The sequence below is a fragment of the Thermobia domestica genome, chromosome 4 (genome assembly GCF_964235325.1).
Source record: "Thermobia domestica chromosome 4, izTheDome1.hap1.1, whole genome shotgun sequence".
NCBI classification, from domain to species: domain Eukaryota; kingdom Metazoa; phylum Arthropoda; class Insecta; order Zygentoma; family Lepismatidae; genus Thermobia; species Thermobia domestica.
This window is the reverse complement of record NC_137457.1, coordinates 269,823,846-269,895,934: the sequence shown is the minus strand read 5'-3', so window position 1 is coordinate 269,895,934 and position 72,089 is coordinate 269,823,846. Positions and strand designations below refer to the sequence as shown.

Genomic DNA, 72,089 nt, shown 5'->3' with positions numbered 1-72,089 from the left:
TGTACATTTCTCCAGTATCTCATAGTGTCTGATGAAGCCAAAGTGTTAGTTTGCGAAACTGTAACACGTATGCACTTTATTATGTGAATATATTGTTTTGCTCAGCAAATAGTGTGTTTGAGTTTAAGGGCTTGTAAGGTTATGAAATAATGGCACATATCCATATTTGTATGTTACTAAAGGCTATACTATGCAAACAGTTAGTTTACGTAATAATATAGATTAAGAGGTATTGATTGGAATCTAGATATGGAATTACTGGAATCACGATTGGTAATAGATATTGATTGATTTGTTTAGACAAGATTGCTAAGAAGATTATAAATGTTTAGTAACAAGATATTAATTGGAGATAGACTGATCATTAAAGATTATGATGATGATGATAATGCATATTTTGGTGATTAGGGTAGTATTGTGATGTATAGCCATGTTAGTGTAAATGTGGAATATTATTGATATATAATTAACTGTGTAACAGTAGGCACAGATTAAGAATAAAGGTATAGATTTCAGTTGTATGTATTTTAAGATTTCAACAATTCTGACTAACATAATTGGATCCTAATTGAAAAAGTTTGAGAAACGTTATTATAAGAGATTATAGTTATATTTGGTACTCCTGAGCATTTTTTGGCGTTTATGCCCTAAATATTTCAGTAGATCTAGATTAGAGTATTTGCTCGATCGAACAATAAGAATGTAAATATTTTTTAAAAAAAAAAATGAAAACGAGAGGAAAAGAAAGTTAATTTTTCTCCCGGAAATTAGTTTTACTAAAATGCTGCTCTTATGCCCTCACAAACATGGCTCTTCTTTCTTGATTTTTTGGTTTGAATTAGTAGTGACATTTCTCGTTCTACATCCCACAGCGCCATCTATGTAGCACATTCCGAGAAATGGGGAAAATTGGCGAACGGGACAAAGTGTATATAAACCATGCAGGCAATGCAGTTGTGTCTGCCATGAAGGCGGCGGTATGTCTTTGCTGTCAGCAACATCTACATTATCACTATCTCAGGATACGCTCATTAACATTTCTCTCGCTTCGTATGAAACGGTACGGAGATTTTTTTCTCTCATGGTTGCCAGCGCATTCTATTACATTTTCATCCAAGAAAAAGAACACAGAAGATGTTACCAGAAAATGTTCAATGAATCAGTTATTATTATTATTATTATTATTATTATTATTATTATTATTATTATTATTATTATTATTATTATTATTATTATTATTATTATTATTATTAAAAATAGCTTTCGGCTAGCTGGGGACTTCGCCCTCCACCCCCGCTTTTACTGGACCTACATAATCGAATCACATATTTTAACCTTTGCTTCAGTCTTTTCACCCCAAGAATTTCATTATGGCATTACTCTTTGTAAAAAATTTAACTTATTTTTTCCTTGGAGTACGCGTTTTGATCAAAGTGAAGTGAAGAGGCACAGAGGGTCAGTGGTGGAGTGCTTACCGCTGGTGCGTGGGACCCTGGTTCGATACCCGACCAAGTAACTTTTTGGTGGACAACATCGTGTTCGTGGGTTTTCTCGGGGTTCTCCCGTTTCCTCCTACTTTCTCATTCTACAATTTATTCCATAATCATTCACTTGCTTTAACGGTGCGAGTGGTTCCTTGTTCGATTCCCAGTGGGGGCACTCGGTCGAAAAAGTGCAAGACGCTTTTTCAGGCCAGCCACCCTGAATGAGGTTTTTCTGGGTTTTCCTCATTCACACCAGGCAAATGCCGGGGTGGTACCTAACATAGGTCCCAGGCCTCTTCCTTCCTTCCCTTTTTCCGGATAGTGTGCTCGCCGAGGGAAGTCGTCATCCCTGAAAACGTGACGGGCTAAATGGTCTTAGATTCTGAAAGCCCAGAAATCTAAATCCAAATCCTAATCCCACTTGCTTTAATTATCGTCTCCCTTAGCCTAATGGGCATAATCATGGGTTGTTAAAGTCAAAGATTTCATTTCATTTTCAAAGTTAATTGATAAAAACCCATCTCAATCGAAGCCCTAGCTACGTTCAAAAAATAATTTCAAATGCTTCTTTCGTTTTCCCATGATAATCTCGAAGTCATTTTTATATATTGACAAAAGGAAATAGAATTCGATACACCTCTGTTCTCCTTTCTCTCGTTAACTGCGGAATTCCCGGAACAATTGTGGCATATTCCCGCTTGTTTTTGATAAGCAGTTTATACATCAAGATTCGTATTAATAACATTTCTCCAATCTTAAGGAATTTCGAAATATAGCCATCTTATTTTAACAATTGCATCTCTACTCTTTTATCTTCCCGGGGGTACTATAGTTTGCTGGAAGAGTGCTTACCTCTGGTGTGTGAGATCCCTACGCCAACTAATTGTGTGGTGCACGATATCGTGTTCGTGAATTTTCTCGGGGTACTCCCGTCACCTCCCACATTTTCCTTCCATCGATTTTTCCATCATCATTTACTTGCCTTAATCATCTGCCTTCCTTACCCAAAAGAGTATAATCATAGGGATGTTAAAATGAAAGATTTCATTTAATTTTCATTTGGAGAATATCGCACGAAATATGGCCACCTATATCTAAGAAACGCAAAGTCTCCACACCAAATCAAAAAGCCATTACTCTTAATACCTCACAATTTTTGTTCCATGGTGACAATAATTGAAACCGAAAAAGGGTTAATTTGGAGAATTTCCGGCTTGAGTAGAGGGATAATGAAGAATATCGTCCCTCCCGAGACAAAAGGGCGTATCTCATTTTCCTAACTTTTCCAGAAAACAAATGTAAGCCCTTTCTTATTATTTACTCTATCGTGTTCTTTTAAAATTTAGTTTGATACCCTTCGTATCAGGTATGTAACTTACGAGATCAAATTAAATTTTGACAGAACACGATAAAATGAACTTTTGATAACATCTCTAAATTTGTCTCTTGGAAAAGTTGAAAAAAAAAAAAGAGATACCGGTACGCCCCTTTGTCTCGAGAGGGACGATATGTAACCTACTCTTGGGAAACTGAATCGATATAAAAAGAAAAAAAACGCATCTCGATATCTCTTACCGTTTTTCGCCCTGATATCTGTCAAGAGACGGACGGACAAAGCCGTTCTAGAAGAGTTGTAACACGCATGCGTAGCATAGTTTTTAAGTCTAAAAATTAACTGTAAAAATGTTTGGACTCGAACTTTTCTGAGACCGCTGCACTGAATTTGACATTTTTTCTGTACATTAGCCTGATTGGTGACAGTTGTGATGACATCTGACGCTAAGTTTAATTAAGAACGGACATATCAACCGGGAACTCACAAGAGCGCATAGGATAAATCTGGCTCTAGATACGTCTGGATGGATTTCAAGCAATATTGGTGCCAGGGTAAGACACTTCTAGGCACTAATAGATTCACAGGGAGGGCGGTGGGAATGATTACTCCACAAAAGCTAACTCTTTTTATAGATCAATATATAAATCATAGACTTTCTTTATCCTGATTTGATGTAAAACTAATTATTTTAACCACAACTCGCTCTTAGCTAAGAAATTAGCGTACGAGCCTTTGGAGTGGGAGACCCGGATTCGATTCCCAGCCGAAACTCATGTGGTTCGGATCCCACGCTAAGCAGTAGGTCAACCTCCCATATAGCCTCGCTGCTGAAAATGATCCTAAACTGAAAATCAAACAAAATCAACACTTATTTCAATCCTACAATAATCGTCCAGTAGGCGATCTGTCCTCTGGAAATAACCCTTCAGTATCTGCTAGTGCCTCAAGATGTGGGGTGGGAAGAGGTGATATGTGTACATATAATTAAATTTCTCAGTTCTTCACAGAGTAGAGTAATTTTAGTCTGTAATTTCCGAATATCACTCCAGTTTTATTTTGCGCCATTTTTGCCATTACGAGGTTTAAAAAAACCAAGAATCAGGTAAAATGGTGAACATAAATTCTTATCTCTTATCTGTCACAACACAACTATAATAGGATAGACGAGCAATACGCTGTTTGCTACAAAATCAAATAATATGGAAATAGCTTGCAACCTTGTTTTTTCAGGTGAATCAGCTTAGCATCTCCAACTACGAGCGTTGTTCTGTGAATCCTGTTCTCGGTAGGAACATACTTTGAATCAATCACAGAGGCCATACTTTCGTTTTGGCTGCACGCTTTAGTAATATCTATGTTTGTTAGCAATGACACATTCTTTCCAAGTTACCCAAGCTTTTTGTGGTTAGTGCGTTAATAACATTCGACTTTGACAGAAGATGTTGCTTTATCGAGGACGACATTTGTTATGGTAGCTTCTTTACTTTTGCCTCTGTGTGTTGCTATTTCCACCATGTTGCTCACCAAAGTATTATCACAAGACTGTTTGATCTAATATCTCAAAGCTTGTTGATATTTCGCTATTGACAGATTTATGTAAAATACATGGTACTACGCAAATAGTTAACATTCCAAGATATGTATGTCATTCTTATAACTGATGTTTATTAGTTATGTTCATAACGTCTCCCCCTTCTTTAAAAATAAGAGAGAAAAGAAAGAAAGAGATATAATAAAAAATGTTTGACCTAAAGATACAAATTAGAAGCTGTTAAAAGTGGTGAATATCTGCGTCCTTCTTGTTTTTTATCCGATTGATTTGTTTGAAATCTTTAGGTTTTACGTCTCACGGTTATGCCGGCTAGGCTAAAGGAGACGGTGATAATGAGAAATGAATAAAATGGTGGAATGAAGAAAGTGGAAAGATACGGGAGAGCCCCGAGGAAATCCACGCACACAGTATTTGTCCACCACAAAGTTAACTTACTTGGCGCGAGCTGGGATCGAACCAAAGATCAGAGGTGAACGCTCTACCACTGAGCCACCGCGGCCCCATCGATTGATTTATAGAGTGGCACCTTGTAATTTAAAGCTGAAAGGAACAAAAAAATTCGGGATATTGAGTTTTTCGAGTAATTAAGGTTCGAGTTATGTCAAGGTGATCACAACAAAAATTCGAGATATCGAGGTACCGTATTCCTCATGAAAACTGACTATATAGCCTCTATAACTACCTCTATAACTCGAAGTTTTATTCAGTCAACCTCTATAACTCGAAGTTTTATTCATTCGAACTCTATAACTCGAAGTTTTATTCATTCGAACTCTATAACTCGAAGTTTTATTCATTCAACTTCTATAACTCGAAGTTTTATTCATTTAACCTCTATAACTCGAAGTTTTATTCATTCAACCTCTATAACTCGAAGTTTTATTCATTCAACCTCTATAACTCGAAGTTTTACTCATTCAACCTCTATAACTCAAAGTTTTACTCATTCAACATCTATAACACGAAGTTTTATTCATTCAACCTCTATAACTCGAAGTTTCATTCATTCAACCTCTATAACTCGAAGTTTTATTCATTCAACCTCTATAACTCGAAGTTTTATTCATTCAACCCCTATAACTCGAAGTTTTATTCATTCAAGCTCTATAACTCGAAGCTGTGAAAGTTCCTTAAATTAAATAAGATGACTAGTAAACATAAAATGCAAGACATGAGTAAAACACAATTACAGAATTCATTAGCAACAATAACAGGACTAGCAACAATGACTATGACAAAAGCATAGAGCTATAGCTTTGAGTTATCGAGGTCATATCAAAAGAAATTCGACTTATAGAAGTAAACTTCGACTCGCAGAGGTTTTGCAGATACAAAAGTTGGAGTTACCGAGGTTTTGAAATATGATTATGGAACCTTTAAAGTTCGATTTACCGAGGTTGTAATTTTTAAACATTCGAGTTACAGAGTTTGTTTTGACATTGAATGTTGTGGAGAGTTCAAGGGAATGTGGGAAAAAAATCGAGTTTTCAAGGAATTCGAGTTATCGAGGTCCAACTGTTTATGCTCTTTAAAAAAAAAAAAAAAAAAAAAAAAAGGAGTTTGTTTTACAAAAACTGCTTTATTTACAGTGTCCGTCTGAGCATGCGTCTGGGAAGCCAAAAGAACTCATGAACTACTTGATCGATCAGAATTAATATTAAGCAGAATGTAGACGATCGAAAGATAGGGATTCAGTTGGTTAATGAAATAAAATGAAATCTTTGAGTTTTACGTCCCACGTTTATGTCGGTTAGGCTAAAGGAGACGGTGATGATGAGTAATGAATGAAATGGTGGAATGAAGAAAATGGGAGGAATCGGAAGGGCCCCGAGAGAACCAACACACACGGTGTTTGTCCACCACAAAGTTCACTTGTCGGGGGCTGGGATCGAACCCAGGACCCCAAGCACCAGAGGTGAACGCTCTACCTCTAAGCCACCGCGGCCCTTCAGTTGGTTAATGGAGGCGATATACGAAACGGAAGTGATAGAACTTAACCATTTCCGGTTTTTGCGCTGATCAGTATGGAGGAAGAACGGTAATGGAGACCGGGAAACGGTTTCCTGGAATTGACTAAGGGGTTTCAATATGAATCTGCTTAGAACGAGACGATAAGAGATAGCAAGAAGCAGTTCTGAGAATGTGTACCGTCTTCTCTCTTAATTCTCTATTCAAACCGAGTGGTGGACAAACACCGTGTGCGTGGGTTCTCTCGGGGTTCTCCCGTTTCCTCCCACTTTCTTCATTCCACCATTTCATTCATCACTCATCATCACCGTCTCCTTTAACCTAACCGGCATAACCGTAGGACGTAAAACTCAAATATTTCATTTCACAGAAATAAATTATTTCCATTTTAACGTTAATAGCTATAGAGTAAAAACGGTAATACATAGCGAGAAGCGGTTTTGTGCAATCAATTAATCGAGCCCAAGAATATATTCCATCTCTACTCTAATAATTCAACTAAAACAATCAGTGGTATAAATCTACTACCATTCTCGGTTTCAATATTAATTGACAAAATATCACACCCATCCACAAACCAAACTCGTTCACGAGGTTTGCCCGTGACAGTTCTACTTGTTTTAAGTAAATGGGGATTTCAATAATGTAATTTAGTGATTTCTTCAATTCCAGTAATATATTTCTTGAATTTGTCCGAAAAAAAGTGTCTGGATTATATATAACCCACTAATCCCCAGTGTATCACAGGTGTCACATTGATTTCCTGTTGACCTTATAAACTTAGTTTCTAACGTTTTACACAAATGCCCATTGTACTTTATAAGCAACACACAAACCTTTGTAGAAAGCTTTGTTTCGATCATTTTCTTCACGTTTTAGCAATTTTCTTCAACCTTTCTTGTCAGTAGCTGCATGTGGCTCATGGAGTTCTCGAGCGCCTTTCAGTTTCCGGATATATTTTATTTATTCCTATGATAAGTAAGTATTTAACTCCCTAATAATTTATTTTTCCTGTATCTAAAAGGGTCAATAATTACTCTTTTAAAGTAGTAATTGTTCATGTACTAAATTAAAGCTGTAAACTAAGTCTGTTCCTCGCTGAGTCACAGGTGTCACATAGGGTTTCCAATTCATTCTAAAACACTTTTATGGGCATTGCTGTTATCTAAGACCCTCATTTAGTGAAGCATGAAAGTTTTGTTCAAAAATTCTTACTTGAACAATGTTTGGGTTTTTGTGTGATAAATGTAATATTATCTAAATTAAAATAGGCCGTACCAGCCATTTTTGACACTTATGTGCTTGGGCTTATGTGTGGTCAGCACATCGGTTTCCCTCGCCTTCAATGTTGGCTGTCCTCGCTTTCTAGTCCGGAGTTCGCTACTTCTTTCTTTCAAGTAACTGCTTAAATTGCTGTTGCCAACTTAAAGAGTAGAGTTGCTGCCAAGTTCGTCCTCAGGCTGTTGATCCAGATCCAGAAAGCAGAAGGAACACCGTGTCGATGTCTGACACGAACTCTATCAGAGTGTCTCAGGTGACCTGTCCTTCGACCGTAGGACCGATTACTGGTGACGTAACTTAGGTGTACGGGTATGACTCTGAGACAAAGCAACAATCTTCACAATGGAAAAGTTCATCATCTCCACGACGAAAAATAAAAAGTGAGTCAAGTCCGCAGTTCGACCAAGTGCATGCTTAATTTCACACAGCAAAATAGTTCTATTTCACAGAAATATTCATTTCCTTGCAAGGCATGCTTAATTTCACACAGCAAAATAGCTCTATTTCACAGAAATGTTCATTTCCTTGCAAGGCATGCTTAATTTCACACAACAAAATAGCTCTATTTCACAGAAATGTTCATTTCCTTGCAAGGCATGCTTAATTTCACACAACAAAATAGCTCTATTTCACAGAAATGTTCATTTCCTTGCTGAAATTGTTTGGTCAATTGCTTCTCGGATCAAGCTAGTTTTTCCAACTTTTTAAACGTTTTAAACCAAACACTAATTTTCTTTCGCCATTTCATAGCGCAAAAGAAAAGCTTAGTGAAACGAATTATATTTCTTATCTAAGCTATGAACAGCTTTGGAAAGGTAGGAAAGAAGGAGATAGTCCCATGTTTCAGCTAGTAATATAGTTTCCGAAAAATAACCTTGGGTCTTGGATTTCGAAACTCCCTTGAGCCTCTTTCTTTACAGATAGAATGCAGTATTGAGTGGATATGGTCTCTGACATCAGTTCTTGACAATTTCTAGTAATTTGGTGTGTGGTCCGGATTATATTGTGTTCTTGAGAACCTAACAGATGCCTAAAGGAAGGATAATGATAGATCGTTTTTTGTTGTAAAAATAAATAGCCCTTTTCGGTAATAAATTAGCCCTTCCGAAGTTGCATCGCATTTCACGATCAAAATTTTCTTTTGCATCACATTTCTAGGATTTTGTGCGGCAAACTGCGATGCAATACTGCTTCAATAAAACACTAAGATGTTTAAAGAGTTAAGGGTAATTTTCAATTTTCTATTGGACATCAGCTGGTAACTATGTGGACAGGAATTAGATTTCTGGGCTTACGGCATCTATGGCCATGTTAGCCTGTCACTAGAATTAGGATTAGGAATTAGATCTCTGGGCTTTCGGCATCTATGGCCATGTTAGCCCGTCACTAGGATTAGGATTAGGATTAGGAATTAGATTTCTGGGCTATCAGCATCTATGGCCATGTTAGCCCGTCACTAGGATTAGGATTAGAAATTAAATTTCTGGGCTATCGGCATCTATGGCCATGTTAGCCCGTCACTAGGATTAGGATTAGAAATTAGATTTCTGGGCTTTCGGCATCTATGGCCATGTTAGCCCGTCACTAGGATTAGGATTAGGATTTTTAGATTTCTGGGCTTTCGGCATCTATGGCCATGTTAGCCCGTCACTAGGATTAGGATTAGAAATTAGATTTCTGGGCTTTCGTCATCTATGGCCATGTTAGCCCATCACTAGGATTAGGATTAGAAATTAGATTTCTGGGCTTTCGGCATCTATGGCCATGTTAGCCCGTCAATAGGATTAGGATTAGGAATTAGATTTCTGTGTTTTCGGCATCTATGGAGATATTAGCCCATCACTAGGATTAGGATTAGGAATTAGATTTCTGGGCTTTCGGCATCTATGGCCATGTTAGCCCGTCACTAGAATTAGGATTAGAAATTAGATTTTTGGGCTTTCGGCATCTATGACCATGTTAGCCCATCACTAGGATTAGGATTAGAAATTAGATTTCTGGGCTTTCGGCATCAATGGCCATGTTAGCCCGTCACTAGGATTAGGATTAGGAATTAGATTTCTGGGCTATCGGCATCTATGGCCATGTTAGCCCATCACTAGGATTAGGATTAGGAATTAGATTTCTGGGCTTTCGGCATCTTTGACCATGTTAGCCCGTCACTAGGATTAGAATTAGAAATTAGATTTCTGGGCTTTCGGCATCAATGGCCATGTTAGCCCGTCACTAGGATTAGGATTAGAAATTAGATTTCTGGGCTTTCGGCATCTATGGCCATGTTAGCCCGTCACTAGGATTAGGATTAGAAATTAAATTTCTGGGCTATCGGCATCTATGGCCATGTTAGCCCGTCACTAGGATTAGGATTAGAAATTAGATTTCTGGGCTTTCGGCATCTATGGCCATGTTAGCCCGTCACTAGGATTAGGATTAGGATTTTTAGATTTCTGGGCTTTCGGCATCTATGCCCATGTTAGCCCGTCACTAGGATTAGGATTAGAAATTAGATTTCTGGGCTTTCGTCATCTATGGCCATGTTAGCCCATCACTAGGATTAGGATTAGAAATTAGATTTCTGGGCTTTCGGCATCTATGGCCATGTTAGCCCGTCAATAGGATTAGGATTAGGAATTAGATTTCTGTGTTTTCGGCATCTATGGAGATATTAGCCCATCACTAGGATTAGGATTAGGAATTAGATTTCTGGGCTTTCGGCATCTATGGCCATGTTAGCCCGTCACTAGAATTAGGATTAGAAATTAGATTTTTGGGCTTTCGGCATCTATGACCATGTTAGCCCATCACTAGGATTAGGATTAGAAATTAGATTTCTGGGCTTTCGGCATCAATGGCCATGTTAGCCCGTCACTAGGATTAGGATTAGGAATTAGATTTCTGGGCTATCGGCATCTATGGCCATGTTAGCCCGTCACTAGGATTAGGATTAGAAATTAGATTTCTGTGTTTTCGGCATCTATGGAGATATTAGCCCATCACTAGGATTAGGATTAGGAATTAGATTTCTGGGCTTTCGGCATCTTTGACCATGTTAGCCCGTCACTAGGATTAGAATTAGAAATTAGATTTCTGGGCTTTCGGCATCAATGGCCATGTTAACCCGTCACTAGGATTAGGATTAGAAATTAGATTTCTGGGCTTTCGGCATCTATGGCCATGTTAGCCCGTCACTAAGATTAGGATTAGGAATTAGATTTCTGTGTTTTCGGCATCTATGGCCATGTTAGCCCGTCACTAGGATTAGGATTAGAAATTAAATTTCTGGGCTATCGGCATCTATGGCCATGTTAGCCCGTCACTAGGATTAGGATTAGAAATTAGATTTCTGGGCTTTCGGCATCTATGGCCATGTTAGCCCGTCACTAGGATTAGGATTAGAAATTAGATTTCTGGGCTTTCGGCATCTATGACCATGTTAGCCCGTCACTAGGATTAGGATTAGAAATTAGATTTCTGGGCTTTCGGCATCTATGGCCATGTTAGCCCGTCACTAGGATTAGGGTTAGAAATTAAATTTCTGGGCTTTCGGCATCTATGGCCATGTTAGCCCATCACTAGGATTAGGATTAGAAATTAGATTTCTGGGCTTTCGGCATCTATGGCCATGTTAGCCCGTCACTAGGATTAGGATTAGGAATTATATTTCTGTGTTTTCGGCATCTATGGAGATATTAGCCCATCACTAGGATTAGGATTAGGAATTACATTTCTGGGCTTTCGGCATCTATGACCATGTTACATTATCCGAGGACAGGGAAGGAAGGAAGCAGCATTGTACCTATATTTTAGGCACCATCCTGACATTTGCCTGGAGTAAATTAGGAAAACCTCATTCAGGATGGCTGACCTGAGAAAGCTTTATATTTTAGAACCTAGTGTCCCAACACTGCAAAAAATACAGAAACTACTTTTAGACACAGTAGGACACGGTACACATTACCGTCACTCTTCGAACACTTCTAGATGACACATATTCACACCTTTGTCCAAGTATGTCCTAGATGTATGTACAAAATGTGAAAAATTTATGTCATCACTTTGTTTTCGAACTATTTGCCGACAAGAAGTGTCATTCTAGATACTGCTTTCGGAGAATGAACGCTTTTCGAACACATGAATCACACTTTAGAAACATACATCTGATATATTTCCCCTCAACATCTGTACTAAAAGTGTTCAAATGTGGTTTTATTTTTTTAGTGTACCGGGAATCAAATCCAGGATCGCTCACACCAAAAGCTACGCTACACGAGGCCACATGTGGACTTGCAGTATGTGAGAATTCATGGTCAAGAAAGCCTTTGGGAAATAGACCTTCGGGTAGGTGAAGAAAAGGAACAAATGACAATATAAAGGAAATGTTACTTGGGATACAACGCCACAATTTTTGAACAGGATGGAAATCAATGCAACGTTTTAGTTTTTCAACGATGAATATTTTGTGGTTCGTAAGTAATAAAGTAATTTTTTTATATATATGGTATTCAAAAATTAAAGAGCTCTTGGTCCATAAACTAATACGTTTTGTTTACTTGCATTCATAACAGAGAATTTGCATAAAACAATGGAAATGAGCTACTTTATTTTTGAGTCAGCTTCTAACCCAATTCCGTAACATTCGCTAACTATATACATTTGGTAGAAAGAAGGGGAGAAAAGGAGAGATTTATTTGGTGGAAATAAATCAAGGGCTACGATATCTGACGTGTATGATGCATGAGGACATCTACCTTAGCGTCGCTTGCAGAAGACAGGTTGGTCTGGAACTGACTAATCCTTGCTTCTCGAGAGTCCTTATGTTTCTGACGTTCACCAAGAATTCCCTCGAAGCAATTTTCCTGGTTGCAGGAATTTCAGGAGGAGAGAGAACCTTCTTATTATGTACGCTCCAGTAGAAACACTTCCTAGGCAGGTCTCTCTCTTTCCATATGATCTATTACTTCCCATGTCGTATTGTATAGCGTATAATGATCACTTCTATTGGTAACAACTTAATTTAATTATTTTACAGAGTTGTTGTCATCCCGTACTTACAATCTCCTTTCTGTAGATTACCAGCTACCTATATTTCCAGTTTAAAGATGAAATATCAGGTTTTATTTGAGTCAAGAAACTACTGTGAAAGTCTAAGTGAACGGATATTCGATGCGTTCGTAACGCGTTTTTATGTCTCATGCGTACGACTGGAATACGCTAACCATGTATTTAAATGTGAATTGCTAATCACAATGTGCTGCAAACACGAAAGTAAAAAAAAGAAAAGAAAAGAAAAAAGACGCGCAGAATACGTTGGCTCGAGCGTATTTGGTGCGTTTCGGAACAATAGACCTCTTGCTGTTTCGGAATCAGTAAAAGATGTCTAAAGGGAGGGAAAAAAGGAAAGACATGTTGCCAGTGAAATTCACTGTTCAGTAGTTTTTATAGTACTATTATCTAGTACTATTCTCGAGAATATAATATCTATTTTCCTCCTTTCCATTTTTAAGGAGTCAATTAAGATATGTTGCAGTTGACATATGATATTTTAATGTTCTATATAGCAATTCATCAATTGAATTGTGCTTTTGTTGTGCAAACGCAATTCATTTGTGTAGCATTTGCGTCTAGGTTCTCTGTCAGAAACACAAATTTTGCGTTACGCTGAAGCAAACTAATATGAAATAGGACATATGATATGTTTTGGCACTCAAATGGTGTTACTGCTGTGCTTCAGTGTCAGAAAGAATATCTATTTTAGTTGGCTAGAAATTTAGCGTGTAATAAAAAAATTGCATGACTTCGGACTGAGTAATTTGCTGTTACAAAACTACTGACAACACTCTCCTACAGTTGCTACTAGTATCATTGGTATAATAATAATAATAATAATAATGATAATAATAATAATAATAATAATAATAATAATAATAATAATAATAATAATAATAATAATGTTAAAAGAAATCACGGAAATTGTATTTTTTCTAAGTAAGACAAATTGCTGCACACTTTCTGCTAAGCATACGCCAAAATTAAATTTACTTTTTCAGACACTTTTACAGTATATCTTTTGCCCTCTTTCGTTCAAAAAAAAAAAAAAAAAAAAAGTATATACTGCTAGCAACACTAATATGAGCCTGCTATAATAATGACCAACATTAATCTAGGTTACATATCACCATAATTTTACAAGAATACTATACATGCCTAACAGTACTGTTGCTACTGTTACATTGTTAAATTAATGGACGATCTTGTAGTGCGATGATTTTTTGAGCTATAACTTTATTGTTCACCCCCTTTTAGTTACTACTACACGGTGTCCAATATACAATGCAACCCGGAGCTTGGGATAGTAGAACTTTTGAACCGAAATCGGTACACAAATAATAGTTATACCAAAATGAAACCTTGTTCATGCATATATTTTTAAACTAGGAAGCAACGATTGAAGTACACTAGAAACCACACAGTGTTGCCAAATGTAACCGAAGGTGTAAATCTTTTTTTTTTTTTTTTTTTTTTTGCAAGACACGCGAATTGACTCATAGTTCATACATATAAATGTTCTGTCGTTAATTTTCAGTTTGTATAGTTGGAGTACCTTAGAAACTATGGAATGGAAAAAAGAATTTTCATTTCTACCGATAACTAATCGGGTGAGGACTCTGTAAGGGGTTACTAGGGAAAATGTGGTTTTCATAAATTAAAATCCCCAATTGGCAACAGTGCTGATGTTTCAGTGCATCAAAAGGTGTGTTAAGGATCTGTCTACATTATGCAATTCCTGAAAACAATAAAAAAGAAACTTTGAAATTATCATGATAAAACTTTTACTTACATGCACTCGGCAACATTGCTATTCATCACGAACTGAATTGTCAGTTCTACGGTAGATTCAGGAAGTGCCCCCGTTTTGATTCAATGAAAGCAGTGTAGCCGGGTGCATGTAAGTAAAAGTTTTATCACGATAATTTGAAAGTTCCTTTTTTAATTTTTTTCAGGAATTGCATAATGTAGACAGATCATTAACACATCTTTTGATGCTTTGAAACATCAGCACTGTTGCCAATTCAGAATGTTAATTTATGAAAACCACGTTTTCCCTAGTAACTCCTTACAGAGGCCTCATCCGATTAGTTATCGATGGAAATGAAAATTCTTTTTTCCATTCCATAGTTTCCAAGCTACTCCAACAATACACACGGAAAATTAACGACATAACATCTATACGTATGAGTTATGAGTCAATTTACGTGTCTTGTAAAAAAATGATTTAAACCTTCGGTTACATCTGGCAACAATGTGTGGTCCCTAGTGTACTTCAATCGTTGCTTCCTAGTTTAAAAATATATCTATAAACAAGGTTTCATTTTGGTATAATCATTATTTGTGTACCGCTTCCGGTTCAAAAGTTCTACTATCCCAAACTCCGGGTTGCATTGTAAATTGGACACCCTGTAGCTTAACCTGTGCTCTCTACACGGCGTATCATTTACATATGAGCATTAGTCTTCTTTCCAGGATTTAATGCCTAAACATCCGGTCTCTAGTGCTAAGCAAATACATTATATACACAATTAATTATAATGTCAGTTATATATGGTGTTCATTGGACAAAACACTCCAAACAATAAAGATTCACCTTAGCCTGGAAAAATGGTTATCCTTCCCTTTACATTATCATTTGGCCATGAAACAAACGCCTGAGTGATATACAACCTCTGTATACAATTATGTGGTGTTGGAATGTATAACTCATAGGATGTAATGCTTTACTTTATTAAAATTTCAACACTTCCAATATACACCTAAAAATGTAATAAAGAAATAACGATCACGTTTTTTTATTATTATTATTATTCTATTAGAACTGGCAATCTACACAAAATTTGGAATCAACCAGCGGAAACGATACGTTTCTAGCACTTGTTTTTTTTTTTTTTTTTTTCAAGATCTCATTGTTGAAAGGATTGAAGACAAACATATAAACCTAACATTTTAACATATAGAAAGAATTAGCATCAATTACCCGTCAGTCAGTCACTGTTTACTATTACTAAAGTGCTCTTTGATATCAATCATTTTTGATGATTTTTTAAAAATATATTTTCACCTCCCTTCCCCATATTGCGGGGCACGGCATCTGAAGTGTCATTATGAATTCGACACAGATATTGGTCATTTCGATCTTTTATATATATATATATATATATATATATATATATATACCCCTCCTCCAAGTTGCGGGGCTGAATTTGGATTTAAACGGCATCAGAAGTCTCAGTGTTCATCTCAGAGACCCTAAAACTGGATTCGACACTAATATCGGCCATTTTGATCATTTTTAAATATCTCTCCATTCTCCCACCTTCCAATTACAGCGTCAAAGTGATACGACAAAAATCCATCCCATGTTTAAACTTCATCTAGGTTGTAAGTTTGATCGAGATCGGTCCGGTGGTTCAAGAATTATTAAGATTTATTTATTTTTATGTATCTCCCCCCTATCCCCTTCTCCTAAGTTCCAATGTCAAAGTGAAATGATAAAAAAAATCTCAGACCTGAACCTCATCTATGTTAAAAACTTGATCGAGAGTGATCGTTTGGTTCAAGAGTTATTAAGTTTTATTTATTTTTTAACTCTTCCTCCTCTTTCCCTACGTTCTATCGTCAAAGTGAAAAGATAAATACTATCCCAGGCCCGAACCTCATGTATGTTGAAAATTTGATCGAGATCGGTCGGGTGGTTCAAGAGTGATGAAGTCACAAAAACAGTCACTTTTTTTTTTTTTTTTTACATATATCTCCCCCTCCCACACGTTGTACAGTCAAAGTTAAACACGTTATCTATGTTGAAAATTTGATCGAGATCGGTTAGGTGGTTAAAGAGTTAAATTTTATTTATTTTTGTATATAAATATCCCCCTTGCCTCCCCTCTCAAAGACTCTGCCGTCAAACTAAAAATATTTTTAAAAAATCCAGGACCGAACCTCATCTATGTTGAAAATTTGATCGAGATTGGTCGTTTGGTTCAAGAGTTATTAAGTTTTATTTATTTTCTTATAATTTCCACTCCTCCCCCTCCCCAAAGTTCAACCGTCAAAGTGAATAGCTAAAACCACTCCCAGGCCAGAACTGCATCTACGTCAAAAATTTGATTGAGATCGGCCGAGCGGTTCAAGAGATTAAGAGTCACAAACACAGTCACTTTCAATTTTATAATATAGATAAATGAAATTTTTGGATTCTCTTCAACTTCTAAAAACAACACTCGGAGACCTAAGATAAGGAAATAATTTTGAGGGAAGTGCTTTGATATTTTCTTCTTACAGATGATCTTTCCTGCCTTCTACTTGAAATGAAACTATTCCATATTTTACAGCAAGGCCATAGTTCATTAATCTTCCTTAATATCTGTTGATTGCCTGCAGACAGTATGTGGGAGTATTACTTCCTTTCTTGCATGCATGCAACCCATGCAAGGCAATATGATTAGTGCAGTGTAATGGCCTTGGCATGAAGAAACTCGGAGAGACTAATTTAACAACAAAATGTATTTTTGAAGTGGATGAAATCCATTTTAAAAGAAGATTTTATACACTCTTTCTGCTATTGACCACGTCTTCTGTCCGAACCAGTAACTTAGCAAGGATTTTTTAAATGGGGCTAGTAAAATTTTGAGGATGTCATAGGCACGGGAAAAGTCAAGGAGAACTGGAGTCTCCAAATGATACCCTGTCCCCCAAACAGAATTTATCTGATATTATAGAATATAACAGAATATGAAAGGAGAAACTGAAGTAAATATATCTATCTACATACACGTATATATATATATATATATATATATATATATATATATATATATATATATATATATATATATATATATATATATATATATATATATATATATATATATAAATGAAAGTGACTATGTTTGTTACTTAATAACTCTTGAACCACCCGACCGATCTAGATCAAAATTTCAACATCGATGAGATTCGGGTCTGGGGTTTTTCTATCATTTCACTTTGATGATGAACTTAGGGGAGGCAGGGTGGGAAATATTTTAAAATGATCGAAAATGACCGATATTAGTGTAGAATCCATAGTTTTTTGGGGTCACTAAGATGAACAGTGATACTTCTGATGTCGTTTAAATCCAAATTCAACCCAGCAACTTGGAGAAGGGGGAGGAAGATATATATATAAAAAATGATGAAAACGACCGATATTAATGTCCATAGTTTTCAGAGTCGCTGAGATGAACAGTGACAATTCCAATGCCGTTTAAATCATGACTTAAGGAGTTGTACATTTAAAATTTTTATTTCAACCCAGCTAAGCGGGAAATCAACGCTACTAACTAACTGAATAAAAGACATTTTGAACTTCAATACGTTAAAATAATTAATACAACATAGATTCATCATCTATTGTGTTATTGTGAATAACTAGATGAACACAATTGCAAGTTTATTATTATGCTATTGCATAACAAAGTCTGAGTTTGATCTATTTTTTTCACTTGTTTTATACAGTTTACACTCATATAAACCCAAAGTCAAACAAATATAATATAACATTTTGTTTTCTTACGAAATGTAAAATCTTGAATGTTCGTTACCTTCATTCTATGTTAAACAAAGTAAAAGTACTTTTTCAACATGAATTAAATATATATATCTAGTATAATTCCGGGAGAGATGCCACACCATCTGAAGAGATGCCACAACATCGAAAAATCGTATTTCTAAAAAAAAAAAAAATTCTTTAGTAGGGATGCGCACGAGACAAGATTTGAGACTGTCTCGTCTCGAAAATGTGCTATAAAAGTGATGTCTCGACTCGAAAAATGTATTCTTCTCTACTGGAAGAGCTGTGTCTCGACTCGAATTTTGTCAGGAAAATTCTGTCTCGACTCGTCTCGTGCTCATCCCTATTCTCTAGATAGCGTCACTGTTACCGTATTAGGCACATCACAGGATTAGAGGATAAAATTCCAAATTGAGATGTTCATGATAATTGTTAATTTGCTTTAGTAAGGATTTTAGTATAGTAGGTGACATTTTTCATATGGAAATTTTGCAAGGGCTTCTGTAATATTTCTTCTGTTAATGGTGAAAATAAACAATAATAACGACAATAAGCTTTGAGTGAACGTATTAAAGTTCATGTTAGAAAATAGGCAGCCATCTTAAAGCGAAGCTTACCTCTATACGAAAGTGTGGCGCCTGGACTATTAAAACCGGCAAAGATACCACATTATCCTTAGGGAGTGATGGCACACCATCATAATTATTATATTGCTACATTTCTACTTTCGACTAACGAGGAAGGGGTGCGATGTCACTCAGACATAATTGGACCAAATTTGGTGTAGGAGTCGGTAATGGGAATAGAAAAGAACGTGTGGAAGCATTCGTTTCGCAACCTTTTGGAATCAGAAATAATGGGCTCTACAGTTCTGGTAAAGAATGGCCTGTCAATCAGATATTGATGGGACGGAGCCTTTTCTCGCTGTTGCAGCCAATGAAATAAAGTAGAATGAAAACAGAAAAGATGAGCTGAACAGAAAATGCGTCAATGTCCGCCCAAGTCCCACTAGGCGAATGCGGGGATACTAAATCTATCAACTGCCCTTGCCATTACCCACCATGTTTCTTGTCCATTTGGTATGCATCACTAGTTAGCCTGATGAAATGATATTAAGCAAATAAAGAAAATATATACACAGAAATAAATCGATTTCACGAAACGCTCATGTTCACTTTGTGTTCACAGTATTAAAGTGCAGTTCTTGTGAACCATGCGGGAGTTATATTTGGAGTCTTGAGCGAAGTTGTTGTTACGAGGCTGTTTCTGTCCAATACATTTTGCTGATTTCTAGTGGTGAGTAGATCAAATTCAAATATTTCCTTTATCCATAGTTGGTTAATAAACAGTCTTCCCTCACAAAAACACACATTACTTTAATTTTGGTGGGCGCCACGTCGTAGATATCAAAGCCCGTACAAATGTTTTCAGTCAATATTGGTGGGTTCAAACATTTAATTCTTGCATACTGACAGCATCTTATATTGTAAAGAAATACAGAAACTTCATTTCGACCCCTTCCCTGAAAAACTTCTGGCGACGCCCATGATTAATTTCTGTATATATTTTGTTTATTTTCTTAACATAGTATAATTTCATCAAGCTAACTAGTGATGTACACTCAATGGGCAATGGCAAGGGCAGTTGATAGATTTAGTATCCCGGCATTCACCTGTTGGGACTGAGGGCTGGTATTGGTGCATTTTCTGTTCAGCTCACCTTTTCTGTCTTCATTCTATTTTATTTAACTTCTCCTGCATTGGCTGCAACAACGAGTAAAGGCTCCGTCCCATCAATATTTGATTGATAGACCACAATTCTTCAGAACTGTAGGGCCCATTACTTCTGATTCCGAAAGTTTGGGAAACAAATGCTTCCACACATTCTTTTCTATTCCCATTACCGACTCCTACACCAAATTTTGGTGCAATTATCTCTGAGTGATATCTCGACCTTTCCTTGTAAGTAAAGATAGGTTTTCGATAAGTTTGCGTAAGTATTTAAATAAGTATTAGATCTTTACATTTATTTGTATTATCGGTATTTCTTTTATTATTAGGCTTAGTTATTAGAGAACAACAAAGTATTAGGTCTGAGTTGAGTTGAAAGCATTGTTGCTAAATGCACAATATTAAATGCTTATCACTAGTAGTAATTATGTCATATTAATGTTAGTATTATTTTTATTTTATAGAAGGAAATTCCATGCACACTGTAAGAGAAAGTCTGGTTCCAAAACGGAAGCTGGACTGAGGATGTACTCAGGGAGGCTCACTGGAAATTACTGAAATACGTTTGCTATGTTAGGTAGGAATTATACTTCTTAGGATTACTGGCATCTATGGCCTATGTAAGACTCTCACGTATACGAGACATGAAATCCCTCGTCGATCTCACTTCCGGAGAATTGGAGAAAAACAAAAAGAATGGGGAATGAAGGAAGTGCCCTGGAACCCTATGTTAGGTATCACTTCAGTATTTGTCTGGTATGAATTAGGGAAATCCAGGAAAAACCTCACTCCGAGTGTTTCGCCTGAAAAAGCTTCTAAACTTTTTAGACCGAGTGTCCCACCGAGAATCAAACTCTGGACCGCTTGCATCAGATGCAAGAGCGTTAGGACTACGCTACGCGAGGCCATTGAAATCAATTGTGTGAAGCTGAAAGACATTATGGAATCCCAACAAGTACATCGGCATGAAGGTTGACAACGTGATATTTTCCATATTGACCGTACGACCGTTTTGCACAAGATTCCATTTAAAGACGTTAAAACTCACGAAAATCTCATCTTTATCTTTTAGATCCAAGCCACAGACTATGTTATTACATTGGACTTTGGGGAGGGGGGGGGACAGACTATGTAAATCCTGGAAAGTTTCGGCAAAACCGGGACGCCTGAGAGCCTTGTCTTTGTTTTTCCTTTATAATATTTGATTTGATTTTGAGTTTAGCGTCCCTTTCTGCAGCGAGGCTGTATGAGACGTGGGCCTACAGCTTAAGAGGCCCCATCACTGCGAAATTAAAATAACCGCTAATTTAACAGTTCCTATGTGATATCTTCAAATAGATAAAATATAATCAAAATGTGGAACAAGAGCACGCAAGACAATATTACTTTACATAAGATACCGTTATCACAACTCACTTATCTGCTTTCGATTTCCAGTCATTTAGAAAATTAGCATTTATTTTCGCGTTTGTAAATTACTGCAAACGGGAAGCTACTAGGTGACTCGTGATAATCATGATACCTCATGCAAAATAATATTATCTAGGACGGTCTTGTTCCATATTTCGATTATCTTTTATCTATTTGAAGTTATCACATAATTATTGTAAAATTAGCGGTATTTTAATTTCGCCGTGATTATTCTTCTTAATGTCGGATCCGAGCCAAATGAGCTCCCGCCGGGATCGAACTCGGATCTCTCGCGCCAAAGCCGTATACGCTAACCGCTTAGCCACGAGGAAGCTCCATTGGTGTAGTAATTAACGTAATTAACTGTAAAAAGAGAACGATACCTCGTATCTTTTAAAAATATATACATGGGGGAACTAGTGTCAATAAGTCAATATAGTATGCAACATTGCTCGTAATTACTGCCACCTATTGTGAAAAACATATAAAAGATAAACTTGCAATAAAACCCATCTCTACGACAGTTTTATTATAATAATACGTTTTACGTTTATTTATAAAATCTCGGAAGCTGTTTATTACAATTTGATTGTATAAGCAACGCTTTATATTACATCATAAAATTCTTTAATATGCGGAAGAAATGTGATAGCCGGTAATAACATAGCGCGATGATATGATAAGATATAATACACCGATAGAGGGCATCAGGGTGGCAGAAGATCCGTCGCCATGGCAACGAAATCTGATGAAGGGCGAATAAACGTTCCCTCTTCTAACCCCGCGAGATCTCAGTTTGTCTCCAAAAGATCCGATTACAGAATTATTACTTTGGAACTGAACTGGGTGTCTCAACGTGCAACCGCAGCTTACCGGTTAAGAGATTGGGCTAATATTCTTAGTGCTTCTTTAAAGACAGTGATACTAACGTACTTTTATAGAAATCTTTGGGAATAAACAATGGGCCTAAATAGTATCTTGCCGTAAATATTGCATAGGTATGAAAACTGCTTTTACTATTATATAGGGATACCTTACATCAGGTTTCCTCAACCTATTTCAGATTACGACACTCTTTTATCAGATCTTTTTGCCAGAGGTCTGCACGTAAGGGTGGCGGTGGTACAGTGGAGTCCCTTTAAATGAAATGAAATCTTTTAAGTTTTACGTCCCACAGTAATGCCAGCTAGGCTAAAGGAGACGGTGATGGGAAATGAACGAAATGGTGGAATGAAGAAAGTGAGAGGAAACAGGAGAGCCCACGCACACGTTGTTTGTCCACCACAAAGTTCACTTGGTGCGAGCTGAGATCGACCCAAAGACAGGCACCAGAGCTGAACGCTCTACCACTGAGTCGCCATGGCCCACAGTGGAATCCCTCGTTTGACTCCATCTCAAGCCAAGTGAGTTTTGTGGCGGACAAACGTCATGTGCGTGGGTTTTCTCTGGTTTGACCCGTTTTCTCCCACGCCCGTCATTCCAACATTATCATCTATCTCATCATCGTTGTCTCTATTATATCCTCGGTGTATAATCGTGGGACGTTAAAGTGAAAAAAGCAACACCATATGCCATTTCCGGTTTATAATCAGCTCTATCGTAATTGCTCCTTATTGCTTGCAGTTGTGTCTATATACCGGATGTTTCAAAATAACACCGACAACATTTGGAAGGTAATTAGATACCAAGATAAGGCAAAAACTATAGACCAACTTGGGTGTGCAAATGTTTCCTTTCATAGTTATAGGCTGCCGAAAACTTAAAAAAAAATAAGTTTGAAGGTCCATAACTCCAAAACTATGGGACCTAGTCGGGTCAAGACTTCCTTAGGAACTAATATGAGCCAATCCCAAAATATACGTTTCAGAATCCTAAGGTTCTCACGAAACAATTTTTATAGAGGGAGTTTGGCTACGGGCATATAATTTGAAGAAGTCATCAACTACCTCTATAAAAATTGTTGTGGGAACAAGAATATTTGGATAGGGCACATACTAGTTCCTAAATAAAGTCTTGACCCAAATACGGTGGGTCTCATGGTTTTGGAGCTATGGACCTTTAACGTTCATTTTTTCATGTTTTCGGCAGCCTATAACTCCTAAAAGTATAGATCAACCTGGGTGTAAGCATTTGTACACCCAGGTTGGTCTATACTTTTTGTCTTATCTTGACGTCAGGAATCGCCTCTCAAACGTTGTCGGTGTTGTTTTGAAAGACCCTGTATAAGCTTGTACATTTAAACTACGCAACTTTATAAGTTATTTTGAAATGATTCTTTACATGTTTAACATTCATTGTTTGTATTTGACAATAAATATGGAAATAATAAATATATTTATGAAAAAGAAATGAAATTCAAAATAAACTTTTAAAAAAATATGTATATTTCCTTATACTATATCCTAACATTTATCTTTCAGTATATCGAGAATTCCATTGACAAGATTGCTGGATTTGTTTATCAGAGTGCGTACTTCTTTCTTCCTTTACGAACCCTAGTTTGAGAAACCCACCTTACATAATACATTAATTGGTTCTAAGAAACGTCTGCGCTATGCACAACCACATTAATCGAGATCTTGAGTTAAGTTAGGTAGATTTTAACATCCCTTTCAGCAGCGAGGCTATGTGAGACGGGACCTACTGACCAACGTGGAATCGTAACCACATGAGCTCCCACAAGAAATCGTACCCGGGTCTCCCACGCCAAAGGCGCGTACGCTAACTACTTGGCTGCGAATAAGTTTAATATTCGAAGTCTATTTACCTTGGATTTAAATTGAATTTATTTATTGCAAAAATTTAGCATAATAAAAAAGGCTTAAAGACAATATTTTAAAAAAATAAATTAAAAACTAAATAATTTATGAGTGTATGGTGTGTATGCCTAGAATATTGTACCCCACGAATCCCTAAAATTAATAAAATGAATCTCAACAAGTAAATTGATCATTAAAAATAACACGTTTCCAAAAATTCCACTCATTAAGAGTGTATGTAATTAATATTGTATTTAAAAATTCCCACTTTTTACTCAGAAAGTGTGGAATTCGCTTAATTTTAGTATGTAATCTCTTAGTTGAAAGTAATGGTTGTTGAGTTGATTTTAGTTTAGCGTCCCTTTCAGCAGCGAGGCTATATGAGACGTGGACCTACTGATTAACGTGGAATCCGAACCACATGAGCTCCCGCCGGGAATCGAACCCGGGTCTCCCACGCTAAAGGCGCGTATGCTAACCGCTTAGCCACGAAGGAGCTCTTGAAAGTAATGGAATACGTCTTTCAAAGTTCCTAAATTTCTTCTTTTAACGGCTAGTGTTTTCTCTCTCTCTCTCTCTCTCTCTCTCTCTCTCTCTCTTTTGACTTTCAAATCAACGTAGACTGTCTCATCATCACGGAAAAATGGTTGGACCGTTCGACATGAATTATTCCACATAGTTGGCAATATTCTAAAGCCGGGATTTTGTCATTTTTTTTTTTTCATTAAAATGCGTAACTTTAGGAGAAGGTAGGAGCTTTTAATGTTTGCCAAAAAAAATAAAAAAATAAAATACAGTGTCTCACGACTGAGCCAAGTACCACAGTGGTTTCGGAAATAACTACTTCTGTAGGGGTATTTAAAAAATGTTAATTTCCCATTTTGTGTTAATAAAATGACCAAAAGTGAGGAAATATTTGGACCGTTTAAAAGAAGTTTAGAACACAATTAGCAGTTGAGTCAACCTGGGTTTTATCAATTTATCTTGAAATATGTGTCCTAAGAAGGGAGTTTTAATTTTTTTTTTGTAAAAAAACAGTGGCCTTATTGTATAAAATACAATTTTATTAGCACTTGAGTTGAGGCGAGATTGTATTATTATTATTATTATTATTATTATTATTATTATTATTATTATTATTATTATTATTATTATTATTATTATTATTATTATTGTTATTATTATTTCACTTCGATTCAAGTACACATTTTATTGTAAGGAAGGAGTGAATGTTCAGATATTTTTCACGAACCTACCCATCACGTGCGAAAAAACGGACATATCAGCAAGTTTTAAATTTATTTAGTTTCACTTCCCATGGTTATGTTTTGTAGGTTATAGCAAGGCCAACAAGAGATAGTCCCTGAAGTTTCTTACTACATGCGGAGGGAATATGTAGCATTTACTTTTTGTGGTAGTGTTACCAACCACGGTCACTCTGTCTTAGAGCATTAATTAAATTGTTATTATAAATACACCGAAAAAAACTTAAGACGTGAGTAGGGATGCGCACGAGACGAGCCGAGAAAGAATTTTCCTGACAAAATTCGACTCGAGACAGCTCTTCCAATAGAGAAGAATACATTTTTCGAGTCGAGACATCACTTTTACAGCACATTTTCGAGACGAGACAGCCTCAAATCTTGTCTCGTGCGCATCCCTAGACGTGAGTAGTCGCAACACTGCCGCGAGCTGTCAGAGATTTTCTTTTGCTGTCCCTTCTGTAAGCGAGTCGGATGATTAATGAAAAAGAATGATGGAACGTGTAGAACATCCAAAAGACGATCTTTGAATATGTACTGTACTTTCTAGGATGTGATGAAAACTACGAGAGTATCCGCTTTTTATTATTTTAGAGAATACTGCTTTAAAATACGATGCATTATTTATAATAGCTCTAGGTTCTTGACAACAACATCGACAGATAGATCCTGACACTAGGGACGGCCCGGTAAATCACAATGCTGTTTCCTAATTAAATACTGTTTTTGTCCGTAGCATTTTCCGTTTTCGAAATATAAAGCATTATACATACGTGCTATAAACCACATGGCAAGCAGCGTTTGTTTTCTTAAGAGTCTTCATCCCGGCGAAATTAAAAAACCGCTAATTTTACATGTGAGATCTTCAAATAGATAAAAGATAATCGAAATGTGGAACAAGAGCGCCCTAGACAATATCATTTTACATGAGAAACCGTTATCATGACTCACTTATCTGCTTTCGATTTCCATAGCCATTTTGAAAATCGGCATTAATTTTCGCGTTTCTAAACAGCTGAAAACATAAAGCCACTAGGTGACTTGTGATAACGGTACCTCACGCAAAATAATATTGTCTAGGGCGCTCTTGTTCCATATTTCAATTATCTTTTATCTATTTGAAGATATCACATAATTACTGTAAAATTAGCGGTATTTTAATTTCGCCGGGATGAAGACTCTTAATGGAGTAGAGTTGTTAGTATAGGTCGTATAATCCATTATCATCATGAATCGCACAACAAAAGATTAATCAACGAACAAAAGGCTATAATTCTCTCCTCTTCATTTTAGATTAGGAGTAATATAACATCTTGTTAAGAGACTTGAAAAGAAAAGACAATTAACGCCCATATGAAGATTTTTTTCTGACCTATTTTTATAAAAGTAAAAGAAGCTACATCTAAGAGAGAGTCCTAAAAGCAAAGATGGTCAAAATTTAAAAAGAAAGTTTGTGTAACACCGAAGAATTTAGTATCTTTTTTCTGAGTAAAATAACCTTACTGATATAAGTAAATGGGATTTTTTTAAAAATAAAAATAAGCCTATGGTTATTACTACATGCATAGAAGGAACCATTCGTAATGCTAAAGTTAACACTTACTGAGAGCTTCAAAACTACATTGCATGTGTCTAGTAAGTCACTGATGACAACCAGTGATAGGTAGTCCCATACATTACAGAAACTCTAAATAATTGTTTAGCGAGTTTATGTAGCAATTTGCGCAAGTTTACTTTTACGGCATACCAAACATTTTCCGAGCCTGGTAAAGTTTGTAAGGAATTTGGCCTTTTTTTTTTTTTTTTTTACAGTAATTAGGTGATATCTTCAAATAGATAAAAGATACTTGAAATGTAAAACAAAAGCGCCCTAGACAATATTATTTTGCATGAGGAACCGTTATCACAAGTCACCTAGTGGCTTTCCGTTTTGAACTGCTTAGAAACGCGTAAATAAATGCCTATTTTGAAAATAGCTCGAAGTCGAAAGCAGATAAGTGAGTTGTGATAACGGTATCTCATGTAAAATGATATTGTCTAGGGTGCTCTTGTTCCACATTTCGATTATCTTTTATCTATTTGAAGATATCACATAATTACTGTAAAATTAGCGGTATTTTAATTTCGCCGGGATGAGGCCCCTTAACGTGGAATCCGAGCTACATGAGCTCCCGCTGGAAATCGAACCCGGGACTCCCACTTCAAAGGCGCGTACGTTAACCACTTAATCACGACAGAGCTCTATGAGACGAGAAATAAGGTTATCTTGTTCCGTCTCGTACATTTTCTAAAAGTCTCGTCTCATCTTGATTCCCGGAAAATTCTTTCTTATCTCGTCTCGATTTCCAAAAAAAATTCTTGTCTCGTCTCGAAAACTTCCAGGGTCGTTTTGTAAATTTATGTACAAAATGTATGCCCTGACTTTTCATCCAGAATGGGGGCGCGGTGGCTCAGTGGTAGAGCGTTCACCTCCGGTGCTTGGGGTCCCGGGGTCCCTGGTTCGATCCCAGCCCGGGGTCCCTGTGGACTTTGTGGTGGACAAACACCGTGCTCGTCGGTTTTCTCGGGGTTCTCCCGTTTCCTCCCACTTTCTTCATTCCACCATTTCACTCATTTCTCATTATGATCGTCTCCTTTTGCCTAACCGGCATAACCGAGGGACGTTAAACTTAAAGATTTCATTTCATTCATAATCTTCCCGCGTCACGAGAGATTCACGAAGGGTGTGGTATAACAATCCAATTTATGATTAGTACATACCATGTAATGACTTACGTATCTCTAAACTTTGATAAAGTTTTGTTATGTTCGTACGATCCATATAACGGTGTTTGAGATCTAAAATTTCGACGAAGTAGTGTTGACCACGAAACTCATAAGCACTCTCTTCTCGTGTCAAAAACGAGATAAGGAATGTATGTTTCCCGTCTCGTCCCTAATTTAACCTTTCTACGCCTGCCAGAGATTTGAACGAAATCGTAGACTCTCACATTGGGGGCCCTGGTGATCCCCATAATTATCACGGCCCGCAACCAGCCACAGAGGTTTCGGGGGGGGCATGAACATGTTACGGGGGGCAAGTCATTAAAAATTCTCTTACAAATAGCTAAATTGTGTTTTCTTTATTAATAATAGCATTTTGTGTTAAGGTCTGGAGAGACCACGAAAAGTTGAGGGGGGCCAGGTCCCCTAGACCCCCTCTGGTTGCGGGCCTGTCACAGAGTCATGACTGATACTTCGTTGGAAAGCTTATAGAACATAGATTCCAATGAGGTAATATTTGTGCAATTTCTGAGCTATTCGTAGAAGAAGAAGAAGAAGAAGAAGAAGAAGAAGAAGAAGAAGAAAGAAATAAAAATGTAATTTATTTTAAAAAACCGAGACTAAAAATGACCTACTTCGCTCCGTTTGTCCCCGATATAAGGAAAAAGTAAACATACAGGATATTACCATGTAGTGGAATACCTCATTGCTGCACATACCAATTTTTAAGCGCGTACCCACAAGGAGAGGACTGGGCTCCCAAAATCCTGATGCAAAAGAAATAGAAACAGAGAACACAAACTTTACCTTCCCCCTTCGTCGTGCTACCTCTCATATACATAAAGTCCATATCGGCGGAAATCTTTACCCTTCCGGCACACATTGATAACAAAATTATTTTTTTAGTTTGATTAGAAGCTGAGCTATTGAAGTTTAAAGCCTCAACACAGCAGTTGCTCCAATGGGCGTTTTATAGGTAAAGATATTGCTCGCCTCGCCTCTTGTACCGTGGTCAAACATAGTGTCATATCATCAATTAATTTGCAAGGAGCATCTTCACAGTTTGCCTTTGCATAACCTTGATATTGAAGTGTCTATCGCAAAAAAAAAAAGAAAAAAAGAAAAAAGAAAAAAGAAAGAAAGAAAGAAAACTACTTCTACGAGGGTTGCTATATATATTTCTGGCCTAGGCAACACTAAGTGTTGCCAGGTGCAATCTGACATTTCCATTGGAAAGTTTGACATTTTGTAGCATAAATGTACTCAGAACTTTTTGACTTACGACAATTTTTTTTTCTTTTACAGGTACTTGAAGAAATCAACTTGGCAAAAAAATGGAATTAACTCGTGAACATTTTCGTGCGATCATTTTTCACAACTTTCGACGTGGATTATCACGACAAGAGTGCATCGATGAACTTAAATCTTTGTATGGCGACGAAGCACCATCCTATAGCACTGTGAAAAACTGGTACAACGAATTCAATCGTGGCCGACGCTCGCTCAAAGACGAATTCCGTGAAGGTCGTCCAAAAACAGCCGTTGTGCCAGAAAACATCGATGCCGTACGTGAACTGATAATGCAAGACCGTCATGTGACTTACCGTGAGATAGAGGCATGCCTAGGCATTTCTTCCACCAGCATACATTCGATATTGCATGAACACCTGGCCGTAAAAAAGGTTTGTTCTCGTTGGATCCCGCACAATTTGACAATCGCTCAAAAGAAAGCTCGTGTGGATTGGTGTAAAGAAATGCTGAAAAAATACGATCGCGGTGCTTCAAAAGACGTTTATAAGATCGTCACAGGTGACGAATCATGGATCTATGCGTATGAGCCCGAAACAAAACAGCAATCGACCGTGTGGGTCTTCCAAGACGAGCCAAATCCAACGAAAGTTGTTCGTGGAAGAAGCACTTCGAAGCAAATGGTCGCCTGTTTCTTCGGCATAACTGGTCATGTGGCGACTGTTCCGCTTGAGCAACGTAGGACGGTCAATTCTGAGTGGTACACCACCATTTGTTTGCCTGAAGTCTTCGGAGAAATTCGAAAAATGAACAAGAGAAGACGAATCATTGTGCACCATGACAATGCGAGCTCTCACACATCGGCTCAAACCAGCGCATTTTTGACCGGCCAAAACGTCGAAGTGATGGGTCATCCGCCGTACAGCCCTGACTTGGCACCCAATGACTTCTTTTTATTCCCACACATCAAGAAAAAAATGCGTGGTCAACGATTTTCGTCGCCAGAAAATGCTGTTGAAGCATTCAAAAACCATGTTTTGGAGGTGTCTCAATCGGAGTGGAAAAAGTGCTTCGAAAATTGGTTTGAGCGCATGCAAAAGTGTATAAATCTTGATGGAGAATATTTTGAAAAACAATAAAACCATTTTCGTTGATAAATATTCGTATTTTCATTATTAGGCCAGAAATATATATAGCAGCCCTCGTATCTTTACAAATTCCACTTCAAACCAATATCAACGAAAAAAAAACGAATAGCACAATTTCATATATACAGGGTGGCCCAAAGGTAGGTATATACCCCTGCATTGATCAAGTATAAAATACTAGTTTATGGGTTTACTTGCTTCGGCTCTTCCGAGTTTAAGATGTAACAATAAGAAATGATATCAAATGCAATGAGCTGATCAGTACGGTACTGTATACCTACTTTTGAACCACCCTGTACAGTTGTTAAAGTTCAACAAGAAATTCCCTCTTAAGAGCCTGACATACTAAAAATAATACAAAATTTACCATTTGCTTGTTTTACATAAGTGAAAGGAAATAATGAAATGTAACTTACCACAATCACAGATAATGTTATAAGGCAGCAACTAGAGGAACGAACTCAACTGCGTTTTGTTTAGATACCCTGTGAACTACTTTTTAAATAACATTATTATTTAATTTTAATAACTGTATGTTAAAACTATTATGTATATTAAAAACTAAATACAATTATTATTTATAATTAAAATGAGATTTCAATTGTTTTCTTTGATGATGCCGCTTTTTAAAGATTTTCGAATATATTTGACCTTCTGATAATTGCACTAATCTTTTTATACAGTATCGTCAGCACTAATTTAACACTTACTTCGTGTATACGTTTCACCTCAATTGGTCGAGTCTGTGGGGCTAGCGTGAACCTAGCCATACCCAGAATCTTTTTTTTTCAACGTTTATGTAACAGCACATTTTTTTAAAACAATATAGATCGTCCGAACTAATTAGTCAATAACTTTTGGCATATGTTTTAAATTTAGTTTCAGTGTGGGTGGTGCCAGTTTACGTGAAGACAGCCCCATCTATTTTTGATAATGCAGCACGAATTTTGTAAATTATGCCAAAAATTAGTGCTAAACTAGTTTAGATGATACCGTATAGAAAGAAAATTAGTGTTGTTTTCTTTGATCAATAAGATCATGCCGCCATTAAAAGTTTTCGAATATATTTGACCTTATGACAAAAGCGCTAATTTTCTTCCTATGCGGTTTCGTCAGCATGAATTTGACACTAACTTCGCGTATAGGTTTCATCTCGATCGGTTGAGTGGGTGGGGCTACTGTGAACATAGTCCCACAAATATATATATCTATATATATCTATATATCTATATATCTATATCTATATCTATCTATCTATCTATCTATCTATATCTATATCTATATATATATATATATATATATATATATATATATATATATATATATATATATATATATATATATATATATATATATATATATTTATGTTTGCATAACAGCACAATTTTTTTAACACTTCAGGTCGTCAGCACTACTTGGGTACTAGTTTTTGTCACATGTTTTAAAATTAATGTGGGTGTGAGTGAGGCTAGGTTTACAGACGTTTCATAAAACTACGTATTTTCAGCTAACAATAAATACTTTTTATTTCAGTTTTGACCACTAAAGGCTCAAGACATTTTAGACAACCTGATATACATCTGTATTCCTGATTACATTTGGATTATTAATTTATTATTAGATTAGCTTAGCTCTAGATTAGATTAGATAAATGTAGAATCTTAGATTAGCTCCAATTAGATTAGGTTATGTAAACATAACAGATTTGTTTTGACAAGTTAAGTTCAGTTTAGGTTAAGTCCTATTAGATCAGTTTGGCTTATATGAATTTTAGTTAATTAACTGTATCTTACATTTGGTTAGATTATTTCTTATTTTTTTATTTTTATTTTTATTTATTTATTTTATTTCAGAAAAGACACAAGTGTTATAGTGATTCCTTTTGCATGCTTAAGGTTGGTGTAAAGGATAAAGTTTTGCCGATAAATGTCACTACAATCCAGGGCCGTGCATTGAGGGAGGGCGAGCGAGGCGACGGCCCCGGGCGCCAAAATCAGGGAGGCGAAAAAATCGGGAGAAAAAGGGGCAAAAGAAACGAAAAATTACTTCGAATATATGTATGGAGCGCCGCGCCGTGGTATACTCACGCCCCGGGCGCTGATTTTCCACGGCACGGCCCTGCTACAATCTTCGTATCTGTCTCATATATCTTTTACCTTTCACGAAACTTTACAATTTCTCTTACACATTTCAACCTACAGATTTCAAATGTTTAAAGAAGGAACTTCATAACTTATCGAAGGCAACAATTTGTGCGATTTTTTTTTATTTAAAATTTTCTTTATTGTTGAAACAGTTCCATTGTTAAAGGTTTGGATATCCATTTCAACAATCAAACCATTTCAAGTTGCTTGAAGTTTCTTCTCTAAAAATTTTTAAGTCTGTAGGTTGAAATTTCTAAGGGAAATTGTAAATTTTCGTGAAAGGTAAAAAATACATGAGAAGTACGAAGACTGTAGTGACATCTATCGCCCTTCGTACCAACCTTTATACCAACCTTAAACTTAACTTACAGTACTAAACTAATTAATGTTAGTTATTTCATACTCGCATACGGCCTCTGAAACCATAAGCAAGATTTATGTCAACAAAATATATGTCTTATATTAAGTACTTTTGTGCATATGTAAAATAATTCTTCGAACACACATCGCTGAAGCCCTCAATGCTGGTTTACTGGCTAGCACGCGTAAATTTGGTGCATGTGGTTGGGGTTCAATTCCCGAGAGGATACCATTACTTGATTTATGATTCCAACTTAAACTGTAGGTCCACGCAGTATATAGCCTTGGCACTGGAAAAGGACGCTACAGTTTGTTACTATGTTTCCTTCACATGATTACCTAAAAAAAATATACTATACTTTAACATTGATTTTAAACTAAATTAGGCCAATATAATTTTGCGGTTATCTATTCCGAATCACACCGATTGCTAGTTTATAGTTAGATAAATAACGGTCAATTGTTAGCTGACCAACATACACGTTATACATTAGACCAATGCATTTCTGTGGTTATCTATTTCGATCCATCCCGATTGTTAGCCTACTGTTGGATAAATGACGGCAAATTGTTGGTTAGCCAACATACACTTTAAACTACCCCAAGCTTATTTTTAAGTTTTTTCTTCTCTTTGCTATTAACAATTTTAAACCATGTCTAAGATGTACGAATTGTACTGCTAGAGTTCTTTATACTGTAAATAGCGTTCAAAGACCTTTGCTGTTTGTTTGGTTCCACCTATTTTGTAGAAATTTTAGGAAAAACTTATGAAGTATTTATTGCAGTTAAATTCTTGGAAATTAGAAAAAGAAAAGTAAAAGTATAAAGCAATAATATTATGGATGGTGCCTTATAATATAAAAAAGGAAGAAAAATGTAGTATTGATGAGTTTTATTAGTGGGCAGTAACTTCCTTGTTGTCACTGACCCCGTTTGGTTTCGCAACTGTCTTCTGAACTTCCAAGTTAATATAACTTTCCTTTTCTTTGCTTAATATACATATTTTTTATATCCTTTATTAATATATAACATGTATTTCTTTATTGTAATGTAAGATGTTGTTGAGAAAACCACTTTCTTGTAAAGATACAAAATTAATATGTACGAGGCCTACATCGACTATTAAGATGAGCAGACACTGGAGTACACACTAATCAAGTTTTTTTTTTGTTTGTTTGTTTGTTATCATTATAAAACTAGCAAGACGAGAATGTATTGTATGGTTAATGAGATATAGCCCTAAATTATGATTAGCTCTTAAACTTTCAATTTATATTTATCTAATAATATTGTCTAAAGATGAGACATACGTCAATCAATAGATCAAATTAAGGTGAACAAAATATTATGCTTGAGGTTAAATTATCATGCGTAATTTTCGAGAAAATGAAGAAAAACAAATTTTTATGACGTTTCAAGGTATGTCATTCGTCGTCAATCTGATGCAATTGATACTCTTTATTCTGTTGCAATTGATTATTTATTTATTTATTTATTTATTATCTGAAATGCCCGTTCTTCGTATGGGAAGAATAGGTTTATGGGAAATATTTGAATCACCTTCCTCTTTAAATCATTTATTTCAAATAATATATAATGATAAAAATACAGAAGATATTCTACTTTGGCATCTTTGACATAAATATTAAAACTACCTTACATCCTTCAGAATACGTCTTTAATCAAATTGATATGATTTAAAAAAAAAAAAAAAAAAAGGAAACAGCTTGAAGTGGATGCTATCTATTTTAGAAACATCATTTCAGAAGGGTCAGATGTCTTCTCGACCGGGAAAACTATGAATTCGACACAAATTTCATTCATTTTTGACATTTTATTTTTCAGCTCCCCCACTCCACTCTCTGCAAATGGGGATGAATTTGGACATTAGCAACGTCACTATTAATTTCAGTGACCTCAAAAATTGTGGACTCGACACCAATAGCGGTCGTTTTCCATCATTTTATATATTTCCCCTCACCTCCCCCTAGGAATGCAGGGGCATTATCGTAACTGGGGAGCTGTTATTGGATTTAAAGGGCATTCGAATTGTCACTAATCAGCTCATGGGCAACGAAAACTATGGATTCCTTACTATTATTTTTGTTTCCCCTCTCCTTCTCCCTTAGATGTGCTAGGGATTTCAATAAAATCTTTACGGAGCCACTGGAAAAGAACTCTTTCAAATGAGAAAAGAATAATAGAAATCGGTGGAACTGTGTTGAAGCTATGTGTGAACATAGACACAGCATATGTAAATTATTATGATAATCTGAAAATCATTCAAGTCTCATTTCCTGAATTCAACTTAAAATATAGTAATATATAGTAATTCATAAGAATCCTCGATATGAGGCCAATACACTAAGATTATAAAATACAATAACCAATTAATTAATTCATTGGGGTTTTATATAAATTTTCACTACCGAAAATGTGTGAAATAGATTCCACTGTTTTAAGAAAGCTTTCAGTTTAACGTCTCACAATAATCCCCTTTAAGATAAGAGAGACGGATCATTAAGCCAGGCGAATGATGATGGATGAAATGGTGGGATGAGAAAGTGGGAGGAAACGAGAGTACCCGGGAAAATTCACGAACACGATATTGTCTACCACAGCTTTACTTGGCCAGCGATCGTACCAGGAACCTCACGCACAAAAGCTAAGCGCTCTACCACTTTGCCACTGTGTCCCTTTACTGTTTTAAAGTGTAATCTGAACAATCACTTGAGTTTCTTCCCACCTCCGAGCTCAGAACACGCGAATATTAAACATGGGTATTGTTAATGTACTCTACTTGGCCATAAAGGGGTACATATCATTGTATTATTTAACGAAGTTTGAAGGTACGAAGAAGATATATTTAAAATTACTTCACAAAACAAATTCCAAACGAGGACGAACCTGTTTTCTTGCTTCCTTCACTTCCAAGAGCATGTAATGAATCTTGTTTTTGCTCCTTGTGCCGTAAGGAATCCTGTGGGAAATATAAGATGTGAAAAATGTGACGCATGGGTACACGATAAGTGCATTGGAACGTTGAAAAATATGATCCCGCACGTAAGAGCCTTAATTTTCTTCTGGAATCTCATTCAACACTCCATGCACAAACATGGTTTATTTTGCTCTTGTGGGGGAAACTCTTGTCTCATACTGCAAGTACACCAGATGTAGGAAAATGTCTTACACTCGCTCCAAGATGTGATTCAGTTGGAAGTATAGTATTTCATACTTAAGCTAGTGTTGCGTAACGTATGTTTATATGCTTTTAGGTGTTAAAGGTAAACAAACTTACGTAGTTAATTCATAGCTAAATTCCATTATAACATTGTAATTCGTTATTTATTAGATTGCCATAGTATTTCACACTTAAATATTATAAAAAATAACTAAATTTCTTGCGCTACAAAACACGAGCGTAATGTGTGATTAGCACATCGTCTTCAAACTCCGCTATTTCTGGCTTTTTAGCTCGGAGTCCACTTCCTCTTAATTCAGGTAGCTCACAAATTGGTTCAGGATACATGTATTGTAGTTCAAAAAGGGAAGATTTGTATTTACCGCGAAAGAAGTTCGGGATCTTGTGTAGGTAATGAAATTACAGTTCTATACATTCGCATATCAGAAGTACCCATTTAATAATTATCATCATCATAGGTGTGGACTTTAAGTTTCTCAATGGGTGCTCAAGCTTTGGCGCTTCTGTCACATAGTCTTTTTATTTTATTTTTTAGTAGATCTATCAGAGCAATGGTTCCCAAATTCTTCCTGAGAGGCGAGAAAGACTATCAAGACCTGCTGAAATAAAATGAACCATGAAATTATTTTCAAAAGCAAAAGCTTTTAAAATTTTATTTTAATTTATTTTAGCACGATTTCCTAGACTTTATATTGAACACAATTCATAAATATAAATATTTTGTTGCTGAATTTCAAACAAGTTTAGCAACGTCGGCCAAAATAAGGAGATAGAAAATTATTAAAATAATAATGTTTACAGTCAAACCTTTAGAACATTTGAGAATAATTTGAGTTAAATTGGAAATGATTCAACTGTTTTGTAATTTAGGTGAATCATTTTACACTTTTTTTTAAAAAAAATAAAATTAATAACATCAAATACCAAGTTCTTTGAAGAAATTATTATACAAAATTACACTCACGGATTATTATTATCATTGTAATATTATATCGCTTGATCCTTGATATGCCGTAAACTTAAAGAGTCTAAAATGGGTATTGATAAATGATTATTAAACATATTAATTCGAACTCAAAAACTCAATGGGTGCTCAGCATCTATTAAATATCTCCAATGGGTTCTTGAGGCCCGGAACACCCACGTAATTGGAGCCTATGATTATCTCATAAATAGGGTCTATATTTAAATGCCATAGCTGGCAGGTCATTTACAGCAAATTTAGAAGCTGCATGCGTCATTTATCAATTTTGAAAATTTTAGTACTCTTTTTCCTCTCCCTTGTTTACTTTTCACAACACCTTATATCAGGTCTCTTAGAACACTACAGTTTCCTCTCAATATTCTTTGCCATTTTTTTTTCCTGTTTTCAAATATATTTAATATTGATATATTTTATTTTCTCCTATTAGTTCCAACATTCCCTCATTAGTCTCTATTCGACCTTGCAAAGTTTCTTCATTCTTCTCAATATCCACATTTAAAAATACAACCTTTAAACCTTATAGAATGCCAGTGTTAATATAATTTAGTATCTCGTGTTTTTTTTCTTGTAAGGTAAAGATCTACACGGTAGCTCAGCGGTAAAGAGTTTACCTCCGATGCTGGGGGTCCCTGGTTCGATTCCTGGACAGTTCAGTTTGTGGTGGACAACATCGTGAACGTAAGTTTTCTCGGGTACTTCCGTTTCCTCCCACATTTCGTTCCACCAATTCTTCCATCATCATCTGTTTCCCTTAGAATTCAAGGCATTATCGTGAGACGTTAGAATGAAAGATTTCATTTTAAAGATCTATGATCTAACTACGGGCCTCATTGAGGCCTCCAGGGGGTACATTGCTTCCTCTTGAGTTGACATTTGTATACTGTATATATTTAATCTAAACCAATGAAAATCTTGAAACTCTACTGACATCTTGGGTTCCCCCAAGCAAAATCTAAAATTACGTTGCTGTATCTAACCAAGTAAATGTTCTTGAAAGTTATTACTAAAGTTCTTGGAAGAATACTGGGTGGAAATCGGAGGGAAAACATGGCAATGAGCGATGATTTCATTGAGTTTCTCCCAGGACAGAGGGATTTCAATACACTACGGCTAAAAAGTAGTACTGCCAAAGTACTGGGAATTCACATTGAGCATGATAGGAAATATTGTCCAGGGATAGGTGAGAAGTACCTCCCTGAATCACCCAATGAAACCATCACCGATTGCAATACTCGACACCAACTCACAAAAGACTTAATAACTGAAACGAGACTCGTCTACTGACTGTTTGTATAAAGATGCAACATCCTTAACGCAAAATCATCCTGCCTCCATATTACAGGGTAAAACGTCATAGTTGAAAACTGGAATTGCCATATTTAGAAAAACATTATTTGCAGTCACAATATTGGAAATACACATATTACATTGAATTGAAGGTAATGGATAGTACTGGTCGTCTTAGCTTTGTGAAATTTTCAAAACTAATATTTAAGCCACTCACTTTTAGCGTTTTTATTTTTTATTTTTTCATTCATGTTCATCTAATATACAATTTGTTAGATAAATAATTTGTTTCAATTTAACGTAAGATGTCACTACTCTCTAGTTTCTAAAAGTAATCTGGTTAGAATCATTGTCAATCATAGAAATAATAAATACGAAGAAATGAAATGAAATCTTTGAGTTTTACGTCCCACGGTTATGCCGGTGAGGCTAAAGGAGACGGTGATAATGAGAGATGAGTAAAATGGTGGAATGAAGTAAGTGGGAGGAAACGGGAGAACCCCGAGAAAACCCACGAGCACGGTGTTTGTCCACCACAAAGTTCACTTGGCGGGGGCTGGGATCGAACCCGGGACCCCAAGCACCAGAGGTGAACGCTCTACCACTGAGCCACCGCGCCCCCCTAAATACAAAGAAATGATATAAAATATGTTCAACTGCTGTAATTTTATTCAAAACTGCAACTGAAAGTAAAATATCAAAACAATTGGTTGTATTGATGAAAAAACAAATCGTTTCTTGATATTCTATTAAATAATTACTAATATCCATCATAACCGTAGCTAGAGATTTTGGCGCCCGGGGCGAAATAGAATTCGGTGCTCTTACACTCATCTCACCAAGCTCTTTTTTTCATATAAGAGAAGCAGCTTCTATTGTTATTCTTCGCAAACTGTCTGGACAAACCATTGCAACAGCCTAAAGCGATTATTATGTATCCTTATATAGATAAGAGTTGTTTTCAAGAGGCTTATTTTGGACTTTTTTTTTAAAATTAAACTTGGCAAAAGTACCTCTGGTTGGTAAACAAATCCACTTAGAGAACATTTAAGGAAATGTTTTTAAAATGTTAGAAATATGTGACAGTATTAATTTCCAGTAATAATTGTAAACTTTTTGAAATTTTATTTCCGTATGTGACCACACAAATAGCATTTTAATTTCAATTCTTTTACAGTAAAATATATATATATATATATATATATATATATATATATATATATATATATATATATATATATATATATATATATATATATATATATATATTGTTAAATGTAATGGAAACAGAAGGAGATTTCTTTGGGAATTTCTCAATATTGATCGATGAAGCTGAAAAATGTGTTTAATGTTTGTATTTAAAATCCAAAATATAGTTTGAATACTAGCCCTACATATCTTTGAAATTGTAGTAATTACTTAATTTCTTAATGAATGAAAGTTCTGAATTGGGGGTTACTTCTTACTAATTAGCATACTAAAATACACACACACACACACACACACACATATATATATATATATATATATATATATATATATATATATATATATATATATATATATATATATATATATTATATGTATGTAGATACATAAAAATATCACATAGTTAGATACGAATACACAAAAATCAATCCTGGCAATACAAGTAGTTGATGGAAAACTGATCCTTATAAATTCCTTCAGATTGGAAGTATTTCATATATCAATGGAATAAAAAAAAAAATCAGTAATAGTGATCAGTCTGAAAAAGACGAAATTCGTTGGGTTAAGTTCTGCCCCTGTTATATTCTAGAACTCTATTCTAGAACTGTTTCAAGTTCGAAAATATTATTTCTATTTTTTTTTTTACCTTCATTTTTAATATTTCCACGCAAACAGCAGTTTGTTTGTGTCTCTGCACCCCTCTCATTTTCATACCTTCATTCTCACCATCGTGATTAAACTGAGTGGGTAGAAAAGCGTGATTAACCTACGCAAACTTATCACCATCAAACCGCCAAATATGTATTTGGGAATTTTACCGTTTTTGATTTTGAAAATAGTCCTGCGTATACTCTGTCATTGCTCAGCACCGTGTATAGCACATCGTTATTAAAAAGAACATATATAGTACTTTTTTTAAGTAGTAAGTAAAAGCTTGTTGTGACACTGGATCGTTTTGGTTGGAGCGTAGCTCAAAAGAATATATATATATATATATATATATATATATATATATATATATATATATATATATATATATATATATTTGCAAGACAAACAACAATATTGATTTAATAGGATGCCAACATTTTTATGAGGCGCCGCGTCGTTTACTCTTCCCAACTTTTTCGTTTCATATTGCTCTTTCGGCGCACGTTCTCTCTTTTGCTCTCAAGTCAAAATAAGACAGAAGTGGCCAATCTTTTTGGTTTGGGCAGGGCCGGCTTTAAGCCGATTGGACCGATTGCTCCCAATCGGGCCCGCGCCTAAATGGTCCCCGCGCTAGTGCTGTCTACTCTACCGTTTTAACAGCATATTAGGCCCCAGATGAAACAAATGTGTTGTGGTCCCTATGACTAAATTTTGCTCCTACACGTAATTAATACATGCCATTCTGCTCGCGGGTCCCCAATGCTTGCGGGGTCCCCGACCAAGTGGCTATGGTACCGTTAAGATGGCTCTGCTACTCTCGGTTGTCAGGTACACACAACATATTGCAATACAAATACATCCATGAACTCCACAAGGGAAGGTATGGTCTCTCCTTAACAAATAATGATAGTTTGTATTAAGTTTCCGGGCATAAGCAAATATTTTCTGAATTTCATAAGTAGCTACCTACGATGTTCTCACTAGCATATATTAGGTTTTCCTGACTTGAATTCTTTTCAAAAACATACAGCTGTCAAGAAATCTTTGAACCAACGAATTCATATCAATGTGCATTTCATTATGTCTTACAAATATAAACTTATGGAAACAGACTTCATCATTGTATTTCTCGTAAAATTCTAAGCTAATTTGATATATTAAATGACCCCTTCCTATTTAAGAAAGTCGAGCGAGATACAAGACGGCCGACTTCAAGATAACGGCCATGATATGCATACCCTCAAATAGACGTCTACGTTCTCCCGGTGTCGATTAATGTGTTTCTTTTATCCCTATACCCGTTTTACAAATAAAATGAAATTTTCAAACTTGAATTGTTATGGCTTATTCTGATAAATCATTGTTGTATGCATGGCCGCCCACAGGGTGGGGGGCAAGGGTGTCAGTTAAATCACCTATATTTTCGAAAGTTTTCGGCAAGTTTTCGGCAATGGGGAAACTAAAACGCAATGTTAGGGTTCCTTTTAACAACTTTTAAAATTTTCGGGGCTCCGGGGTCCTCAGTGTTTGGTAATGTTCCGTAATGTGGGAACTGAAAACGTAATTTTAGGTTATATTTTAACAACTTTTCAAAATTTCGGAGGTCACTAAAACAAGTGGTATTATGACTATGTTCTTTTTAGATATGATACACTTATATTGCTAGTTGTAGATTTACATATATATAATTTTATATTGAAATATACCTTATATATGTTTAGTCTATCAACTTTCACGCACTATTTAAGCGCACAGTTTGATTACCATCCATTCCGACTGCAAAATCTCCATTAAACTTTTGAAATGAAATCAAAATGATATTTTTTATTTGACGTCCCAGGATTTGTTCTTAATTTTTCTTAGGACATGGATGATTAATGAAAGGGAGTAATTATGAAATTAAATTTTGTGTGCTCTGCCATCAGGAATCGAGTTCGAGACTATGTACACCACAGACGCACTCGCTAACCACTAGACCACACTCTAAAAACGAGTAGGGTTATGAGAACCATAAAAATATAGAGAACCAACATGGTATGGCTGTTGGAAACATATTTCTTGTTACATAAACAATATTAACATTACCTCTTATGTTACCAGAATCATGTGAGGAAATTCTTTTGTGGTACATAAAACATACCATATTGTTGTCGCTTTTATAGTTGCACGCATAATACACATAGTTGCGTGAACAATATAATGGCTGTGTGTCATTCCGTGTCGCACACGCGCTGACCAACGTGAAACACGACGCTATTTGCAATTTCAAGAACGAAGAGTCATAACAATTGTGTATATGTCCAAAGAAATAGCAAGCATTTATTAAGAACACTGACTCTTCATGAACTAATAGAGAAATGTGAAGAAAAGTTATTTACGGAAGTTTGTGCATTTTCTGGCATGTAAATGCATAATGAGCCATGTTTCTAGGACAAATAAGCACATTAGATGGGAGGACTGTTAATCTTGTAAATGCTGCCTCAAACTTCACTTCATAACATTTCTTTCAAAATGATTACAAGAAATATAACACGTTTTATCTTCCGTTGTACATTTTTAAAACAGATATATCTCATGAAGATTTGCTTATAACAAAAAGGTACGACCAACTTAGAATATCACTGTTACTTATTAGATATTTCTGGTATGAATAAAAGGAGTATTGTCAATTTATGTATAATGTTAGAATGTTAGAATGTTCTCTCATTATAAATATTTTTTAACTACTTGTTCTTGGATCATTCAAGTGTGTTGAAAGAGATAATACCGTTCGAAGTGTTATGGTATGCGCAGCACCAAATAAATTGTTTTCAATAACAAGTGCGTACGTTACAGCAGCCATTTTGACATTTTAAGTACGGTTAAAGCAAAGATCTGGCCTTATAATAAAATCTTAAAGCCATACGTCACAGTTTCGCCATCCCTACTCTGCCCACTCCGCCCAATAGGATCGCAATGTTTTGAGCCAACAAACATGGCGGAAACGAAAGTAGCCAATCAGATGATGTCGGAAACGAGAGTAGCCAATCAGACGTGCCGATGCTCGGTTGTTTTTTGGCTTCATTATTTAATAGGATGAAGATATATATGGGGCAGATCCTTTATTTTATAAGATCCTTGGGTTAAAGCAACATGTCTTATATTGTTGGGACATCCATAATAAATCTTGTGATGATCTCGATAACCACCCTATATGGTATTTCCAACTATATAGCAGCTGTATAGTTGCAAGTACAATAATTGGCATAGTTGTTAATATCATAAATATGTCTAGGACAACCATAATTATTGTTGACTCAGCTAGAGTTTTTTAACAATATAATATTTTACTCCGAGTCATAACTTTTGCTGGCGCTATATTAATAATACTGTATAGTTACATTCAACCATAATTATGGTTGAATATAGCAATACCATTTTCAGAGTGCAGCACTGAGAGCGCTATATATATGGGGTGTTTCAAAACAACACCGACAACGTTTGGGAGATGATTCCTGATACCAAGATAAGCCAACAAGTATAGACCAACCTGGGTGCACAAATGCTTCCTTTCGGAGTTTCAGGCTGCTGAAAACTTGAAAAAATTAACTTTAAGGGCCCATAGCTCCACAACTATGGGACCTACTGTAGTTGGGTCAAGACTTCTCTTAGAAACTAGAATGTGCCCTATCCAAATATCTAAGTTTCAGAATCATCTGATACTTCTTTAACACCTTTTGTAGAGGTAGCTGGTGAGTACTTCAAATTATATGCCCGTAGTCAAACTCCCTCTATAAAAATTGTTGTGTGAGTATTACAGGATTCTAAAACTTGTATTTTTGGATAGCGCACATATTAGTTCTAAAATAAAGTTTGACCCGACTACGGTAGGTCCCATAGCTTTGGAGCTATGGACCTTTAAAGTTCATTATTTCATGTTTTGGCAGCCTATAACTGCGAAAGAAAGCATTTGTGCACCAAGGTTGGTCTATACTTTATGTCTTATTTTGGTGTCAGGAATCATCTCCCAAACGTTGTCGGTATTGTTTTGAAACACACTATATATATATATATATATATATATATATATATATATATATATATATATATATATATATATATATATATATATATATATATATATATATATAGGGGAGAGTTCCCGAAGTTGAACCGGTTCCTAGATTGGACCGCCTTATATTTTGAAAAGTAGATATATTTGAAATATAAGAGTTAGCTACACTGTTTGCAGATAAGGGAAGGAACTCCTTGTTTACAGTTTCGCACCATCTGCACGCAGTGAAGCTGAGAACGGCGAACATGTATGTTATGCAGATCTATTAGTGCTGGGATCGCAAGTGAACTTACATCAGTAACAGGTAGCTATCACGGTTTTAAACTATACACGCGTCAAATGTGTTCTTTTAACTACAACGTGATGCATGTGCTTTAATATTTCAATGTAATTGAAAATTTGAGAACACGTCTTTTTGTTTCAACGTAGCAGTTGCCCAGTTTGAACCAGCACGTATTGCCTGGATTGGACCGGTCCATTGCATGCAACCATTTTAAAATAATTTCGTGTAGAGTCTATGAATAATTTTAAATACATTGTATTACCTTGGTTAAGTGCAAATACGTGATTCTCCATTATTTCAGCTCATGAATGGCCCAAAGAGGACAATATGGCCATTGGACGGAATTGGAGTTACAAATGCCCATTGCTGCTTATCGAAATGGAGATTATTGTTTAAATGAATGCAGCAGAGTATATGGAGTTCCTAAAGCAATGATTAGGCGGCATGCTCTTCAGAAAAATAGTACCGTTAATGGAACCAAGGGACTAGGAAGGCAGGCTACCTTCAACCCAGACATGGAGAGGACTCTTGCGGAACACATGATAGCATTAGAAGAGTGTTCTTTTGGACTGACGATTACAGAAGTTCGGCAATTAGCGTTTGACTTAGGAGAAAAATGTGGTGTTTCTCACACGTTAAATCGGGAGAAAGGTTTGGCTGGAAAAAAGTGGTTCTATGCATTTATAAGAAGAAATCCTGAACTTTCTGTGCGTCGACAAGAAGCTACCTCATTACAAAGAGCAAAAGGATTTAACAGAGAAAATGTAGGACATTTTTTGATCTTTTGGAATGCAATGTGGACCAATTCCAAATCACAGCAAAGAGAATTTACAATGTGGATAAATCAGGATACTGTCCAGAAACATCTACCGAAAATAGTTGCTCAAAAAGGAAAACGTCAGGTAGGTGCTGTTACAAGTGGAGAGGCGGAGTGAATACTACAATGGTTTGTGCAGTGAGTGCGGCAGGTGTCTACATACCACCCATGATAATATTTAAAGCCAAAAAGTGGAATAGTGATTTTGAGATTGGTGCCCCTGCAGTAAGCATTGTCAAGATTTCGGATACAGGATACATAAACTCTGATTTGTTTGTGGTATGGCTTGAACATTTTAGAAAGAATACAAACTGCAATAAAGAACATACAGTCCTTCTTTTGCTTGGTGGACATACCACAAAACAGCAAGAACCTAGCAGCTTGGGAATTTGCAAGAGAAAACGGTATTATTTTACTGCAGCTACCTGGTCACACTATGCGCCGTTTGCAACCGCTTGATGTTGCATTCTTGGGACCTTTGCAGACGTATTTCGTCCAAGCTCAACAAAAGTTCTTAAACACCTACAAAGGACATCAAATCAAACAATCAAATATTCCAGCTCTTTTTCATGAAGCATACGGCAGAGCAGCTACAGTCGCTAATGCCCACAGTGCATTTCGTGCAGCGGGGATTTGGCCGGTTAATCGTCACGTTTTTGCAGACCATCTCTTTGCTTCATCCAATGCTTTCTATTCTGATGGCAGTTGTCAACCAGGATGTGAGTCTCCCAAAGAAGATCGTACAAAAAAACAAAGCAAGTTATCAGCCATGCGAAATCTAGAGTCAGAGCTCGAATCAGAAGACGACAGTGATCAGGACAAGGATTACGTGCCACCTGCCAAGAAACTAAAGAACTTCCAAAACATCTTATTACAGATATCCCCTTTACCAAAAGCAATAGATCAACCAGGACCAGCGGGGTCGCGAAGTAGCCAAAGTAAAGCACAGAAGGCTGTTGTAATCACAAGTAGTGCTTACAAACTAGAGCTTGAACGTTCATCCGCGAGAAGAAATAAGATGATCCAGAGGAAGTAGCAGTTGTTCGAATCAATGAAAAGCAAACCAGTTGGTTTTTCTCCCTATGTAAGAAAAACCGGCAAGAAGATATGATTCAGTGCTTGAAATGCCGCCGTTGGGTCCACACTCATTGTGCAAAGGTAAAACCAAGTAAAAAAAAATATATACTATTGTTCAACATGTAACGTTCTTCCCACTTCTTAAACACGCAAAGCAGATGCAACTTTTCATTTTCTACACAATAGCAAATTGTGTTAAGACTTATTTCAGTTTCGTAATTGAGCAGTTAATATTACTTTCATTATTTTTATTTATTTCTTCATTACGTGAAGGTTCTGTAAAGGTAATAAATTTATCCTAACATTTATATTAATTGCACAAGCACTTCTGCGTTTCAATTGTCAAGTATTTTCTTTCTTGTTTGAGAGTAAATTTAATTTATTCGTTAAAGCCTCTGCGAGGTCCATTCTAAGAAACGCATGGTTCAACGTAGGAAACTAGTTTCCTTAAATGGACCAATGTCAATAATTTAATTTTTTGGTAATAAATATGTTAATAATGAGTTTTTTTGTTACAATATGCACACCATTTTAAAGCAGATACAATATATTTTGGAATTAAAACATCATGCTCTTATTTAATTGTGTATTGTCTAGTTTATATGGTAAATAGTGGTAACTGGTTCAAAATAGGCAACTCTCCCCTATATATATATATATATATATATATATATATATATGTGTGTGTGTGTGTGTGTGAGAGAGAGAGAGAGAGAGAGAGAGAGAGAGAGTGTTCTACATACCTTGGTGCAAGTTAGTTGTAAACCTGGGGCCCCGCAAAATGTTCCCAATTGGGTCCCGCACCACCTAAGGCCGGCTCTGGGTTTGGGGGCTACTTTTCATTTCAGAAATTTCCCGTGGTCTACTTGTGTATTTAGTAGCCTCCTAGAAAGAGTCATTATACAACGACGGTGGTCGATACAAATCAGTGGTCTACGGAAAGGAGGTTTTGGAGTTTAAATTCTCCTTGAATAAGATATTATGGAAAAAATACACATAGTGAATATATATATATATATATATATATATATATATATATATATATATATATATATATATATATATATATATATATATATATATACAAAAGCCTGAAAGTATACGAAATTGAGTGCTTGTACTCCTCTTGATAAAATTCTTCTTTCGCTGATACAGATAGACTGACATACTGTGGGCTTACCGGTCGACAGATTGGATAACCCTGAAATAATAACAGTAGGCCCCTATATATAATTATATTCTCACGAAAATTTTCATAGCCTTCCGAAAAATAGCAAAATACATTAACCATATGAGTTCGTTACCGAAGAGAATACAATGCGCAACTTGTGAGGATGAGCCCATCATAGTCAAATAATCTTAACAATTCAAATTTATGAGAAATTTATAAAAAAATCTTAGAAAAGGCTACCAAGTAAATGAGATTGAGACCCTACGAGCTAAACTGAAACAGAAAATATCCTGATGAACTCCTTGAGACCGTATGATTATTACTGTGTCTTTTGGTGCAGGAGATCGAAATTCGATTCTCGGTGGGAGCTCATGTGAATCGAGTACAAAGTTAAATTTTAGCTCCACGTCTTATGTAGTCTCGACGCCGAAAAGCATCTGTAAGCTCGGGCGAAAGAGAGAAACAAGAACCAATAGCTGCTGTATTTCACAGAGAAAATACCTACATATGAAGAACCATGCGTTCCGTTCACTTGCTGATGACATGGTATTAGTAGTTGAGGGTGTTAAAGGTGCGCAAACAAGAAGAGAAGATAAAAGACGTGAAAACATACCCCCAAAGAGATTATCTTGAACAGAGAAACTGAAAGAAATATATAACTCAAGCTTGCAGGTATTTTTCATCAGGAAATGCTACTAATATCTAAATCCGTTACGATGGAAATAAAGAAACGCTTTGTCAAGACCTTTATTTGCAATATGGAACTACAGAGGTAAAAGATATGGACACGGAGAAGCAAAAGAAACTGAAGAGATTTTGAGATGTGCTGTAGCATTACCGAAGAATGCATGTGTCCTGCATATAAAATAGAAGGAATTATCAAAATGTTGAAAGAAATAAATGAAAGTAGATTTTATTAATCATAGAAAAGAGAAGAAGTCTTGCTCACGCAAAGAGGCATGTTTTTGTGAATGGAAAGAAAAAAGGGAGGCAAGGAAAACTTTGATTCGAGTACCAAAAATAACACATAAAAACGAAGATTTATCAATGGGTAAAACGTGTACACAAGTATGAGGAAACTGTTTTGTGCACTACTGAAAGTTGTATATAAAATGTGTATTATTTTGCAGTGCTCTAGTGGAGATTCCTTTCACATATTAACGCACCAAGTAATAGAATTAAATCTTTTTCCATCACGCGTAAGTAGAAGATACCCCAACATTTCTGAGAAGATCATTGTGAAAACAAAAGAAAAAAGTGCCTTACACCCTAATTTCCACCACCACCTTCAAAGTAATCATCTCAAACTTGTATGCAATGACTCCAGCTAATTTTCTGAAAGCAACCTGGAAATACACTGACTGTAGTGTGATCAAGAACTCCGGTCAAATCTCTTGGATGGAGTTAAAGCATTGCCATTTCAACTGAAATTTCATTTTAGAAAGGTTAGAAACCGAAAGAAACTAAGTCAGGCGAGTAGGGTGCGTGGCAGACAGTGGTCGTGTTGCTTTCTGGTTGGAAGTGAGGAATAAACTTCGCTACAATTTGTACCGTATTCAGTTCATTCATTACAATGTTTCTTATAATAATCTAACTCTATTGGAAATATCACAGACTCTTTGCATTCCTTTCTCGAGGATCACCTCATGCACTTTTGCGATCGTTTGCATAGTTTGTACATAATAACAGTCAATCCGAACGTTTGTCCTCCTTCATAAGTTCTCGATTTTCTTTGAATCGTTTATACTACTTAAAATCTACTTGTTTGGCTCAAAGTTTCCTCACCAAAAGCCTCGATGGGTTTCAGCTGCAGTTTTCTTCAGCTTGAAACATAACTTAATGCAGATCCTTTAACTCATCAGATCAAACACAGCAGAACACGGCATAACGAAACTATGAAACCTTAGAAATGCGTACACTTGTAAGAATGCCATTTGGTAGACTGCCAGTTGAGATACATAGTAAATGGTAATTAAAGGCTAGAGATGGTACTGTTGTTGGTTTGGACAGAATATTGAAAGATGTGTATCTCGTATGTACTATCATGTACAAAGAAGAAAAAAGGATTTGAAATACTACTTCATTTCCAGAAACTGACATATATAATTTTAGACACTAACAAACAGGGATGTAATTTTCTTTTCCTGAAAAATTCTTGCTCCCTTATGTCACAAAATATGCTACCTGAAAGCAGCTTTGGAAAGAGAAGCGTGTGTGTGTTTCTATTTAAATTTTCTTTGAGCTCGACTATCTAGGACTATTCGTTTCTGTTTGAGGTATTTTTGCTTCGCCTAATATCAACCTAACACTATCTTAGATACAGGTGAATCAGGAATTCTGGTTTCATAAGTGAAAGATTGATAGAAAGCAAAGACGAAAAAAATAATGTAATAATGTAATAATGTAATTGGTTTAACTCTGTCAATAATATACAGGGTTATTATAAATGATTGAAGCGATTTCATAAATTCACTGTAGCTATAGTAATTGAGATATTGTAACAAAACTAAACAGTAACGTAGAAAAACTCAAAAAGTTTTGTTTGTTGCACGTGTATTTCAGATTTCTCTCACGAGAGTGCAGTAGTGAGCAGTAAGGCAAGATGGTGACAGGCGCCGAGAAAGCATTTCATGTCATGGCCTCCACGCTCTCCTGACCTAACCCCATGCGTAGACCTTGGTTTTTTTTTGGGGGGGGGGGTTATGTGAAAGATTCAGTGTTCACACCTCCTCTACCATCAAACCTGCCAGAACTGCGAGCCCATATCAACAATGCTTTTGAACTCATTGATAGGGACATGCTGCGTCGAGTGTGGGAAGAACTTGATTTTCGGCTTGATGTCTGTCGAATCACTAAGGATGCACATATCGAACATTTGTAATTGTTAGCAAAAACTTTTTGAGTTTTTCTATATGTGTGAGAAAATTGTTGCGATATATACAGTAATACAGTTGTTACAGAGCTGTGAAATCGCTCTAATCATTTATAATAACCCTGTACTTTCTTCAAGAAAACAATATCCTTTATAACTAACAAATATATTCAATCAAAGGATTTTCTTCTTTTTAAAGGTTTTTTTTTAATGAAGATTCCAATTTAATGTCCCATTATTATGTTCTTTAGGCCAAATGTGGCGGAAATTTGTTGAATGTGAATGAGTCTAGAAGAGTTATTGAAATCAGAACATGATAGGAGACGATTCTGTTCATCACAAATATACTAGGCCTGATTTGGAATCAGGAACCCCTCGCACGAGAGGTAAGCGCTCTTCTGCTCAGACACACTGGCCCTCACGGAGTTCTGTCTTAGACTAAAGTCTTAAGTGGATAATCATTGTTGATTGTGATTACTTGGGATAACAGGTAGAGTCTTTCTATTTCAACTGTGCTCCTGCCTGCGCTGCTGTCGATATGTGTTTTCCGGTATGTTTTCCCGTATCTCCCTTGAAAGAGGAGGGACAATTTGTTGTGGCCAAGATATTTGAATAGGTTGCATGCGGACAGTGTTGCCACATTGAATTACTTCACGGGCTTCGCCGTGCACTGATTCACTCGTCAAGACCAAACGACTGAATGACAAATTGGCAACACAACCGAGCTCATTCTCTTATTTTCCCAAAGCAAAGGGAAGGTTTCCTCCGTAAGAGAGTGGCGGAAGTGGGGACGAAGTATGTTTCACATATTTTCCGAGAGCACACTTGAAATAGAAAAGCTTTAGGATTTCACATTGTTGGGCATTCCAAAAATTCACAGCATGTCTCAGGGATTATTGCTCAAATAACTCTCTGATGTAAACTATGCATGACGTTATTTACATCACAGTCTTGTACGAGATTATTTATAATAATAAATGGTAATTATATTTTCTGAGGATTCCTTAAAAGTCACAGCATATCTCAGAGAAGTGTTTTACCTTTATTATTTAAGTAACCCATTGACATACATAATCTGCATGTGACATTTGTGACATTTTTTCTTCATTGTGATAACATCTGTGCTGAGTTTGAGATTACACAAAATAACTTTCTTCATTCCTAATTTCTGTGAATTTAGTTTAAAGTGGATTGTCCTGTACGCAAGTTGGCATTCTGACCTTCTCAAAAAAAAGTAAGAAAAACACAGGTACTTTTTTTTTTTTTTTTTTTTACTATTTTTATTCATACACTCATGGAATACAAACGTGATTTGTTCTTCAGTTACACAGTCGTAGAAGACAGACAGTACTGACACACATTCCTACAGTCAGTCATTTCGTCGGGTTCTATTCGAGTACATGGCAGCCGGTTTTCAATTTAAAGGGGATCAAGCATGGTAACTATCTATCATTATACGCATAAATCTTTTCTATATTTTTTATTCACAAATACCTTACCAACTGACAATAAGAGGACTCTTATAATTTCCTTCATAGGTTTAGATTAATTTTCATAAATTCTAAACCTTACAAGCAGTGGCGGCACTTAAAAAAAACGTCGGTAAAATATCAATTTGTGCAAGCTGAGGGAAGAAATCTTTATATAGTTCTCAGAAAGCTATGCAGAAGGGTTGGCACTTTGGCTAAGTTTCCTTCCCTGAGCTAGTTAGCGATAAAAGTTTAAAATTTTTCCGACGTCACTGTTTTCAAGAGCCGCTACTTCTTATAAATCTATATCACTTCATGTCTCCACCACTATTACCGGTACTTATGAGCTATGTATTACTTTATACTGTAGTAGAAAGACTAAATTTTTACTATGTTACTGTCATATTAATGGATAATCACTTAGATTGTACTGAATTTACGTCTTATGAACAATACTTTTGTACAGTCAAACTCCCAATCATCTGAAGTTTAAGTTAAATTTAAGCACAATTCCTACCTATATATTAAAATGCTATTCGTGGTTAAGAAAACTTTTTATGTTTGTGGCCAATTTTTCTTGACAATGATATCTCGAAAACCACAAACTCTACAGACATGCCATTTTCATTAATCGACTGCAAATTTTGTGTAGATCGTTCAGTTCTAATTTAATATTTAAAAAAATGACTATTATTTTTTTATTGCATTCTTTAGAGGTACACTGGAAGTATTGAAATTTTAAAAAGCATCATATCCTATAAGTTATACATTCCAATACCATACATTTGTATGCGGGGTTAGTATATCTCTCTGGCATTTGTTTCATGGCCAAATGATAATGAGAAAATAAGGAAAACCATTTCTCCAGGCAGTGTAAGATGAATCTTTATTGTTTGGAGTGTTTTGCCCAATGAACACCATATATCACTGGCATTATAATTAATTGTGTTTGTAATGTATTTGTTTATTACATACTACATGCAAGAAGAAAGAAAACACTAATCATACATGAATTAGAAACTCCAACCGGGATAGGCTCAAATCTTGGAAACGGTGCGAGATATTGAAAAAATAATCGAAAAACTCTCCCGTTTATGATACCCCTTGCCGATTTTTTAAAATCAAGACGTCCTTCATTTATGTCTGTAAAGGGACATGTACAGATGTTGTAGGGAATGACAACGAGATTCATGCTCATATGTGATTGATGCGCTGTGTAGAGAGCGCAGATTCAACTAGTTACTTATGAAAATAATACGAAACACATTGTAAAAGAGGCTGACTTTTCCCAGGCACAATCATACCATGGCACTATATTAAGGAATTTACATTCTCTTCAGCTCTTAGAATTTATCCTGATCTATAGTTCCGATGATAATTTTGTTCCATCGTTTCGGTTTCCCTCATATATTTAAACGATGTAATGTTGTGAAATATGTGTAATTTCTAAAAAAGAATTAGCTTTTTTGTATACAGATGTAAGTACCCCATTCTTCTATCCGAACCTTAGAAATAGATGTGGCTACTGCAGAATATTAAAGGATAGCCATGATGCCTGAAAATTCCAGTATCTTTGTAATATTGTAAAAATTCAATAATATCTTAATGTGCCATGTTTTATGTGTCTGTAATACTGTTTTACAGATATCAAATATTACTTTTAATAGCACTCAAGAAACGCTTTGTTAAACAAAATATGAACAATATCAGGTAAAGAAATCTTCCAATTCTTAAAGTCTCTGAAAATTGCTTTTTGGGGCCGCCAGTGTGTAGAGTTTCCAGACCCATCTAGGATTAAAATTTTCTTTACCTCCACCATTCAATGCTTGCAAAATAAATTACAAATTTCATTGAAAACGTTTTTAAAACTATGCATGATAATTAACAATCAGTAGTGTAGATTGAGAATATACCGTCATCATACATATTACGACATCAAATATAATATCAGTTTGGACAGAGGGCATAGTTAATCTATTAACGCATTAAGTAAATTCATTCTACATTTCATTTTTTTAACGTAAAATACCTTAGACAAGTACATATTAGGTATCGGAATGTAAGTGTGTGCAGTGCTTTACTTATGGAGGATAAAACGGCGGCCATACTTACGCTATTTATGTTTTCCATTTGCTTCTTACACGTAACTCTTTCCTTGTAAAGTAATAGATTTTCATTTTTATGCTGAGCCATTCTAAATCTGCACACAATCGATTATCATATTTCAATATTACTTGAAAACAATTCATGTTTCGTATTTTTTACACTTACATACCTTTCCTTTTCTTTCACAGTCACACTTGCTTTTAATTGTTACTACTAATAGTATCAGCAAAGCAGCAGCTATAAGAACTAAAGCAATAAAAATTGCCATCAATACCATATTAATAGGTTCTTTTAGTACTTCGCCACAGACAAAGCTATCATTATCCCTGAGAGGTCTTCCAATAACACTAAAGGGTTCAGCACAGTAAGATGACACCCCAAGCTCTATCGATCTTTCCAATGCTACGTTAGCAAATTCTTGAAGATCACAATCACATACCCAATAATTTTCTGACAAATCCAAAACTTTAAGATTTTCCAAGTGTTCCAGGAATGTTACGTCTAATGTGGTAAGTTCATTTTTGGATAAATCCATTTTAGACAATAAGGTTGCATTTGTTGCAACTTCAGATACATTTGTAATGTTACAGTCCCTTAAGCTAAGATGTTCTATACTAGGCAGGACATTAAGAAATGTTAGATCGAATACGGTGAAGTTATTTCCGTCTAAATATAAGTTAGTTAAACTAGTCAATGGCGTCCAAATTTTTTGTTCGAAACTGCTAAGGGAACAAGATTGTAACATTAACACTTGAAGATTTGACATTGAAGCAAATAGCCCAGGTATTATATCTTTTAAAGGATTGTGTGATAAATGTAATATTTCCAAATTACTGAGGTTCTGTTCTGGATTGCTGGAAATTTCACTAATCTGAGAAAAAACTATATTGAGTACTCTTAGTGCTACAAGAGGAGCAAATAATTTCATGTCGAGCGTGGTTAATGGGTTGTACGATAAATCAAGTCGTTCCAATTTGCTGAGACCGACAAAAATTTCAAGTGGTAAATGTGTCAAATTGCAGTGATCCAAATTTAGTAATTTCAAATTTACAAGTGATTTAAATGTTCCTGTATGTACCGTTGTAAGAGAGTTGTACGACAGATGTAGTGTAACTAGCGTTCTCATATTGGTAAAAGTGTTATTCGGAAGATACAAAAGATTGCAATGTGTCAAAATGATATCGTTCAAATTAGTCAAGTAACCAAAGATACTAGCGCCTACCAAACGTAACGGATTATGGGAGAGTTTAATATGTTTCAAGGACTGTGTTTCCGAAAAGGTACTGTCCGATATGTGTTCCAAGGAGCAATTAGATATGTCGATTCTTAGAAGCTTAGTAAGCGTACGAAATAATTTTACTGGTATTATTTTCAAAGGATTGTGTGATAAATCAAGTTCATTCAATCTTCGTAATCGTGAAAACATGCCACTTGATATGTGAGATAAATTACAGTCTCTTAAGTGCAATGTGTTAAGACTAGTCAAGGAATCAAATGTATTGTTCAATAATTCTGTTAGCGGATTATGAGAAAGAATAAGCGTTTGCAGTGATACCAAGCCCGTAAATGTTTGATTGGATAATCGTGTGAGCTTATTTTCTTTCAAGTTCAAAAGGGTTAAATTTTGTAAGTGGTTAAAAAGTCCGGATTCAAATTCACTAATCTGGTTATAAGACAAAATTAGGTTCTTTAAAGATACAAGATTTGAGAATAAATCTTGTGGTAGTAAGAGTAGACTACAATTTGACATATCTAGCCACTGAAGTGTACGTAAATTTGCAAATATCCGGTTGTCAACATTTACGAGCGGGTTATCAGGTACTTGAAGATGTTTCAAGAGTTTTAACTTCGAAAATATCCTTGCTGGGAGATTTCGAAGGCTACAGTTCCCCATTGTAAGTCCTTGAAGAGTTGGAACATGTTGAAAAATATTTTCACTCACTTCATGCAGCGGATTATTAGAAATATCAATGTATTGAAGCCTTCTGTAGTTTTTCAACACATTCCCATTTAGGTCTGAGATATTGTTTGAGGAGAGAAGCAAATTGCTTGTATGCTTGTCTATTCCCGTAGGTACATGATGCAAACTCAACTGTGTACAGTCAGTCACATTAGTACTGGTTCCAAACTGGCAGAAACATATATTTGGACACCTGATAGCTGCGCAAATGCCGAAAGATGCGCTTGTTATCACTAAAAACAGCCAAATTGAAGTCATCTTCAGGATGCCCTATTTTAACCTGAAATAAAGATATCAAAATTAATATATTACATAAGTTTAATTATAAAAAGAATCTTTCTTTATAGTTTCCCATAAAATAATACGAGACGATATTTGTAACGAAATAGAGCTCTTCCAATAGAATCAGGTACTCTTGCAATATGAGACATCATTTTCACGGTATCTTTTCGAAATAAGACAGCCTTAATTCTTATTTCATGGATGGCCAACCCAAACTGAATTTTTGTGTGAAATACCCTTAGCTGAAAAACTTGTGTACTGATATGTATAAGAAAATGACTTCAAAACAAAAAATTCCTATAAAAATGCTTCTTGTGGTGCAACATAAAACAAGATCAAGGAACGTAGACAACATTAACGATGAAGTTATAAATTTCAATACATTGCAATAGACGATGCACTACCTTACTACTCGAATAGTTAATTTTTTTAACTTCTATGCTCATATTTACCAAAATATAGGCCTATTGGTCTTCAGATCTTAAAAGTCTATCGGCATTAAAACATGTATACATTTTTTGGCGATCCTAAGTTCACTATTGCCATACAGTCTTCTGTGCGGAACTTTAGACCTTGGGCTCCCGGAATTTCAAGTCAGAAAATGTCCACGTTTAGATATTTACGAATAGTTAGTACCAAAGTATAACATTTAGGGAATTATTAGAGGATCCATGGTATGCCATTGTGAATAAATTTTACCCTCTTGGTTTAATGCGATCAGAAACTGAAATATTACCTGGTTTGTCATTAACTTTATCCGATCTATAAGATAGATGTCCTAGAAGGCGCCAATGGTTATAGAGAATGCCATTGTTGAAAAAATACCCGCTGCTCCTTTCTGGGCATCACATTAATTTAATTTGAAATCATCATTGTTCTGAAATTTCATGGACAGTATGACGGAGCATATATACCGTTTTTCCATTCCTTTAAATTGATATTTATGTTTAAATTGCGTTTTTGGATTCTGAGCATAAGTATGTATGAGCATTTGTAACTAAAAAAAGTTACACATTTTATGTTTGGCTCAGTTCTTAAATCCTCAGTTAATAAAGGTAAAACGTGTAATACCAGAAATAGTAAATGAAGGGCATTTCAGTAAACTTTCACGCTACCAACTTATTAATAAATCAGTACCCGCATGGCGGAAGTTTTAACTTAGTGTATTCGTGACAGACCAGCAAGATGGGAAAGATGTGACGCGATGTGATCAGAAAGATATGACGCGAATATTGTAACAAATTAATTGTCGAGCTTATTACTGTTGTATTGAATATTATTTTATTTCAATTATTCTGTTTCATATACTTGTACCGGATTTCATTCTCTGTACGGTACTTTCGTTGGTTGATCTAACAAGATTAAACAACAAAAAAAAAGAGTTCATGAATGGTACAGTACGTGTTTCGGAAAAAGTACAAGAAGCTAGTCATAAATTAGTCAAGCTTATTGTACAGACCAAAAAATCAAAGAGAATAGTTGAGATATTGTTAATTCCATCTTGTAAAGAGATGATGATAATAGCCCTAGTTTAGAAGTTATCATTCGCTTTGTATATAATAATAATAATAATAATAATAATAATAATAATAATAATAATAATAATAATAATAATAATAATAATAATAATAATAATAATAGTCTAATAATAATAATAATAATAATAATAATAATATGTTGGATAATTATAATGTACATAATTACAATGTATATTCAACGTAGAAAAGCGCACAGGTTTGAGGGAAATTACTTTTTGGTGTGTTGTGCTAAATTATAGATAACTTCTGCTGTGCCGCGAGTAAAAAAATGCAGAACACTGCAATAACTCATGAAGTCTTAAAATATGCCATGTAGGAATGTATACATACCAATGGACGAACAGAAAGTCGATTGACGCACAGACAGAAGACGTCAAAAAGAAGTTTCTGTACGTATGGTCCATGAAACATTTGAGTCGGTTGAAACATCGAATTCTAGTGAATTCTAGGGCCTCAAATAGTGTATCTTGTTTACTATCGTCTCTACTATATTTCATTCAGAAGTTAAAAGTTGGAAATTTGCAACACGTCGATTGTGGCCAGAGGCTGATTGTAAAACAAACCGTTTAAGACAGTTTGTTTTCCTTTTTATTATTATTATTATTACTGATCAACCCTGTAGTCATTCCTTCATGTTTGACTGATTTTAACAACAAGCAGCTGGGATGGTTGGAAATCCTCATAAAAGGTACCCACCAAAATTCTATCACAATCGAATAATTTTAAATGAAAGGTATCAAGTCACCTTTCCTATGTTTCCTAGACCACGCGGGGAAAAGGGTGTTAACTTTACTCCCTTGCTTTCAGCTGCTTTTAAACCGAAGTAGCGGGTATGATTAGTAAGCCTCAGAAAAATGTATGCCATATTAAAAAAGAATCAAATATTTTATTTACGAAAGATATCCTGGAGAATATACAGTGTTTGTATCTAACCCTGAATACTTCACTTATTTTAACTTCATGCAGTGAGAACCTTTGGAAAAATACATAGGAAAATGCACCATATTGCTTCAAAATATTTTTTTAAATGAAATTTATCTCGTTAGCTATCTTTAAATCGTGAGGATGGAGGTAAATTTATCCTTTTATTCCTGATAGACTTTAACCCAAAACAGTGAGGATTAAAGAATGTCCCAGATAAAAACTAAGTGATGTTATATCAAAATACAACAATTTTCGTTATCGGGAATTTTCTTATCGTTTTATTTAAGTAAGAAAACTTAGAAATTTGGGGGAATTTACTCCTTTACTGATATCGACCAGAGCAAACAAGTGTTTAAAAGTGCACATTTGTATTATAAAGCTAAAAACTTTTATTAATATGTTCAATTGTAAAAGTGGGTGGTCTCGTGCCAAAACGGACTAACTACATTTTGGTCGTAATTGAGAAAGAATGGCATTTGTGTTGAGAACTGAAAAATTTATCATGCAAGAATACACTTATCACGACAATTTACTCCACGAATGTCATACTAAAGAACCTACATATTTCGTTCATTCTGGCACGATAAAACTTTCGGGTTGCAAGATAAATGTCACTCTATATCAATTTCATCCAAGATTTACTTACAAGGGAATTTAGGGAGAAAGCACTCGCCTGAAGAGAAATTAAGCATGCCATTTGAAAGACCAATTCATGCTGATTACAACAAGCTGATAAAATTCCTGTAGACCTACTGTTGAGAACTTTTTGAAAGATTCAGCATTAAATGCAGGATTGCATCTTCTAGTGACCTACCTTTATTATGCAGCCTGATAGTTTGAACTTGCTACTGCTTCATCACAAGCGACCGTTCACAAACAAATTGTCCATTGCAAGGTGGATGACAAATGGCAAAGACGTAATGGTTCAGAATATTTTATATCAAAGAACTTAACACGATTTGTACAACCATTTCATATGTTTGGATTCCGGCTAATCAAAGATTATGGCAGGAGATTTGTACATAGCATGAAACTTCTTTATCCGGACATATACCAACGAAACAATCAAATAAAGTTCGTGTTCATACTAATGAATTAGTTCCGATCGCCGCGATACATTACATTGTTTCAGTTTGAGTTCCACAAGGCAGGTTACCAAACAAATTTTAGGTTATACGAACTGTTTGAACTGTTCCCTAGACAGATGCAGCGCAATTGCACATATAAAATGTTCATGGTGCAAGGAAGTCTTGTGCTTGCAACATTTCTTCATAGAACATAAGAGCAACAATGATCAAGTTTCATCTCTAATCTATCATTGTTGTGAACAGTACAATGACTAAGTTTAACTAGCAAACCTGTTGGTTATTTTAGAAACAAAGCTTTTTTCTGTTAACTCCAATAGATTTCAATTTGTGTGTCAATATTCGTTGCTAATAATGTTGCCCTTAACGCGTTTAAATGCTCATATACTCATTTTTTTTATATACAAACTTCCAAGTTGAATCTCTTGAACAGTTCTCAATAGTACAGGAATTTTATTAGCTTGTTGAAGTCAGCATGAATTGGTCTTTCAAATGGCATGCTAAGGTTTCCTACAGGCGAGTGCTTTCTCTCAAACTTTCCTTGTTAGTCCGTATTGGCATGGAACTCCACCCGCCGATTAGTTTCTGCAACTGTGATTTGAAATATGTTATGTATTTCAATTATGTTATGTGCTATATTAAAATGTGTCGTTTAATAGGTTGTAAATATATTTTTATTTGTTGTATAAATAAGTTACATCCAAACTTTATAGTTTTTACTTATTATTTGCATGTTTATTTGTTCCTCAAGTGGTGACATCATTTCAACACTAAGAACGAAAATACAGGGCTAGCATATATGATTCGTTCATTTTGAAAAGACAATATTTTCAAAAGTATTACAGTACATACATGAAAGATACATATCAAAAGAACCACAAACTCACCAATTTATACACCTTCTACAAATGTTCATCAATATGTGCCCCTTTGGTGACACGACATACGTCCACATGATACTCGACGTCCTTTTTCTTGCTTTCCCTCCATTTTCGACAGGTACTAACCGCATACTGCCTCATTACCACACCCGATCGGAAAGATAATGGACTCATGCTACCACAAAATACAAACTTCTTGGTGATTTTTTGATTGTTTTCATACATCGTTCATGTGTGTACGCGTAATACGTTTGAAAATGTAGCCTTTTCAAAACGAATAAATAATTTATGCTAACCTTGTACAGCGGTGGACACTTCTAAATGGTACACCTTAGCCGTAAATCTCCATATGTCTGTACCATTTAGAAGTGTCCACCGCTGTACAAGGAATAAGTATGATTGTATTTTTATGATTTGACCATTTTGTTATGATTTTGTTTTATAATTTGATATGGCATTAGGTAATATGAGAATTATCATCTTGCCTAAAAATGGCGGAACGTCTTATCATGGAGACATCAATGGCTGATAAACCGTTAGGCGACATCAAGTTCCAGTAACGTCGGATAACTTTGACGAGAGTTATCGTGGAACAGTCGGACAGAGACACAAATATCAGTCGAGCCTAATGGTAGAAGCTTCGCTATGCTTGCGTTATAAACACAATGCGAAACTCGCAAGAAGCAGGATACATGTGTTTGCGTAGTAGTCATGAGTTCGGTTCTTAAGCCGCGATTTTTAACTTTCCGAACGGGTGCTGACGCTTCGCTGCTTATAAATAAAACGCCTAATTTCTGATTTAAAAGAAAACCGATCAAATAGGTTAGTGGTTTCGAACTGGAGGCTCCCCATTGAAAGATATTAAAGACGATTATGGGGGATACTGACATAATATGAAATGTAAATTATTTATAAACTGCAAAGGCGTCACATTTTATTATTATTATACTGCCGCGATTATTTAAATTTTGTATTGAACAAAACTCAAACTAAACATTGCAATTTTCGTTTTCCATTTCAAATGAAGAGTATATACCAAAAATGAGCTATTGATGCTGTTGTGTAGTTCCTTAAACACATTTACAGATGCATAAATTGAATTTATAAAAATGAGTCACGTGACAGAGCTATTACCATAGGATAATATAGTATGCAAAGAAGGAATGGTCAAAATTGTTGGTCAGCACGGAAAGAGGGGGTAATTATTTCTCTGTGTAATCTTCAAATGTATTTAGCAATATTGTCCAATGGAAAGAATCAGCGAACTATTTAATTAACAGATATTACAATCAAATATCTAATTCATTGAAGAATAATTTAATTGAAAACTGAAAGTGGCTCAATTGTCTTGCAATTTATATGAACATTCTTTACGCCTAAAAAAAAACGCTCCTATCAAACCCGGTACTTAGGGTCTTCGTTACAGCGAAATTAAACTACCGCTAATTTTAGAGTTTTTCTGTAATATCTTCAAAACAAATAAAAAATATTCGAAAAGCAGAAACGTAGTGAACTAAAAAATACGATTTTGCATGTGATACCTTTACCGCAATTCACGCATCTGCTTTTTGTATGCCGCTATTTACAGAACCCGCAAAAAAAAAAAAAAAAATGCTAATTATATCTACAGTTGCAAATCGAAAGCAGATATATGAGTTGTGATAACGGTATCACATGCAAAATCGTATTGTCTAGTTCACTACGTTTCTACTTTTCGAATATATTTATTTGTTTTGAAGATATTACAGAAAAACTCGAAAATTAGCGGTAGTTTAATTTCGCTGTAGTGAAGACCCTTAAATTCAGAAACTTGTAACGACATCACAGTTCAAATTATTTGAAGAAATAATTCTCCGAAGTTACATTCGTTTATGAATACAGTATTTCATTATTGTTTCATAATGTTACACCTCTCGATCTTCGATATGTCGTACACCTAAAGAGCCTAAAACAGATATTGATAAATAATTATTCAATACGTATGCACCCTTACCTGAAATCGATTGGTTGGTTGTCTGATTTGTAGTTAGCATCCTATTTAGCACCGAGCCGATATAAGACATGAACCTAAAGCTTAATGTGGGATCAAAACGTCATGAGCTCCCACGCCAAAAGTACGAACGCTAATCATATAGTATAACCACGACAGAGTTCTTCCCTGAAATCAACAGGGACTCACATGCTCTTTTTTTGCTTTCATTGCATGAAAGTGTAATTTCGAAATTTCTTCATGTGAGATATAAGCCCAAATAGTGTTTTGTTAAGTCTTACGTACAGCTTGTGTTCAAAACTACGTTTTTTTTTTTTTTTAACTATAGAAAGGTGAATAAATTTAAATTATGAAATATCTGAAAATATAGAAAATATGATACTTTCATTAGGAAATAATGGTAACATATTAGAAATCAAACTCGAATATTCGAGTTTGAGTAGTGAAATTCATTAATCCACTATAAAATTGTGTTGTAATGCTCTAGAGTTAAAACCACAGTATTTAAGATATTGTAAATTATTCATTGCAGCTTAGAAAAATTCAAGATTGCTAAGAAAACTCCAACTGACCAACGCAGTATATTTATTTTCAGATTATATAAACCTATTTGTGTTACAGTGTGTCTGAAGAGGGCTATGTTATTTAGCCGAAAACTATAACACAAATATTTAATCTTAAAATATATATACTGCTTTGGTAAGTTGGAGTTTTATTAGAAATACTTAAGGTACTTCCATATCACTAGGCCGCCAGGGTCAGACCAGATCTAAGAAGGAGATGCAGACCCGGGTGACCTGGACAAAGTCCGTTACTCAACGTACCCGGACAAAAATCGTGATCCAAGTAACCCGAACAAAAGTCGTTACTCAAGTGACCCGGATAAAAGTAGTTATACAAGTGACACAGACAAAAATAGTTATCCAAGTGACCCTGACAAAGTCGTTACTCAAGTAATCTTGTGACCAGTGCCGTCACTGTCTGTAGTGTTGCCAAGAGACTATATTTTTCTTTTCTTTTGAAGAAATATTGTCTCGTGTTGATTCTCGAAGAACTTTTTTCCCCTCTCTTTATTTCGATTCTCAGAAAGCTTTTCTCGTCTTGTCTCTTTTTGAAAATTTATGCACAAAATTTATGGTCTAATTTATTTATTTATTTATTTATTTATTTTTTTTTTGAATTTAATCTAGAACTTATCAGAACCCTTCCGTATCGAGAGAGTTCCACAAAGGGCGTGATATAACTACATTTGTTAAACTATATTTGTTATTGGAGCATATTGCGTAATGATTTTTATATATTTAAACATCATGAATGCTCTTCATGATGTTGATACTAGCACTTTATCAATTTATAAAGAAATGAAATGAATACGTACCACGTTTATGATAGCTAGGCTAAAGGAGACGGTGATGATGATAACTGGTGGAAATTGTGGAATAAAGAAAGTGGGGCAAACGGGAGAACTCCGAGAAAACCTACGTACACAGTATTTGTCCACCACAAAGTTCACTTGGCGCGAGCGGGAGTGAACCTAAGACCCCATGCACCAGAGGTAAACAGTCTACCGTTCAACTACCGCGTTTATCAATTTATAGTTTTTTATGCTATGACTCATGTAACATTAAACAATGTTCGAGATCTAAGTCTTGGATGAACTAGTGTGGTCCATGAGACTCGAGAAATAGCTCGTCTCGTCTCAATTTTCGTCTCGAAACTGAGACGAGAATTGTGGATGTTTCTTGTTTCGTCCCGTATTTATAAAGGTTCCTCTCCTCTCGTTTCCTATAAAAGAAAAGGGATTTCTCGTCTCATGGACAAGATTAACCGTTTGCAAAATCGTTAAGACATGATTATATTTTTTTCATCATATACAGGGTGGCCCAAAAGAAGGTATATACAATACGTTGATCAAGTATAACATTCTAGTTTATGAGTTTATTTGCTTCGACTCTTCCGAGCTTCAGATGTAAGTAAAAACAGATTTAAGAACAAATAATAAAGAAACTAAGTCTACCTGATGGATAACAATAAGAAATTATATAAAATGCAGTACGGTACTGAATATATACTTTTGGGCCACCCTGTATTGTACCTACGGTCTCACCAAAGTAAAGATTGGACATGTGCAGTACTGAATTATAAGGAAATTTTGCATTTACGTACGTACAATATTTGGTTTAATGTTCTATTTCCATTCAATGTTGTTTCAAAGAAAACACGAATATAAATGTACACTCATGTCCAAAATTATTGTCGCATGTCTATAAATATGTTGTTGTAGGAATACAGTTTGATAATGAATTCGCCCGGTATTTCTTATAGTGTTAGTATGTGTATAGTTGGCAAAGACATATATGTGGCAAATTTCATTTCAAAAGAGCAGTAAAAAGAACAATAAAACTAAAATAAAACTTTCTTGTCCATTTAGCGACCTTTTGTTTTACTCATTCTAATTTTCCTATTTATAATTCTTTTCCTATGCAATTTACCACAAATATATATTTCCCGATTATACACATAGTTTCAGTATTAAAAGCACCCTGCAAAATCATTAGCAAATTATATTGTTACAAGAAGACGGTTATAGATATGGGACAATCATTTTGGACATGAGTGTACTTTAGCAGTGATGTCTTTAGAATCACTTTTGAATCAAAGTACCCTACTCTCATCACATTTGTCTCGACTGACAAAATTTTCCGAGTAGTGGCTTACACTTTAAATGAAGATAATGAAAAATCACGTATTAATATGCTTACTTCGTGTATACTGTTCTCTACGCGTTAACACAGAATGAAAGACAAATTCGAAGTTTTTACGTAACACAGGAGTGCATATCAGTATAAATAATCTGTATGCTTCAAATTATACTGCTTCACTTCGGTACATGGCAGAAATTGGCAACGGTCTATCTATTTATGGAATACTGTCTATGGAATTATATATCTGAATAAATAATTAAATTTTTAAAAAATTAACAAGTGAGTAATGATTTTTTAAAAAAAACTGTTCGTGTATAATACTTACCGATGTTCCGTCTACTTTGTCACTACACATACTTCCATAGAAAGGAAACATCAGATACAGCAAACGTATGGTGAAAAGGGATGATCACGTCTAAAAAGCTTATGGCTCATTCGAAAATTTTACTCATTAGGTAAACATTAGGTCACGAAGTTAACTGACGGAAGATTTAGTTCCTCGTAAAATCTTTATTTCGCGATTTGTAAATATAAAAAGATTGTCATGATAGAGTTAGATGGACAACATACTAGTCCAAGTGAGTTAGAACGATATTATGCTCGTCCAAGCAAGTTAGAAAGATATCATACTAGTCTAATGAGTTAGAAGAATAGCATGTTAGTTCAAGTGAGATAAAAAGATAAAATGCTAGTTCAAGTGAGTTAAAATAAGAACACGCTATTCCAAATGAGTTAAAAGAATAACAAGGTAGTCCAAGTGAATTAGAAGAATAACATGCTAGTCCAGGTGAATTAGAAGAATAATATGCTAGTCCAAGTGAGTTAGAAGATTAACATGCTAGTCCAAGTGAGTTAAAACAATAGCATGCTAGTCCAAGTGAATTAGGATAACATGCTAGTTCAAGTGAATTAAATGGGTAATATGTTAGTCTAAGAGGACTAAAAGGATAGCATAGTAGTCTAAGTAACAGAAGAATAGCATGCTAGTCTGAGTTATAAGAATAATATACTAGTCTAAGTGAATTAAAAGGATAACATGGTAGACCAAGTGAATTAAAATAGTAGTATGGTAATCTAAGTGTTTTAAAAGGATAATATGTTAGTCCAAGTGATAAGAGAATAGAATACGAGTCTACGTCAGTTAGAAGAATAACATGCTAGTCTACGTCAGTTAGAAGAATAACATGCTGGTCTAAGTGAGTTAGAAGAATAACATGCTAGTCTAAGTGAGTTAGAAGGTTAACTTGCTAGTCTAAGTGAGTTAGAAGGATAACTTGCTAGTCTAAGTGAGTTAGAAGAATAACATGCTAGTCTAAGTGAGTTAGAAGAATAACATGCTAGTCTAAGTGAGTTAGAAGGATAACATGCTAGTCTAAGTGAGTTAGAAGAATAACATGCTAGTCTAAGTGAGTTAGAAGGATAACATGCTAGTCTAAGTGAGTTAGAAGGATAACATGCTAGTCTAAGTGAGTTAGAAGGATAACTTGCTAGTCGAAGTGAGTAAAAGCGGTAGTATGCTAGTCCATCAGATACGTACTATATACTAACTTACAACTTCAATTTTGGCATCTCATAGAAATAATAGCTGAATACGATATGCAGAATGCCTTGTTAGGACTAGAAATTACGTATATTAATAGTAGTTAATACGTTATGCGAGTATATAAACTAGATCTACCGAAAACAGCATATTGATGTTTAAAGGATTTGAGTTTAACTTGTTAAGATGCTGAATACCTGTGATGTCTTATTTTCTTTTTCAGCCCGTTAATTTATACGGAGAACTACTTTCTTCATTTTTTGTTTCGAAATGAACTGAAATTTTGACAATTTAATTTGATTTATTTTTCTATTTATTTTTTAATATTTATAAATAAAATTTAAATCAAGGAAAATTGTTTGTTTAAAAAAAACAAGGGACATCTACGAGGCAACTAGACTTGAAGAAGAATTTCGTAAAATGAAACCACTAACAATATGTTCACTTCAAACAAACGAGAACAATCCTTTCCTATGTAGTTCAATGGGCTAGAAAACAAAGATAGCGCAAGTAATTTACGCCATTTTATTACCAAGCCTTAAGGACTGTATAGTTCACTTTATTAACGGCTCAAAATCTAGAATAGAGTTAAGAACATAAACGTCTATATAACCACAGTTTTTTAAAAATATTTTAGAGTAGTTTAGAGCAAAGATGGCGAGGGAGGACTAGAATAGCGTAATAGGAGGAACTTATAAACAATGAACTTTAGAATTAGGAATTAGATTTCTTAATTTTAGGTACCTATAGCTATGATAGCCTGTCACATATGAGGGATAACATCCGTCGGCGATCACGCTATCCAGGTAATTGGAAAGGAAAGAAGGGAGTGGCCTGTAACTATTATATTTGGTACCATCTCGACATTTTTTTATGTGAATGAGGGAAACTCAGGAAAACCACTCAAAACGGCTTACCTGAAAAAGCTTTTACATTTTTTCGGCTGAGTGTCCCCACTGGGAATTGAACCCGGGACTGCTCGCACCAAAGGCTAAAGTGTTAGCGACTACGCTATGCGAGGCCATGCAGAGCAGAGTAGTACAAGTTCAGGGTAGAGAGTTAGGTTGCAGCTGGTAGCGTTACATACTTTCTGTTAGGGATAGGTTAAGTTTTGTTTTAGCATTACGTCATTACTTTAGGAATTTATACATATTACTCTTTCTTTGGCGTATAATAGATTTATGCCGTAAACTTATTGACTCGTACGCGCCTTTGGTGTGGGAGACTCGGGTTCGATTCCCGGCGGTAGCTCATGTGGTTCGGATTCCACGTTAATCAGTAGGTCCACGTCTCATATAGCCTCGCTGCTGAAAGGGACGTTAAACTCAAAATCAACTCAACTCAACTCAAACTTATTGACTATAAAGAGGGAGAGAGAATTTGTACCTTACGAAAAATATAATAATGTATCACTAGTAACTTGTTTCTCTGCAGTAATACTATTTACTCCCATTTCTGTTTCAAATATCCAGTTAGATCCACGCAAGGATTAATGATAGTATTCATAGCCAAACTGTACGTATTCAATCACTTCAAAGTAAGAAGTTACCACAGTAGCATAACTAAACAGTACGTATCCAAAATCACCACACTTGTTTAAATAAAACACCAGTTCTTCGGAATTCAAGATTTCTTGAAACCACCCACAATTTCAGAACATTATAGATCTGATGTTCACTTCTTTCACTTAAGAAGAAATCACTGTTAAGATGCAAATTAACTGCTCAGTGGTATTTTTGCCTTAGCACAAACTACGACAAGAGATAGTTCATTACCTTCAATATAGCAGTAAGCAAATATCCAAAGTCACAATTGAACTTCAATTGTTTTGTGATTGAGTCCTCATTAAATTAATGGCATTATAACACTGTCACACATTACATGTATATTCATAGGATTGCAACTTAGAATTGTCTGCACTAGTTCTAAACTTAAAATTTGAGTAACCTTTGGTCCAAAATAACTTAAATTATTGAAATATTGAAATTCTTTCGTATAGTATCATCAAACACCTCACACTTGCTATTTCTGATGCTCCACCTTCATTGGCCGGCCAAAATAAAACTTAAAACACCATTATTAGAAAATATAGAATGTTAATTTCACTGAGAAGAACTAGAAGTAAAAGTATTGTGTCAAAGACCTCTTCGTTCCGTGTTTTAAGATGGATCTCAAATGTTGCAGACGGTGATAAAACTACTGAATTATTTCCTCGGTTCTTATCCCTCTTCACCCCGATGTTTCGTAGCTCAAGAGGAAGAAAGCAATATTCTCTTAAGGCTGTTACATCACATTACGTCAGTGAATCAAGGTCAGAAAATGAAGGAATGAACGTTAAAAATAAAATTTAAAAAGAAACACACACATATAACAACGAAGCCCCTTATTATGTCTTCTAATTGAAACCATCCTACTCCAATTTTACATGAACTGTGTATACACAGTCTAAGCGCAAAGAAGACGCAAAACAAACATGTTACATAGAAGCTCTAGATAACTGCCCAATTTAGAACAATCATCTCCTTTTTGAGAAAGATAAGAACAGCTTAAAACAAATAACTTTAAAAAAAAGTTTACGACGTATGCTTTAGATCTTAATTTTTTCATTCTTTTCTTATCAGTGATGTATAAATACAATAATGTTTATTGTCAAACAATAAAATGTTTATCGCGCGGTTGTAAAAAAAAAAAAAAAAAAAGAAAGAAAGAAAAAAGAAAAAAAGAAAAAGTCTAAACTTCCTTAAGAGGTTTTCTCATCACTCTTGGAATTTGTCTTCCTGTTTACATTACTTGAAAAAAGTAAATAGGCTGGATACTGTTACTAATCCGTTATTCGCTAAAAGCACACACATACACCATACATGCGACTTTTTTTTTCAGTTTCTCTTTTCATCATATGCTCCTGCTTTCTAAAAAGTTCTAATAATTGTTAACAGTAGCTGAACATTATCGAAGCAAGGGATTATACACGATGTTAATGAACTATACCGACAAATTGTAAGAGGTGATTTCTCATATCAAAATATGAACCAAAAAAGAAAACGTTTATGTGGACCTGTGGGGAAAAGTGTATATGGTAGCAGTGGCGTATCTAGGGGGAGCTTCCGGGCTTAAGCCCCCTCCCCGAAATCTTACTTACTATAGTAAAGTATATGAAATATCTTACAGAATTTTCACATTTTCAGGCAAATCCCCCCCCTCCCCGAAAGTTAGCAAAGCCCGCCCCGAAACAAAATCGTAAATACGCCACTGATGGTAGTTTCAGACCTAGGGCTGTTAATGGTAATATGTTTCATGTGAGTTGGAGGTAAAACTGGTTAAATATTGCACTGTCCGAAAGATAAAGGTTAACAACTGTCTATAGTACATACGGAATCTTTCAGTTTTACATCTTACGATTGTGTCGGCTAAGCTAAAGGAAGCAGTGATGGTACGATATTAATGAAATAGTGGAATTAAGAAAGTGGGAGGAAACGGGACAATCCCGACAAAACCCAAGCACACGATGTTTGTCCACCACAAAGTCCACTTTGGCGCGATATATATATATATATATATAGATAGATAGATAGATAGATATAGAGATAGAGATAGATAGATAGATAGATAGATAGATATAGATATAGATATAGAGATAGATAGATAGATAGATAGATAGATATAGAGATATAGATATAGATATAGATATAGATATAGATATAGATATAGATATAGATATAGATATATAGATATAGATATATAGATATAGATATAGATATAGATATAGAGATAGAGATAGAGATATAGATATAGAGATATAGATATAGAAATAGAAATAGATATAGATATAGATATAGATATAGATATAGATATAGATATAGATATAGATATAGATATATAGATATAGATATAGATATAGATATAGGTGCTTGATATGGAATAAGTACTTGTGGATTTTATATAAGTAGTTGCAACCTTATTTACATTTAATAGGGTTCTTGTCTTAATAATAATGAACACCAAAGCACATTCATGATCATCATCATTTTCAAATAAAGATATGCAGGTAATGAAGGTGGCGGAGCGAGGATTTGTTAACTAACTAACTAACTCTATGGCCTATGGAACCCGGAGGTTCAGTGCCGCGTTCACAAAAGCTCTCCAATGACTTCTATCCTTAGCTAATTGGATCCAGTTTCTACTTTGTATTCCTATCTCTGCGAGATCCATCTTAATATTATCCTCCCATCTGCGCCTAGGTCTTCCTAATGGTCGTTTTCCTATGGGTCTACCAGTCAAGACTTTGAAATCGTTTCTACTTTCTTCCATTCTAGCTACATGACCTGCCCACCTAAGCCTCCTAGACTTGACGACCCTAACAATGTTGGGTAAACTGTATAAAATATGTAGTTCCTCGTTATGAAGCTTCCGCCATTCCCCATTCTCGTTCCTCTTGGGTCCGAATATTCTTCTCAGGATCCTGTTCTCAAATACTTTCAGTCTATGTTCTTCCCTCAGAGTAAGCGACCATGTTTCGCAACCATACAGAACAACAGGCATGATTATCGTTTTATATATTTTAAGCTTAAAATTCCTCGACAGAACTCGCGACGACAAGAGATTTTGAACCGAATAGTAACACGAATTCCCTGCTTTTAGTCGACATTTAATTTCTTCGTGAATATGATTTTCGTCTGTTAATATTGATCCTAAATATTTGAAAGTATCCACTTTATCAAAAGTATTATTTAATATTTTAACGCCTCCACAGTTTGCCGTATTACGGTCCCGACGCACTTCCATGTATTTAGTTTTCTCTGCACTTACTTCTAAACCCATGTCCCTGCAAGCGTTTAATAATATCTCTGCATTTATTTCTACTGTTCTCCTATCATCCCCTATTAAATTTACATCATCAGCATATGCCATAACCTGGTGAATGCCGTTCAACTCTAGGCCCTGGTTGCTATCTTTGAT

At 35.4% G+C, this 72,089-nt stretch overlaps 1 protein-coding gene across 1 annotated transcript; it reads right to left on the bottom strand.

The window, feature by feature from the left end:
* Window positions 1-51,925: 51,925 nt before the first annotated feature.
* LOC145684060 (uncharacterized) lies at window positions 51,926-69,560 on the bottom strand. Its single transcript, XM_081755901.1, has 2 exons — window positions 68,520-69,560; window positions 51,926-56,468 (listed from the first exon to the last, which is right to left on the bottom strand). Exon 2 carries the CDS (start codon window positions 56,444-56,446, stop codon window positions 54,368-54,370), a length of 2,079 nt encoding a protein of 692 aa, XP_081612027.1. The 5' UTR covers window positions 56,447-56,468; window positions 68,520-69,560; the 3' UTR covers window positions 51,926-54,367.
* Between the last annotated feature and the right edge of the window lie 2,529 nt (window positions 69,561-72,089).

Coding starts and splice junctions, on each gene's coding strand:
- LOC145684060 (XM_081755901.1), bottom strand. CDS start 56,446: ATGACTTCAATTTGGCTGTTTTTAGTGATAACAAGCGCATCTTTCGGC.